Here is a 72,089-nt window from a genome sequence, read left to right as displayed (position 1 = left end):
GTCTCAAAAAATACTTTAAGTAAGAAGGATCAGGGATCCTCAGCCATACCAATATTCTGATTAAGGATCCGGGATCCTCAAAGGATATATGATTCTACATTTGGTAACACATTACTTTCATTTTTATTCATTTTATTCTTATTACTTATCATAAGCTAAAGATGTTAATTAATTAACATCTATTTTCACAAAGTTTAAGCTTTTGCAGAGTTATTATCATTTTACAGAAGATCAAAGTGGTTGGCCAACTCTCCAAAGTTTATTTGGGCTTGCCCCCAGTTATTTGGGCTTGTCCCCAGTTTTGGGCCTGTCCCCAGTTTCGCCAGTAGCGCACGATGATCCTGGTGCAGTTCAAGGCAATGTGACCAGTACCCGCTTTAGGGGCTGACAATTTCATTGTACTGGCTATTTTCAGGATCCTACGTATAATGGTAGACGTACCATACATCCGTTCCTAAGGTTTCTAACGTTTTCACGTTAGCTAAGGTTTCGGCATTTTCATGTCGCTCAAGTTTGGATAGTCGCCAGTGAGGGCCATACTCCAGTTTACACAAGTTTATTTGGGCTTGACCCCAGTTTACATCCGTTTCTTTGGGCTTGTCCCCAGTTTATTTGGGCTTGTCCCCAGTTTGTTGGGCTTGTCCCCAGTTTATTTAGGCTTGTCCCCAGTTTGTTGGGCTTGTCCCCAGTTTATGTGGGCTTGTCCCCAGTTTGTTGGGCTTGTCCCCAGTTTATTTGGGCTTGTCCCCAGTTTGTTGGGCTTATCCCCAGTTTATGTGGGCTTGTCCCCAGTTTGTTGGGCTTGTCCCCAGTTTATTAGGGCTTGTCCCCAGTTATTATGGGTTCATTCCCAATTATTTGGCTTCGTCCCAAGTTTGTTTTTCTTACAGGATCTTAGAGCTCTAAAGTTATACAAGTTCTGATAATAAGGATCCTGGATCCTGGAAACTTTACTTTTCACACATTTTATTCAGTATTAGTTTACAAGGATATAGAATCCTAACTTGGATTCTCTGGTATGTTATATTCTAACTTTTTCTAAGCTGCAAGTTGTCTCTTATCCTTTTTGGTTAAGGATCATTGATCCACATTTGTCCCAACACTTCAAGTTTTTTGTTAAAACTTTAACATTATCATCAGATTTCCAATAACTTTCCAGTTGTTTGGCGATGATATCTTTGAAAATAGAAAGCATACATGAAAAATAAAGAGGAAAGAAACAACAATTGTAGCTAAAAAAGTTTAATGTTATTACCCATTCATTATGTATCAAATCATCTGGCCTGGATTTCACCAGCAAAACCGTACCCAGGCCGGATAAGGCTATCTAACAGTTAAAGTGTCTATGCAGAAATTAAAGTGCAGGAAGGTTAATAGCTGTAACACCCCAACCTGAACAGGCTGACGTGTCACTCATACAGATATCAAAACTAAAACCAATCCATAACGTTGAAAACAAAAGATCCTAATTACATTTTCATTACATTACCGAAATAAAAATAAATCTTTATCTTCAGAACACTCTTCACTTATTCCCCACGTTTCCCAAATTACCTGTCAAACAAATAAGACAAACACAAAAAGAAAACTACGGCTGAGCCAAAAAGTTGCCCAGTAACGGAGAAATCAACAGTACGTGTAAAGACGAACAAATGGGAACGAAACACCACATATCGGAAATTGAACTGAGACTGGCATTGAACCACATTTGAAACTTAAACAATTTTCCTTCTTTCAAATAGTTATACTTATAATATAATATTGTTAAAAAAATCCCAATTCTTTTAAAACAAGAAAAATATCGAAATTACTATATTGTGAATAAACATTTAGGTTTAGATCAAAATCTAATGATAACTCGAATTTATTAGCAAAACATTATCTAACCAAAACAACTATATTTCTAATTTGAAAATATATATATTTAATCAACAAAATAGTTTAGATAACCTGAGTTTGAAAACATGGTAATCTAATACTTGTAGAGATTATGCAACCCGATACTGGTAACAAAACAGTTCTAAAACAAATACTGAGGCGGACACCGGACAAATGTTGAAAACAAAGATTGAAATTCTGGCACTGAAACAGATACTTACATAACTTGAATCCCAAAACTTATACTGAACAGATAACAGATACCGAACATAATCAGATGCATATAAACATATCAACATATCATAATAGAGACAAGACATACGTGACATCATATAACAACACATAACAATAAAGCAAGTCACGTAATATAGAAGCATCCACGAGCCTAAACAGAGGCATGCATGGCTATAATCCATACGCCGAGATGGTGCGTGTAGGCGCACACACAGTATTCCATCTCAACAGGAGTCAGGAGTCAGAGCTAAGATCGATCTATTCGCCTCTAGGGGCCATGTGCTACACAAGCACAAACTAGAAACGCCGTGAACTTTAGTTACGCACCGTCACGATGAGTGCCATGTCGTTGACGCCCCAACGACAAGTAACTTATAATTGCTCGGGTGACAGAGTACAAAGCGTATAAGAAATAAAAGTATCTTGACATAAGTCTAAAGGGAACATGCAATAACGAGCACAAAATCTAAGGTCTATTGCATGCTACAACAAATACCAATCATATAACAATACGAACCGAACCATCTAACGAAAACACCCGTACTACAAAGTAACGGATATGAATAAAATACTATGCTGACAAGGACAGGAATCCGTACCAACGAGTAACGAAAATATAAAAGTATACTACGATGAAAAGAAAACAGAATCCGTACCTTTGTTTGCAAGCGCAGCAAAAACCCACAAATCGAACTGTCCTTAAAAATAATACGCAAACCTAAATTCGTATCTTTAAAATTAGTCTTATTATACTCTATTTATATTAAAAGACTTAGTCAACTTTTCCGGCGATCACAGACATACCCGTACTAATATATAAAATATACTAATACATAGTAGTAAATACATTATTATTGTATTAGTTTTCGTTTTAATAACTAGTCAAAAAAAAAACTATTTAGTCAACATGAATATTAATAACTCAACCTTCCATACCCACTCAAGAACACACAATGGCTAATACATCACTTTTGCTCATGCACAGTAGTCACACTTACACTTCCATGCTCACATTCACATTCCATACTTATACAAACATTATCATGATTCATATCACACAGAACACACACATATATACACACTATACACGCATACAATGATACAGAATGCACACATGCACACACATAAACCTTAAACACACAACACAAGATAACCCACATACATTCATATAAACACACATATCACACACTCACATATCTACATTAACACACACATAATAACCAACCTACGGAACCCTCTCTTAATTCGTAACTCGCCGGTAAACAACCTACACAAACCCCAAACCCTCGATCGCCAGAAATAACCCACCCTTAATCCAAAAAAAAATTCTATAGCCAAAACATGTTAAAACTAGGGTGGTTTGTTTGACTACCTCTTAGATCGAAACAACGAGCGCCACGGTGCCGGAAGGCGTATGTAGTTACAGCGGATCGTACGAAGGTTCAAAGTGGTGGCGTTGGTGTGTGTGGGATGGCTGAAGACGGCGACGCGCGGTCTAGATAGTTTCACGATGGCGAGTAGCTATGGTGGTGGAACTGATTCGCGGCGGCCGATGGTGGTGCTACGGGTTATGCGGCGGTGCAACGGTGGCTGGATCTGAGTCAAAACTATACCGGCGACGCGGAGGTCGCGTGATTGAATGCGGCGAGGGTGGCGTGGTGTGGTTGAATGAATAAAGAAAACGGACGTGTGGTGGCAAGGCCATAAAAAGATCGATGATTTGCGTTACCTGTCGTGATTATCGGGCGGTTTGTTAAATGTTATTTTAATTTGATTAGAATACATAAACGAAAATTTGAATGATATGGAAAAATATGGAAAAGATATCAAAGTCTATTCTATCCTATCATATTCTTTTCTTTTCATTTACGTAAAACCAAAAGAAAAAGAAAAAAAACATGCATATATATTCAACATATTTAATTATCACAAAAGAAAAAGATCTTTATCTAGTTTTTTTTTATTACAACTATTATTAATAGATTTTTATATACTTATTATTATTATTTTTCGTATATTACAATTCTACCCTTCTAAAAAAAATTTTGTCCTCAAAATTGTTAAGCATGAAAGACACACATATATCAATAAAACGGATACATAACAAACATAATAGATTCAGATACCAAATATGGTACTTTATTAATACTGAACTTTTAAGGTGACAAGTAAACGAGGGCTAAATTGGATCGAAATTCATATGAGATTCGACAAAGATATCAAACATATGAAATATAAGAGTACTAAGACTTAAGTAAATTCGGATAGACATCAATCTACATAACAGGAATCTAAAAGCGCACATATGTACCTATAATTCACGATTACGTTCATGACCGTAATTGTCAATTATCTTACAACCGTGCCCTAATTGTCCTCCCGCCATGCATCTCAATGACCTATTCAAATATTAAGGAAAGGAATACTATTGATAAAGGAAGCATCGTCAATTGTTATAATTTTAAGACATAACGAAAAGATAAAAAACGTAGAAGTTTTATCTTGATAAAACATAAAACTAATGTGGAACAGGATACAAAACCAAAACAAAATAAATACTGATACAGACACTTAAAACATGTGTTGACAAATATAAAGCTAAACACACAATCTACATCTAAATCTAAAACAATCCAGGCACTAAGACAGACAACCCAAAACCAATGCGGATACCGTATCAAATAGTTACACCCGATAGGGAAACAAAATCAGATAGTGAACATGATCATAACCAGATCTAGTAGCTATTGACAAAAGAAAACCCTCAATCAGATAGACCCAAAGACGACAAACTAATAAGTAAGAAGATTGATTGAAAGTCGAAAACCTAACCCAACGTCTACCCATTAACTCACAGGTTGTTTTTAAGGTTTAACTTTTCTACAGGAAAGAGCCTTTGCTCTGATACCATAATTGTAACACCCCAACCTGAACAGGCTGACGTGTCACTCATACAGATATCAAAACTAAAACCAATCCATAACATTGAAAACAAAAGATCCTAATTACATTTTCATTACATGACCGAAATAAAAATAAATCTTTATCTTCAGAACACTCTTCACTTATTCCCCACGTTTCCCAAATTACCTGTCAAACAAATAAGACAAACACAAAAAGAAAACTACGGCTGAGCCAAAAAGTTGCCCAGTAACGGAGAAATCAACAGTACGTGTAAAGACGAACAAATGGGAACGAAACACCACATATCGGAAATTGAACTGAGACTGGCATTAAACCACATTTGAAACTTAAACAATTTTCCTTCTTTCAAATAGTTATACTTATAATATAATATTGTTAAAAAAATCCCAATTCTTTTAAAACAAGAAAAATATCGAAATTACTATATTGTGAATAAACATTTAGGTTTAGATCAAAATCTAATGATAACTCGAATTTATTAGCAAAACATTATCTAACCAAAACAACTATATTTCTAATTTGAAAATATATATATTTAATCAACAAAATAGTTTAGATAACCTGAGTTTGAAAACATGGTAATCTAATACTTGTAGAGATTATGCAACCCGATACTGGTAACAAAACAGTTCTAAAACAAATACTGAGGCGGACACCGGACAAATGTTGAAAACAAAGATTGAAATTCTGGCACTGAAACAGATACTTACATAACTTGAATCCCAAAACTTATACTGAACAGATAACAGATACTGAACATAATCAGATGCATATAAACATATCAACATATCATAACAGAGACAAGACATACGTGACATCATATAACAACACATAACAATAAAGCAAGTCACGTAATATAGAAGCACCCACGAGCCTAAACAGAGGCATGCATGGCTATAATCCATGCGCCGAGATGGTGCGTGTAGGCGCACACACAGTATTCCATCTCAACAGGAGTCAGGAGTCAGAGCTAAGATCGATCTATTCGCCTCTAGGGGCCATGTGCTACACAAGCACAAACTAGAAACGCCGTGAACTTTAGTTACGCACCGTCACGATGAGTGCCATGCCGTTGACGCCCCAACGACAAGTAACTTATAATTGCTCGGGTGACAGAGTACAAAGCGTATAAGAAATAAAAGTATCTTGACATAAGTCTAAAGGGAACATGCAATAACGAGCACAAAATCTAAGGTCTATTGCATGCTACAACAAATACCAATCATATAACAATACGAACCGAACCATCTAACGAAAACACCCGTACTACAAAGTAACGGATATGAATAAAATACTATGCTGACAAGGACAGGAATCCGTACCAACGAGTAACGAAAATATAAAAGTATACTACGATGAAAAGAAAACAGAATCCGTACCTTTGTTTGCAAGCGCAGCAAAAACCCACAAATCGAACTGTCCTTAAAAATAATACGCAAACCTAAATTCGTATCTTTAAAATTAGTCTTATTATACTCTATTTATATTAAAAGACTTAGTCAACTTTTCCGGCGATCACAGACATACCCGTACTAATATATAAAATATACTAATACATAGCAGTAAATACATTATTATTGTATTAGTTTTCGTTTTAATAACTAGTAAAAAAAAACTATTTAGTCAACATGAATATTAATAACTCAACCTTCCATACCCACTCAAGAACACATAATGGCTAATACATCACTTTTGCTCATGCACAGTAGTCACACTTACAATTCCATGCTCACATTCACATTCCATACTTATACAAACATTATCATGATTCATATCACACAGAACACACACATATATACACACTATACACGCATACAATGATACAGAATGCACACATGCACACACATAAACCTTAAACACACAACACAAGATAACCCACATACATTCATATAAACACACATATCACACACTCACATATCTACATTAACACACACATAATAACCAACCTACGGAACCCTCTCTTAATTCGTAACTCGCCGGTAAACAACCTACACAAACCCCAAACCCTCGATCGCCAGAAATAACTAATCCAAAAAAAAAGTCTATAGCCAAAACATGTTAAAACTAGGGTGGTTTGTTTGACTACCTCTTAGATCGAAACAACGAGCGCCACGGTGCCGGAAGGCGTATGTAGTTACAGCGGACCGTACGAAGGTTCAAAGTGGTGGCGTTGGTGTGTGTGGGATGGCTGAAGACGGCGACGCGCGGTCTAGATAGTTTCACGATGGCGAGTAGCTATGGTGGTGGAACTGATTCGCGGCGGCCGATGGTGGTGCTACGGGTTGTGCGGCGGTGCAACGGTGGCTGGATCTGAGTCAAAACTATACCGGCGACGCGGAGGTCGCGTGATTGAATGCGGCGAGGGTGGCGTGGTGTGGTTGAATGAATAAAGAAAACGGACGTGTGGTGGCAAGGCCATAAAAAGATCGATGATTTGCGTTACCTGTCGTGATTATCGGGCGGTTTGTTAAATGTTATTTTAATTTGATTAGAATACATAAACGAAAATTTGAATGATATGGAAAAATATGGAAAAGATATCAAAGTCTATTATATCCTATCATATTCTTTTCTTTTCATTTACGTAAAACCAAAAGAAATAGAAAAAAAAAAACTTGCATATATATTCAACATATTTAATTATCACAAAAGAAAAAGATCTTTATCTAGTTTTTTTTATTACAACTATTATTAATAGATTTTTATATACTTATTATTATTATTTTTCGTATATTACAATAGCGAACTGTGTAGAAGGATTCATTCTCCAGAAACAGAAGGATCTTCTTGTCTGTAAAGGCATTTGAGGAGTTATCTCTAACTCTATATTTTGCAAGGATGATTATAGCAGGTCTTATCAGTGACGACAGGTAGTGTAACGACTAGTTACCAGCAGCAACGGCTAGTCCGCTTCTAACGGAAATATGACAGCTGTGAATCCTTATCACAACTGTCATATTGGGGGCAATTGTTAGGGCATGAATTTTATGCTAAGGATCATCTATCCTGAGACTGGGCATGGATCACGGATCCTTAATGGATGATGCAGAGAGTCTGAGGATCCCGAGTCTGAGGATCCAGAGTCCAAGGATCCAGGATCCTTAACAGAACTTATGTTTTCTAACAATTGTCACGTTTTTAATGTTTAAATGCAGGTAATGGACGTAGTGGACTCATTCTTAGCTGGAATTTCGGGGAATATTCGTTCATATGGCACATGCTTGATGAAATATAACCGTTTTTGGAGAACATGGGCCATTTCCACCTTTTTAGGAAAGTTTGTTAATTGATATTTCTTATCTTTTTAAGGGGAAACAAGCTCATTTGAGGCATAAGTCGTACACACCACAGAAAAAACACATAACACTCGAATTCTCTGCAAAACACTTAGCAAAAACACACACTTACACTAGCAATTCAATGTATTGAGCTTGTTTTCTTCCGAAGTTGTACAAGGATCATTATTGTTTTTCCAATATATTTGGTGATCGGTAGTTTCCATCACCCGAGGTTTTTATGTCGGAGATCTTCTAAAGATCAAGGGCTTTTTCCTCGTATAAATCTCGGTGTTCATCGTTAACTTCATATACTTGTCGTTCATACAATTAACCGAGCATCATACCTCACAAAATCAGATTTGGTTGCATTATCCTTGTGTGATTTTTGACCAAAACAGTTATAATCTGTTAAAAAGAGCCAGTTTCCATTTCTGTTTGCTGAAATTGCGAAATCAATAAAGATTGTTGATAGAGGGAGTGTTTTATATTGTTGAAAATTGAATGATCAAGATGTTTGTATTTATAGAGGTTTGAGTGTTGCAGATATGATTCCAAATTACGATCCCGACAGTTGAGTCTAAGGGGGAGTCTAAAGGCGAGCTCAAAGAAAGGGGGAGCTTGTAACTGGAAAACCAAGTGTCGATCTCTAAAAGCACGGAAGCTTGACGAAAGGGGGAGCCTGAAGAAAGTGTTTCAAAAAGCTGTTAATGTAAAATCCAGAGTCAGATTTTGGTATAACATTCAAGATAGAAGTTGATGGAAGAAGATAAAGATTGATAGATTCTTGCAGTGTTAGATAATTCTGATAGAAAATGAAGATTGATCAAGACTGAAGATGTGTCATGATAAAGACTCGACACTGAAGACTTCGTCAGCATCCAAGGGGGAGTCTGTTAGTGCACTATGTCTGTCGACTTTGTCTTGTATCGAGTCGTGTAATAAGATAGGATAAACCAGTGCTCGGTAGGCTAGAAATCAGGATTTTGTGTGTAAAGGTAATTTCGCACGAAATAGCCGAAGGCTATTTCGCACGAAATAGTAACTTCTTATTTCACACGAAATAAGAGTTAATTTCGTACGAAATAGACTGAAGCTATTTCGCACGAAATACCGAGCCTATATATACCCAAGCCTAGGTTGTCATTTGTAACTTTCGGATCTGAGTAGCGAAGCTCTGCCGAATTGTCTCCAGGTGCTGTAAGACTATTATATCAATACAAGAGACATTATAATTAAATCAAGTTGTAAACAAGTCCGTTTCTCTGAATTCCGCCTTTGATTCGGATCCAAACTCTTCTGATCAACTCATTCAGGTCGCACAACGATCCTACACTCGCGACATACCGTGTATTACTCAGTCAACTTGCAAGAACGATGGACAAGAGGGTAAACGTAGTACCTTACCGAATTCAGCATTTGAACGACCATAGTTACCGGCAACGAACAACAGCAATTTGACTCCAATCGAATCCTTAACCCCAGCCAGCGACTCATGGGAGTCGACTCTTACGAACCAATCGGGACAAAAACGATAACGATTGACTGTGGAGCGGACTGTGTAACCGCCCGCACCATGAGTAGTGCCTTAGGACGTGGCACGGAATGTGAAAAGATGGACCTTGTTGGTGAAAGGACGCAGGACACCGTTACAGGCAACAATATTAGAGGCAACAGTCGCGGCAACATCAAGGTACTCGTGATCGTAGCTTACAGTATGGAAACGAATGTGACGACAACCAAGGGAACGACGGCAGTACTGGAAATTCTCGTGACGAAAAAAACACTGGAAATGAAGCTCATGGAAGTACATTTAGCATGGCATAGGCTATACCAGGCATAATAGCAACACGATAGCTTGGATGGGTAGTTATTCGCTTCGTCTCTGTTCTGTTTAACCCTGATGCTTCTTGAAACCGAACCTATTAGTCGGCTGATGCAAGTCAATTGAAGCCTTATATGTTCTCCAGGATGCAAACACGACCTTGGGGGACAGGTGTTCGACATCAACCTTCCTTCTACTACCCCTGATGGTTACAATGCAGTAGTTAGTGTGGATTGGTTATTCAGAAATTGCGCAGACATACCTTGTGAGGAGAAAATTTTGTATGGAGAATCATTATTTGTTCTGAAGCAACATAGTGGTGCCAAGGTTAGCGCCATATCAGCTATGAAGGCACAGAAGTGTCTACGGAGGGATCACCCCGCTACGTTAGCAACTGTTACTGATGTTGAGGCTAAGGAAAATAGGATCGAGGATCCACCAATTGTTCGTGATTCCTCTCAGTGTGCTACCCGAGGAGCTTACAAATTTACTTCCACCACTGTTAGGCAGAATCTCAGCTTGATCTCATGACAGGGGCAACCCTGATTACTCGTGCTACATACCGTCTTGCACCAGGAGGGTTGCAAGGACTATCTACAGGAACTGTTGGACAGGAGTTTTATTGGACATAGTTTTTGTTTGCTTTGGGGAGCCCCAGCTATATTCGGGAAGATAAAGCCTTTTCGTATGTGTACTGATTATCCAGAACTCAGCAAGGTGACAATCAAGAACTGTTTGCCTCGACCATGTATTGACGGAAGACCAAGAGGAGAATGTTCCTGAAACGGCATATCGAATGCAATACGGCCATTGTGACTTTGTACACCATGATCATTGAGTTAATCAACACACCAGCAGCTTTATGGACCACATGAATCGACCGTATTATTGATGACGTTCTTGATCATTTCTAAGAGGAAGGAACATCATGGGCGGCATTTGTATCTTATTTTAGGGCTCTTGAGGGAGGAGCCACTCCGCGCGAAGTCTTGTTAAAGGTAACTTCTGGATTCGAGAGATACCTTTTTGGTCATACGATCAACGAAGTGGGAATACACGTGGATCTCGCTAAAGACCCATTTCATTAGATATTGTTCGGCACCAAAGATCCCTTCGAGGATGCAGCAATTTGTTGGTCACACTAGACTCTATTGCAGATTCACCATGGGATTTTCGAAGATTGCGCAGCTTAAATCTCTTTAGCACAGTAGGGTACTGTGTTCGTGAAGGACAAAATAGGAGGACGTCTTTTCAGCTTTCGAATCCAAAACTCTGCAATGTTTACACGACGACGCAACACGAGAAAGTGATGACTTATGTAATGGACTTGCAGGAAGAACTGCACGAGTCACGACCTGCGGTGGAAGCCCTGGTCTTTGGATTTAAGTTGGAGGCATTACTTGGATGGTACCAAATGCACTACCTAGACCGATCACAAGGGCCTCCCGTGTGAGCTAAACATGTGATGGCACCACTGGATGGAACTTTTGAATGAATAGGACTATGAAACCTGGACGTGCACGAGCTTTGCAGCTTGCTATCGACTCTAACATACCTGATCAGACTCGCCTTGTTCAAGCTGAAGAACTGAAGGAAGAGAGTTCCCCATATTGACCCATGCGGGGCATGGGGAAGCAACCTTTGGCATGTCGGACGATATTTGCTACTTCATGGAACGAATATGGACCTCACTATACAGCAACCTTAGGGAACTGGTGCAGGCGGAGCACACGGGTCTCGATATCATATTCATTTGAGTTTTGATAGGATGTATTAAAACCTGAAAACCATGTACGAGTGACCGGGCCTGAAGGCCCACATAGCGACGCATGAGAACGATGTTTGACTTGTGGGAAAGTCAAGGTGGAATATTAGCAACCAGAAACGCATATATGGAAATGGGAACAGACTACCATGGATTTCATCATTGGTCTACTTACAACTTGAAACGGAAACATTATCACCTGGGTGATCGTTGAGGGACACACGTTACCAGCACACTTTCCTGCAATCAAGAAAACTGACGAGTCTTCACAGTTGTGAATGTTCCTCTAAGAGAGGCGGCTTTTAGGCACGAGGTGCCAACTCCTGTTATCTCTGAATTTGATCTATGTCAGGCAATACACAACACCCTTGGCTCACGTCAGAACCAGAGCATTGCTTATCGCCGTTGGGCAAACTATCAGAGAAAAAGAACTCTCCTGGCCTTGAAGACATGCTGTGAGCATGTGTGTGACTGGCTTTGGTGCCAATTGGAAGGACTCTTACCTATGGTTGAGTACTACTGTGGCAGTCATCATCTCGGTAACTAGACAGCTCTGTTGAGGCATTACTTAGAACAATAATGCCAACCTTCTTGTTAGACTGCGATGGTTGACAACTTAAAACTCTTGGGAAGGTTGTTTGGATCGGGAGTCGATTGGCGGCAACGCGTGACCGTCAGGAAAGCTGATAAACTTGGGAAACGCTGGAAGATTGCTGTAGGCGATCGTATCATGTTGAAAAACTCACCCTGGGAGGGTGTGGAATGCTTGGGAAGCATGGCGAGCTTAACTGAAGTCGCGTTGGACCATTCAACAGTCTGGGAAGAATCGGTAGCATAACCTAAAAACTCGAGTTACCCAACGAATCGGGTAACGTACGCGATGTCAATGATGTTCGGATCTAAGGCAGTGGTTGTCTGATGAAACACGAGTGATACCTTTACTGGAGGAATTTATCAAACACATAGACTAGGAAGTCAAGGTTCGTCAATGTAGATGTATCACAATTGTCAAAGTTCGTTGGAACTCACAGCGTGGACCGGAGTTCACATGGAAACGCAATGATTGGATGAAAATCTAGTATCCTCAATTGTTCAAGCAGTTGAATCAACCTTGATATCATTTGTGAATTTCGGGACGAAATTCTCTTTCAAGTTGGGGATGATGTGGTACCCGCGGAAAATCCACAGTCGTCCTGAGTTAACATCTTGTTACTTTGGGTTACTTGTCAATTTCGGGACGAAATTTCTTTCAAGTTGGGGATGATGTGACAACCCGAAGTTTCAAGGTCCTTCCTATGCATATTATTTGTTTTGCAAATCCTGTTTTACAGTTTGATCTGTGTGGTGTCGTGTGCATTTACCTGAATGACTAATGTTATGTATGATGTTTGATTGATAAGTAAGTATGTGTAATGCATCGTTCTTTCCTGTTTTTTCGTTTTGGTTTTTGGAGTTGTGTTGTTTTTTCCAGCCCCTTGCTGGCCCTTTATATTTATATATAAAGAGTGGTTGCCGTTCAAAAAAAAGTATGTGTAATGCTTGGTGGTTAAAAAGTGTAGTGATAAATAAATAACACAATGTAGGGTTTTTCGTCGCAAGCCATGCTCGACGAAAGACTACTCGCCGAAGGTGCTGCTCGACGAAAGACATCTTTCGTCTAGGGGGGTTTCGCCATAAGGGCCTTCAGCCCATGTAGTTGCGGCCCAGCAAAATTAGAACAATGTAATATTAACTTTTAACAAAGCATATGCAAATACACATGGACTGATGATGTATGCAAACTGAAATGATTATATACAGTCCATCTTTACTCAATATACTAACCACCATTAATTCATAGATATCTAAATTGGACTTAATACAAACATGTTATTGGACCGTAAATTTAAGCTGGTGCAATTTTTGAACCTTAGAATCTAGTTGGACCGAAAATGTTTTTAGTTATTCAAAATGGGCCGCAAATTTACTTGGCACACACACACATTCATCTCGGCCTCTCGGCCCACACTTTAGACCAGGCCAAGGCCCAACAGACATGTTATACGTATAACATGAGGGATGGGGATCTTGTACGCGATTATTGGAAAAGTAACAAACCCTAACACTTCTTTTCTCCTCCCCTTGGATCGACAACAACCCTCTCCCCTCCCTCGAATTCGTTTCCTCCTGATTGCCATGATCTAGCCATCATCTTGCATCTTGGTTAGTATTATTATCAATCACTCTAGATTTGCGAGAAGGTGTTTAATTGTATGTATAGACCTTGTTTATGTTTTGTGACTTGAATGAGATTGTTAAAGTATTATGGTAGGGTCAGAATTGTATGTATGATTATTTGTTGGATCTCTTGTCGAAACAGGTAATTATGTGATGATCTAGCATTGTTTTCTTTTATGTGAATTATTGATAGTTCCATAGTAACAACAAGAAATATTAGGGGCTTCAATAAAGAATACTAGGGTGTCATAATATTGAAACTGTTATGTGCCAACATGAGATCATAGGATACTTGATTTAAATTAACACGTTAACAATTGTGAGTTGATTAAAATTGATGGTTAATAATTAGGGTACATGGGATGTAAGGAATTTGATTGTACACATTAGTGGAAGGACTTTGGGGATGTTCTAGGGTCTAGTGTAATTGATGGGATAGGATGTCAATCTAGAGGTAGAGATCACATGATAATATTTTATGTTTATGTGGATTGAGGAACAGGTGATAGATGACATTTGTGAGTTCCAATGGTAAAGTTATTGTTATGTTCAGGATACGCTGGTGATATGTATTGAAATTGAAGTGTTATACGATAATGGGTAATAACACATCGCACAATAGGCGGCCCAATTACGCAAACATGTGGACTGATAAACAGGATTGGGCCATAAGTGATAACTGGGCTACGGGTGCTTGTGTGGGCCGCTGCACATCTGATGCAGGCTGGACTTATGGGATCGCATAGTTGTTTGAGCCTTCGGGCTATGCTAAAAGTGTCATATTAGATTTCAGTTAGATTAGGATATATGAATTAAATCTTGTGTTTTAATATATTGGTCTATGATTTCGTGCTGGGCTGAACCCAATTAGTAATGGGCTGCACAACTGACCATACACTTAGCCGGGCCCGGGCCGTTGGGCCACATACTTGTAAACAAACTGCATGATTAATTGGACTACATGTTTTGGGGATAGTACATGACTGATGAGTTATTATGCAACATATTTAGAAATGTCAATATTTGTATACGTGTGCACTATCTGAGGAATAAACGTGGAATATTACGTGTTGTGTTTGTATGCGAACTGATTGTCATGTGTAACTATCATAGGGTTTGGTTGATCAAATTTTGTTAAACAAGTAACTAGTCTTACCGAGCAAACCGAGGTGAGTTCATTACTTTTGAGCATGCGTCCCAGTGGTTGGGACAGACAGTGGGTATCCCGAGGAGGGATAAGTCTTTTTGGGTAAAACTGGGATGTTGGATAATATTCTCACCCTATCATTCTTAAGTCCCATCTTTTGTTACCGGGGAGGTAGCGGGGTATTAGTTGGTAGCGCTACTTAGGTTTGGCACCCTCACACCGTACCGGGGAGGACGGTTGTGAACTAATGACCCAGTCATGCCCAGTGTTTTGATAGGAGCACTGGGGAACGGGCAAAACATACATCAGGAGCCGTCTTGTTCAGTATCGAGATATTATCAACATTACTTTCGGAATTAAATTCAATGGATTAACTAAACACTTGGTAACCAACGTTTTCGTAAAACTATGAATTCACCAGCGTTGTCTGATACACTTGTTGCATGCTCGCAGGTCGTTAGATATCTCGGATTTGGGAACTTGCTGTCTGGAGTAACTGGAGTGGTCATGGGTCGACTGGAAGGATTCATGTGTTTGGATTATCGATACTATACATTGGTTTCGAAACGGTTTAACTTCCGTTTATTAATTGCTTCCGCTGAACATGTTGGTTTTCATTTAAATTTATTGATGGCACTTTTTACTAATAATTGAAGATTATATTTAACATCTTGTGATTGGTTCAATATGATTAGTAGCTCGTTATTGGTTTGTCACACGCCTAGTAGGGTTTCCCATAGGTGGTATTTTGGGAGTGTGACAGTTTGTGACATCCCACATCGGTTGTGAAGGGGAACAAAGGCTTCCTTATAAGAGGCTGGATACCTTCACCATCATGACGCGTTTTGAAAACCGTGAGGGGTGGACGCCGGGGGCATGCTGGCCGCCAAAGCGGACAATATCTTGGTGCGGTTACGCTGGGCTGTTACAGATGGTATCAGAGCTAGGGCCGGACCGGTGGTGCCAGGTCCTGCGAGGACGCTGGACCCCTTAAGGGGGGTGGATTGTGACATCCCACATCGGTTGTGAAGGGGAACAAAGGCTTCCTTATAAGGGGGCTGGATACCTTCACCATCATGACGCGTTTTGAAAACCGTGAGGGGTGGACGCCGGGGGCGTGCTGGCCACCAAAGCGGACAATATCATAGTGCGGTTACGCTGGGCTGTTACAATAATGTTTTCTATCGTTAAGCCATTGATGTTTTCGTGTATGCCTAAAGTAATATATGCAGTTGTAACAAAAATTCACGGAAGATAAGATAACCAACACTTCTTGTATTAAAGATGACTGTGTTGGGTGCATTGCCATACATTAAAGGGAAAAAATAAAGATCATTGACCAATTACATATAATATTTCCTTAGTTGTTGGGCGTTCTAGGTTCTGGGCACTTCCTTATTGTCGAGCGTGCGTAGCTTGTACGCTCCTTTCTTGTGACAACTCATGTAAATTCCTGAACGTTCCGCTCTACTGTGTAATTTCATGTACATTAAATGAATTGAATTTAGTGATTTATTTTATTTGAATGATTGTGTGCATGGTAATGTGTAATGTGAATTATGTGAAACCGAAACCCGAAACTGAAATGTTGGAATATGTTATTTTGTGAATCGAAGCATTGTAAAATATTATTCCGCGATACGCAACGTTTTAATTAATTTTTTTCGTGAATCTTGCGAGACCGTCGCTTAGTGCGAAACCGTTACCTATTAAAACCCAACCCAAGCTCACCCATCCCCTTTCTTGCGCCATTTATAGGCCCAACCCCACCCTTGTCCCCTTATTCGAAATATAAAGCCCAAACCCACATATCTTGGTCCTTGTAGCCCATTAGCCCAACTCTCCTTATGATTTAATGATACGTATTTGGCTTTGGGGAGAAGAAATCAAAAACAGAAACCCTAACTCACCCCCCTTGTGATCGTCGACTAGAAGAGACCCCCCCCCCCCCCCCCCGCGAAAATCAAACCCTAGCTCCTGATTCGGCTCTTGATTCGCCTTTCACTTCCTTATAATCCCTTCTCTTGCTCCAAGGTTAGTATTCTTGTTATTGTGATTCTTGGTGAAAATTTGTGTAATCATGGCTGTGTTTTTTAGTTGTCGTGCTAGGGTTCTGATGTCATATGGTTTGTTTCGGTTAAGTATGCGATTTGTTGAAGTAATCGATAGTTTGTATGCATAAATGATCATTGGCTACGTTTTTGTGAAAAATCATGATGTGTTATGGCTAGGGTTTTGTGATTATTGGTATGGTTAAATGGTAAAGGATGATTAACCTGCTGTTAGTTGTTATTAGGAAGAGTCGGGGTCGTTTACACGCGTTTTGGTGTCGTTTGAATGTAAAACTGCATGCTGATTGATGAAAACAGCCATCTTCAATTGGCTCTAAACGGACCGTTATAAATCGAAAAATTGATTTTCTGAAGTCTAAATTATACGTTTTTGAAAAACGATTCAAATAACGCTGGAATCATATTTTTTCGAGGTCGTTTGCTATTTTTAAAAGTCCGTTTTGTACAGCATCAAAAGCTGCGTTTTTTCTGCAGAAAATGTGTGTTATGTTTTTCGTCATAACTTGAAGTCTGGATAGAGTTAGGTCATTAAATTCGTATAGTAGGTGGCCACCGGTGTCGTTGTAATTCCCCAATTGGAATTTCGTTAATCGGACTTACGATGAATTTTTCCGTGGACTGCAGTCAGAAAGTGACGAATCTAATTGCGGCCTGGTAAATGATTTTATAAAATAATTGGTAATGAATTGGATCCTGAGATTTTTACACGATAATATTTGGACCGTTTAGAACATTCTGTAAAATTTTGAGAATTTTTGGAATAAGTAACTATTTTATTAAAATACCCGAAAACAGCCCAGTTTTGGATGTTTAAGCTGAAACGATATAAGTAGTGATTTGCGTGTCTAAATGTCGGTTATGTTATCTGATAATGATCCAACTTGTTATATGTCAATGAAAGTGTTATGTGAAATATCGTATACTTTCTCTTGAGTAGTTATAGGTGGAATGAATATATGGGCGTGAACTGTTAAAGTGAGTGCATGTTATGTGGTAGATGCGTGTAGGAACTTTGTGCTCTGTTTGAAACCACCAATGGACTAAGTGGTAATTATACTAGGACGTGATTGACCAACCCTGACTATTAGCTATTTTAAGAGTCCAACCGAGCAACCAAAGGTGAGTTCACACTTTCGTCAAAGCATGGGATTCCCGGTGGTTTAGGAATGGGTTAAATAACAACTATCCCCCTTAGGTGGGATGCAATCTGCGTATTCCCCTTAGGTAGAATATGTACCTCCATCCTCCTTTGGTAGGATAACCTAAAACTTACTAGACAAAACTCTATCATGAAGTCCCCTATTTTTATATCGACTTAATCGCTGGGCCATTGGCGAACGGGTCATTAGTTAAATAGCGCTATTAGGTCTGACAAGCCTCACACCGTGCCGCAGAGGACGGGAGTGGACTAATGTACTTGGGCACTTGTCAATGATGATAGACATTGACGCAGGGCACATAAACATGACTTAAGTCAGTAGTTGATATGGTAACGGGTCTAGTGGTTTACAACATGGGGTAGCCCCCACGGTATATGGTTATGAGAACATGGAACTGGATAACTTTTGGTTTTCGAAACAACTTAACAACTTATGGTTTTTGGAACAACATTAAAACAAACAACCAACTGTGAGCTCGCCAACCTTTTGTTGACACGTTACCACATGCTTTGCAGTTCGTTAGGTGTTTGCTAGAGCTTGCATGGAGAAGGAGTCGTTGTGGGGCATGAACTGTTGTGTGTTCATGATAAACTTTATGTTTTGAATTATTTATGGGTTTTAGACTTTACGTTTCCGCTAACTTTTAAAATTGGTTTTTGGACTTTGATTTGGTGAACTTTAAACGTTTGTATTGTTATGGTTTTATTTTACTTTACTTTACTTTAATTAAATGTTCAGTATGATTGGTGGTTTGATCCTGGCCAGTCACACGTCTCGCGGTAATGGTGTCTCACCATTACTTGTCTTTGGCATTGTTTTGTGGACCCATAAGATGCTGGGTAATTCATCAACCCATCCTCTTCGCTGCATACCAAGCCTTGCTTTTATGCCATCAACGATGCTCTTGTTCACTGCCTCCACTTGCCCATTTCCTTGCGGGTGTGCCACTAAGGAAATGGTATGTTCGATATTCAGCTCTTTGAACCAATTCTGGAGGTCATCAGCAGCGAAGTTTGTTCCATTCTCGGTTATAATTCGCAGAGGTAGGCCGAAACGATAGATTATTTGCTCCCAAATGAACCTTTGAACCACTGTAGATGTGGTTGATGCTAATGCTTTCGCTTCCACCCATTTGGTAAAGTAGTCTACAACGACTATGATAAACTTTACTGCTCCTGAGCCTTCAGGGAAAGAACCAACCATGTCTATTCCCCACTGCTGGAACGGCCATGCCACTGTGACGGGAACCAGCTCGTTCTTCGGGCGCATTGTTTTTGGAGCATGCCTTTGACAACCGCTACACTTCCTCAAAACTTTGACTGCATCTAAGTGCATTCCCGGCCAGTAATAGCCTGCGTTATCACTTTTGCCACTGCCATTCTTGGTCCTACATGAATGCCACAGATACCTTCGTGTACCTCGCGAATCAAGTAATTGGCATCTTTTGGATCCACACAACGTAGCAATGGTCCAAGGCATGACTTCCTGTATAGGATGCCATCGGACATTTGGTAGTGTTCTGACTTGTACTGTACTTTTCTTGTTTCCGCCTTTTTCTCGGGCAAGATTCCATATTGGAGGCACATGATGATTGGAGTCATCCAGGATGTTGATCTCAGTTGGATGACGTTGACTTGCCTTAATGGGACTGATGAGTTGCTTAGTACCTCGATGCGCACGTCTTTGGCCAGGTTTTGAAAACTGGTCGATGCAAGTTTACTTGGTGCATCTGCGGGTTTGTTCTCACTCCTATTGGTATGATGTACCTTGAAGGAGGTGAAACTTTAAAGCAGGGCTTTTGCTTGCTCTAGGTATACTACCATGACATCTCCCTTTGCGTCATATTGCCCGTTAAACTGGACGGCCACGAGCATTGAATCGACGTGTGCTTCTATGTGTTTGACCCCTATTTTGATTGCCAACTATAATCCGGCCAGGAAAGCTTCATATTCGGCCTCATTGTTTGTACTTTTAAAATCCAGTCGGATGGCGTATGTGAATTCATGCTTTTCTGGGCTTGCCAACCTTAGGCCTGCCCCTGCTCCATCTTCATTGGATGCGCCATCGGTATACAACAGCCATGGCTCTTCGGAATGTTGTTTTTCTGCTTTCTCCATTGCTTAGCATTCTCTATCTTTGTCATAAGGTACTTCTGTGAGGAAGTCAGCTAGCACCTGACCTTTGATTGTTGGCCTTGGTCTAAAAACCACGTTGTGGCCTCCCAATTCGATAGCCCACTTTGCTAATCTTTCGGATATCTCCGGTCTTGCAAGGATGTTGCCGATTTTGTAATTTGTCAGAACGTGAATAACATGGTTGGTAAAATACCTGTGCAACTGTCTTGATGCATGGATCAGTGCTAGGACCAGCTTTTCCATGATGGCATATCTTGTTTCTGGGTCATTCAAGGTTAGACTCACATAATATACTGGTGTCTGTACGCCTTGTCGATCGACCAAAAGAACTGCCCCTACTGCTTTTTTCTGATGCTGACAGGTACATGACCAATGGCTCATCTTTCATTGGGGTTGTTAGCGTTGGCAAGCGGATCAGACAGTCTTTCATTTCTCTAAACGCATGTTCTGCTTCTGGAGTCCATAGAAACTGGTTTTTCTTTACACGGTTGCAGAGGGTTTTGATAAATGGGAACGATTTCGCTGCATGATTGGCAAGGAATCGATTCAACGCTGCTAAACGTCCAGCCAATTTCTGCATTTCTTTTATCGTCGATGGGGAAGGCATCCGCTCTATTGCTTGCACTTTCTCGGGATTGACCTTGAACCCATCTTTGGTGACGTTGAAACCCAGGAATTTCCATTCCTCCATTCCGAAGGAACACTTCGCTGGATTTAACTTAATATTTACTCCTCGCAATGTGTCGAATGTTTTCTGAATGTTTACCAACATCAGATCTTCCTCTTTACTCATGATAACCAAGTCATCCATGTAAACTTCAATGTACTTCCTGATAGCATCACTGAATGTTTCGTTCATTAACCTCTGATATGTTGCTCCCGCATTCTTTAATCCGAAGGGCATTTTTGTGTAACAATACAGCCCTGTTGGCGTGCGGAATGCGGTCTTGTCTTCGTCCTGGATTGCCATCTGCACTTGATGGTATCCTTTGTAGCAGTCGAGAAAGCATTTCCATCGGAAAGATGCCAGTGAATCGATCTTTTCATCGATCTCGGGTAAATCATAACAATCGTGCGGGCAAGCTTTGTTCAAATCTTTTTAATCCACACACATCCTCCAACCACCGTTTCCTTTCGGAACCATTACTGGGCTGGCTACCAAGGTTTGGTATCTTACTTCTCTGATAATGCCAGCATTCAACAGCTCAGTGATTTGTTCTTGCATGGCTTAATGTTTTATGTCTCCTAGGTGGCGTTTTATATGCACCACTGGTTTGGCGTTTTCAGCGACGTTCAACCTGTGTTCTGCTATATGCCGTGGAACGCCAACCATATCGGCCGGTGTCCAGGCGTACACGTCCATATTCTTCAACAATAATTTTTCGAGCGATGCGCGCGTGAGTTCTGACATTGCTGGGCCCAAAGTGATTTTTTGCTCTGGGTATTCTCTGTTTAAGATCAACTTCTCCGGTTCTGCGCGCACAGTGGGCTTACTCGTCTTTGCAGGGCGTACTTCGTCGGTTACAAGGACCTTTTTGCTTGCATAGATTATGGCTACGCCTGTTTCTGTTGGAAACCCAGCTACGGAGTGTGGTCTTGAACAGATCATGCTGAAATCACCTTGGGACTCTCTCCCCAAAAGGATATCGTGTCTTAAATTTGCTGGTAAAACCATGAACATGACTTCTTCCGTCCTTAAATTCTTCCCGTCAGACAATAGCACCGGGAAAGATATCTGGCCAAGAGGGAAAACGGACTCGTTGCAGAAACCAGTGAGTGGGTAATCCACTGGCTCCTATGATGCACTGGGATGGGTACGGGAACGGGGTACGGGGACGGGTACAGGAACGGGAAATGGCAAAACTAAAAAATTCAAGAAGCGGGGACAGGACGAGTACGGGAATAAAAACATATAAATATATATATATATATATATATATATATATATATATATATACATATATATATATATATTAGAGATAATGTAACACAAAACCCCAAAATAGTTATATATTGATGTAAAGTTCAAAAATCCCATAATCCCACAATTGAGGTTCATCTATAGATGATGATAATCCTTGTGTTTCTTCATTAGAAGCCATAATTTTGGAGTTTGAATAGGAAAAGAGAAGAAGAAGAAGTGGATCGGCAATTCGCAGAGGGAGTGTAGGGTTTTAAACGTGATCGTCGCTTGGTATAACTGAATAGGAGGGGGCGCTATTTTAGAATAGGATTAAAAAATCTTTTTTTTTTAAAAACCAAAAAAAATAAACGAAAACTTGACGGAAACGTTTCCTGCACGTCCCCAAACCCCGTCCCCTTCTGCAGCACGTTTCCAGGCCGTACCCAACATGTCGGGGACGTTTCCCGGCCATCCCCGTGCTGTTTCCGTCCCCTAGCAGTCCCCGGGACGAGAGACGGCACCTCAATGGCGTTTCCGTGCTTCCGAGACTGGCTCTAGGTGGGCCTTATCTTCTTGGTCCAGTTGATTGAAACATTGCTCGTAAATGATGTCCGCGGTGCTCCCAGGATCTATAAAAATATAATCAGTCTGGTAATGGCCAAATACAACAGGAATGACTATAGGTCTTCTTTCTCTCGGACCACCTCGTACTACTGGGAAAACAATGCCTCTCGCGCCAAGAGTCATTCTGGGCGCGCTTGTTGTAGTTTTTTCTCGGTCTCCTCTGACCTCCTTGTATCATGTGTGTTTCCAGCTTTCGAAGTTTCTTGTTATCTGTACCTTCTTCCCTTCTCTAGATTTGACGGTTGTCTCTTTTTCCTCCTTTGACCAGATGGGTGAGCTTGCCGCCTTTCAAAGCTCGTTCTATCTCTTGCCTCAGACTAATACAGTCATCTATCCGATGACATGTATCTTTGTGGAACTCACAAAAGAGATTTGGGTCCTGCCCCCTTTTGTTTCGCATCTGCAAAGGAGGTTTAAACTGGTGGTTTTCAGTTGACAGGACTTTGGAAGGGGTTTTTGTCAGTGGTGTCCATTGTTTCTCTCTGTTTTCTTTTTTAACTTCTTTGCGGTGACTGATTTGATTGTTGGTCGCGCGCACGTCTTCAGCTGGTGGACTTCTTTCTCTGTAGCCAGATGCCTTCCAGGGTTGACCCTTGCCCTTTTTTGTTGCGTCTATCGTTGGCATGCTGGCTATAGTTATACTGACGGCTATCGTCGCCGGTCAGCTGCTTGTCAGTTCTTGCAATGGTCTTTGCTGCTTCGATGAAAGTATCCCAATCTTTGGGACCCCCATCCCTTCCTTTAACTCTTTTGATCAAATCGTCCCATTTGACAGCTCTCATGAAGTACGCGCGCATCATTTTTTCTCCCACATCTCCGATTTCTAGGCACTCCTTGTTGTATCTGGTGATAAAATCTTCTATGCTTTCATGATCTTTCCTCCAGATGTTCAAGCAATCTGCAGGATCTTTGGCATGCCTGCGCTGCTGGGAGAAATGTGCTAGGAACTTGTGTTGAAAATCCATCCAGCATTTGATCTTTCCTTCTGGTAAACTGTCAAACCACGCGTGCGCTGCGCCGACGAAGGTTTGCACAAACAGATGGCACCAAGTGGGCAGTTACCTACATTGTGTGGCAGTTTAGTCTTATCAATGTCGGTCGTTGCAATTTCTCTGATAAACTTTGACTTCTCAGCTATGCCTTCTGGACGATAGCTTAATGTGTAATCGTACTCAGTGTTTAGATTGTACCCCGCGCGCGCGGGGCTTATATGCCTCATGATTTGGTGGTAATCTGCTGAAGACCGTGCTTTCTTGCTTATAAGTCGTGTCATCGTCTTCATTGTAACTGTTCCATTCATTGTTTATGTTGCACGGGCCTAAACGACTGTGCACCGGTTTCCTTTGTTGGTACGTATATTGCTCATAGTTGCTTTCAGTTTCACCATAGGTGTCGCGCGTGTCATGTGCGCTTTGTCTCCTGATGGTGGATGTTTTCTCATGTTGCTGGTTCCGCGCGTGCCCGTGCGCATGCGTTTGCTGAGGAATCTGAGTACTTGTTGTGCGCTTAACTGCGCGTAGACCAAGTTCAAAGACGTCGTTTGCTTGGCATACCAGGAGGCCAGAGTTTCTCTTTCAGGTAGCCCTAAGATTGCTGAGAAGTTCAACTGTGCCTGAGCCGATGATGCTGAAGGACCAACACCATGGTTTGGCGTTTGGACTCCTGGAGTTACCTGGTTGACTACTCCAGGAGGTGTTTGGGGATTAGCTCCGTTTGTGGTTTGGTTGATAACTCTGGAAGTGCTTCCAAAGAGATCGAGTATCTCGTTGTTTACTTATCCTTCTCTGATGGTCCCGTTCCTTTGTTGCCTTTGGACGTGAACGGTGTCCGTGTGCAACTCAAAGGAAGAATTTTCTCCGTCTAAGTGAAAAGGAGGGTTTTGTTCAGCCATTCAGAGAGTGCTTTTGAAGAGAAAAGAGATGAAAGTGGTTTGCAAAAAGATGCGGTGGGCGCCAATAATGAAACACTGGTTAACACCTAGGTTAACCAGCTGGGTGGTCTCGTGTGTGGGGTTCAATCTCTTTCTCCACTCGCTGATTACTGGAATCCTGCAAAACAGAACACCGGTGACTCGCCACAAGGAGGAGAATAGGGGGTTCTCCTTGTGACCACCATCCGGCATGAGAATAAGTACTGCTTTGAGGAGAAATAGTGTGTGTTGTAGGTGAAATGTAAAGAGGGCAGAATGTTCTACCTGATTTTAGCTACATCTAAAGTTTTCGGTGATTCAATTGCTGATTGGTTTGTCAAACAAGACATTGTTTTGATAGTGTGCTTAATTACTGTTATGTCTCGTGAAACTTACAGGCTCCACACATGATTAGTTCAACCGGCTTATGACCACAAAGTGAAATGTTGATAAAGGATTCCACATAAGTTGCTTATGTTGGGAACCGATTCGCTAATGAACAGCGGGAGTGAATTTATTCAAGAATAGTGATCACTCAATCTCTCTGCTGAACGGAAGTTCTGACCTGAGCTCTCACAGTTTCGCATTTACCCGTTTACAGATATCACTAGTGTACACTCACCTGTAAGACTGAATATAGAAATCAGGATACGGGAGTATATTCTGAGGTGGGACACGCAAATAAGTCAAGTAATTAAAACATTAATCTCTTATCTTGAAACAGTTGAAATTTGTGTAAAGATTTAACTGATAAATCTACGTGAATCATTTAGAACTTAAAATGTCTAAAGCTTAACGGTGTTGGTGATTTGTCTCATAAATAAACTGATATGATCCTCTTACACAGACTCACAAAAGATTGTCTGTAAATATTTCTTTACTGCATTTAAGCAATAATTAGCAGACCACGATTATTGTAATAATTATACCCCCGTTTATTATATAGGATAGGAGTTGGCCAGAAAGTCCAAATTTCCTAAAAAGTGTAAAAAGTCATAAAACACCATAATGTCAACCATAAAACACACCAAAAACCCACAAATAATATGATGAAGATTACTAAAACATCATGTATGTGGGTTTTGTGTTGTGTTTTAGATGTTAAGGCTCTGATTGTGGAATGCCAAATATTATTGTGTTTTATGTTGTTTAGCATTGTGTGTTTTATATTCATAGTTCTACGATGGTGTGTTTGAAGTTTTTATGGACTATTAGAGTTTGAATATGGGTGAGGTTCGGCTAGAAAGTCCAAGTTTCCTAAAAAGTGTAAAAAGTCATAAAACACAATAATTTCAGGCATAAAACACACCTAAAACTCACAAATAATAGAATGAATATTACTAAAACACCATATTCAAACTCTAATAGTCCATAAAAACTTCAAACGCACCATCGTATAACTATGAATGTAAAACACACAATGCTAAACAACATAAAACACAATAATATTTGTCATTCCATAATCAGAGCCTTAACATCTAAAACACAACACAAAACCCACATACATGATGTTTTAGTAATCTTCATCATATTATTTGTGGGTTTTTGGTGTGTTTTATGGTTAACATTATGGTGTTTTATGACTTTTTACACTTTTTAGGAAATTTGGACTTTCTGGCCAACTCCTAGCCTATTATACATACCCAAAAGTAGAGTAAATAAAAAATTATTCAAGGCGTCAACAAATTGCTAGGACTTGCAAATGTTGGTTGTTTGAATTATTAAAAATCAACCCCTATTAACTCGTTATAGAAACCATGATGTTTCACTGTTGAACCAACATTTATCTTAGTCTTGAGTCATATACTTCACTATTACATTTTCATTTATATGGGTTTATAAACGTTATCCTTGTACATATATCCTATACTCATATAAATGTTATATAATACAGACAACCGTAAGAAGTATTCAATCATAGTTTCATGAATTCCCAAATCGTTCACAAAGACTATGTCCTAAACTTGTATACTAAAAATTAGCATCTAGTACACGGTTGTAGCATAACAGTCTGAAAAAGCAAGACACGTAAAAACTTTTTCTTTCTTTTCTTTTCCTTTTTTTTTTTTTTTTTTTTTGAAAGGAAGACATAAACTTATTAGAATGAAATGTTTCCTGTTCACCGTAAACATGTAAATGTACATAAATCCGAGGAAAATAAAAGCTGGTAAAAAACAGGAATATGAAGTAAAAACAAAAGTAAAGCAAGTATATAGGAAGGGAATGATTATCTCATCAGCTTTTGTTAGGCTTAACTTTGGAGAAATCAACTAAGTCTCCAAAAAGCTTGTCTTCTGCCTTTGTAGGCTTTCCCGACGGCACATGTACATACGATGCATTAGCCATGGAAGGACCAGCGTAAGCTGTTGTAGTATTATTCAAAGACAACCCCGACATTCTTTGATCAATGAACTGCGCATTCTGTTGTTGCGTGTATCCGTATCCGTATCCGTAGCCGTAGCCGTAGCCATAGGGTGGTTGTGGCATTTGGTTAGAGTACATTTGTTGAGCTAGTTGTTGAGGGTACATGTGAAGTTGACCAGGTTGAATTTGGTGCTGTGGGATCATACCCATTATTTGTTGTCCTTGAAATTGTTGTTGAGGAGGAGGATATACAGATGGTGGGAGATGGGCGGTGGTAATTGGTTGCTGAATATACATACTCATCCCCTGATCATTGGTTTGTGGTTGTGGGTATCGACCACTTCCTATCTTGTTATCATCCATTGACTCAGCTTCCCAAGGTGGCGCTGGTAGCCCCTCACTTCCTGCAAATCACTTAAACTAAGAGCTAAATAGCAATTTATGTAAAATTGGTTTAAAAAAAAATAAATAATTAGCTAAAACAGAAATGGGTAATACCTAGACTGAAAAACATTATCAAGTGTTTTACAACCTGTTAAATTCCATTATTCGAGACACTTGCGGAGGCGTTTGGTTCGCAGGAATTCAATGGAATTTAAGGGAATTGGAATTTGAATTCTCTTAGGTAGCGTTCGTTTCATGGAATGGAATGGGATGGAATTGGGAAGCTTTTCTTTGTAAAATTGATCTTGGTTTGGGGAGGGAGGAATTTGAAATCCAATGAATTTCTTTAATCAATGAAATTTGTGACTATTTCAACATTCCATTCCATTCCTTCATTAGAGTGAAAGATTTCTAAGGAATGTTGAAATAGTCACAAATTTCATTAGAGTGAAGGATTTCAAATTCCTCCCTCCCCCAACCAAGATCAATTTTACAAAGAAAAACTTTATAGTTTCATTCCATTCCATTCCATGAAACGAACGCTACCTTAAGATGTTTGGTTCACAGAATTTGATGGAATTGGAATCCCAAACGGAATTGGAATTGGAATTAGGCATGAATTCCTTCAAATTCCTTTAACTAAAGGAATTCAAAATCCTTCCTATATGTGAAGGAATTAAAGTAAATTCATTGGAATCTTCGACCGTTTTGACCCGCACCGTTTCAACCCGTAGCGTTTCGACCCGAACCGCTTCAACCCGAATCGTTTCGACCAGTACCGTTTCGACCCGAACTGTTCCGACCCGAACAGTTTCGACCCGAACCGTTTCAACCCGAACTGGTGGTTGTGGGTACGAGGGTGATGGATTCCAATTCATTTGACAACCAAAGACAACAAAATGGAATTTAGATTCCAATTCCAAGTGGAATGTTTAAATTCCAATTCCAACTCCAAATCATTCCGCGAACCAAAACGCCCCCTTGATTTTTTTTAGTAATATACATTACTTGTTTATTAAAGGAAAGACCAGTTTTGGTAAACAGAATAGGAAAAAGGTATCGTTGTTTTTGTTATTGATAATAATAAGAGATTACAATCAAATATATAAGAAAACTAATTATACTTTGGTACCCTAGACAATATTAAACTTAATTATCTAAACCACATAGTCTAATATTCCCCCGCAAGTTCAGGGCGGTTAGTAATCTGCAACTTGGATCGTAGAAACTCAAGCTTCTAAGAAGACAAGGGCTTTGTAAAGATATCAGAGATGAATTTGACATTTAGTTTTCCCTGAGTAACTTGTTCATGAACAAAGTGACAGTCAACTTCAACGTGCTTGGGGAAGCATGAAAAACTGGATTAGCTGTGAGATATTTGCGCCAAGATTATCACACCAAAGTGTTGGTGCCATGCTATCCAATCCAAGTTCACGAAGAAGAGACTTCAACCAAATTAACTCTGCAACAGTATCTGCAATGGCCTTATACTTAGACTCTGTTGAGGATCAAGAGACACTAATCTGCTTGCGAGTAGACCATGAAATAAGATTCGAGCCTAAGTAGATAGCATATCTCCCCGTGGATTGACGATCGAATGCGCAACCTGCCCAGTCAGAGAAGGCCTGAAGATTAGTGTTCCAATGAGAATTAGAAAAGGCTTGAAGCTGATAACCCGTATTGTAACAAATCCATAAGCCTAAATTGAGCGTGCCCTTGAGATAACGTAGGATACGTTTGACTCCGGCCCAATGGTTTTCAGTGGGAACATGCATGAACTAGCAGACTTTATTAACCGCAGATGCAATGTCAGGACGAGAAAGAGTAGCATACTGAAGAGCCCCGACCGACTGTCTATATCATCCGGTAATAAGACGTGAGAAGTATGCATGGGAGTAGAGATTGGTTTGCAATCCGCAAGACCAACTCGATGTAGGATCTCTCTATATTTCCGTTGTGAAAGAACCAAGTCAGAACCCCGATAGACAACCTCAACCCCCAAAAAATAATGTAATTGCCCCATATCTTTAAGTGCAAAGAGAGAATTGACACGTTCAATGATGGTGGCAACAATGGTGGAGTCGTTTACCAGTGATGATGATGATGTCATCTATTAGATAAATAGACAATTAGTTATTATTAGAGGGTGTGTTATGTAATTATGTTTTCTATTTATACCTCCTGTAATCATCTTTGTTAATCACAATATACACAATACAATTACCAAGTTTAACTTGGTATCAGAGCCTTGTCTCTGTAACCCTAATCTGCCGTCACCCACAACCCTAGCCTGCCACTCTAATCTGTCGTCACCCACAACCCAACCCAACCCAACCCAACCCAGCCGACCACCACCACCTGTCCGCTGATCAACATGGCCCTTTTACAGCCATTCTCTGATGCTGCCAAAACAACCCACAACTCTCACAAATTCTCATTCAAACTCTCTCCCACAAATTATGATATTGGAAGGCTATACTTCAACCCTTTTTGGTTACAAACAATCTCTATGGCTATGTGGATGGCACAATCCCATGTCCACCAGCCACTATTCAACCACCCTCCCCTGCTGCTGATCGACCACCACCCTCCCCTGCTGCTGATCGACCACCTGCTGCTGATCGACCACCACCAGAACCACAGCCAAACCCTAATCACACCACATGGCTATCAAACGATGCTCATATTCGTATGCTCATCCTTTCAACTATCTCCGAATCTGCCTTCAGTCATGTTCAACACACTAGCACATCACGTGAACTCTGGTTGGCTTTTGAACGAGCCTATTCACCCATCACTATCTCCCGAGAATTTACTCTCAAACAACAACTGCTGAAAATCGAGATGAAAAGTGATGAAGCATCATCCGCCTACCTTGAACGAGCACAAGAGTACGCGGACGCTTTAGCCAATATTGGTGAACCGGTAAAAGAAAAGGATCTGGTTATGTTGGTTGTTGCTGGATTACGAGACGAGTACCATGCATTTAAGAGTAACATTCTCACTCGACAATTTCCTACTGTTTTTAACGAATTACATGCCCTGATTTCTGACAATGACTTTATGATCAAAAAATCTTTACCCACTGTCCCTCCTGCCCAGGCATTCACAGCCGCAACCAACAACCCCGTACCCGCTACATCTCCTCTCGGCCCCTCTCACTCTCCCACCATCCAAGCCTTACAACAACTTGTTAACCAACTGAGCATTCAGCCCCAGTCCTTGCAACCAGCTTTAGCTTTACCTCAACCTCAAGCTTATTACACCAACCGTTCTGGAAATACTAGGGGCCGTGGTCAAAACAACAGACGGGGGCGAGGTTCTTACAACAACAATACAAACTACAATAACCGTAATCAGAACAGCAACAACCGCAACCAGTTTTCATGGGCATCTACCCAGAACACAGTTTTTGATACATGTATTCGATGTGGAATTGGCCACATCCCCTCTCAGTGCCCCAACCGAGACCCGTCTACCATGCGTGGTCGTTCACCGTGTGCCAATTATGCTGATGCCCGCTCACAAGCTTCACCTCTTGGCGTCCGGATACCGGTTCTACTCACCATGTGACACCTGATCTTTCAAGCTTTGAGTATTCTGAACCCTATAATGGTGGGGACAATCTTTTTGTTGGTGATGGTAAGGCTCTCCCAATCCTTCATATTGGTTCTTCTCGCTATTATTCTCCAAACCGAACTTTTTCCCTAAACAATATCCTTCATGTTCCAACAATTAAACAAAACCTCCTTTCCGTTCAACAATTTTGTCATGATAATAACGTTTTCTTTGAATTTCACTCTACTTTCTTTTCTGTGAAGGACAAGTTTACACGCACTACCCTCCTCACGGGTCCCAGCAATGATGGTCTTTACTCATTCTGTCTTCCTCGGATTCAGGATGTTCCCAAAGTTGCTTTCTCCACTGCTCGTGCTTCGTACAAGACTTGGCATCAAAGGCTTGGTCATCCACATCATCAAACTTTAAATTCTATGCTTTCTAAGTATTTTTTACCTGTTTCAGACAAAAATTCTGGTTTTGCTTGTGATTCTTGTTTTGTGGGAAAATCTTCCAAACTTTCATTACCTTTATCTATTACCTTTATCTGATTATAAAAGTTCACATGTCTTAGATTTGGTTATTTGTGATGTTTGGGGCCTACACCAGTTTCTTCGTATGATGGTCACCATTATTTTTTATTATGTGTTGATCATTATTCTAAATTCATGTGGTTCTTTCCCTTAAAACTTAAATCTGATGTGTTTATCACTTTCCAACACTTCATAACCATGGCTGAACGACAGTTTAAAACAAAACTTAAATCGGTCCAAACCGACTGGGGAGGTGAGTTTCGAAAATTATCCCCTTTCTTTTTAGAACATGGCATTATCCACAGACTTTTTTGTCCACATACAAGTGAACAGAATGGCGTCGTTGAGCGTCGTCATCACCACGTCGTTGAAACTAGGCTTACTTTACTCGCCCAGTCTCATGTTCCACAAAAACAAAAATTCCGGCACTTTGCTTTTGGCACGGCAGTTTACTTAATTAACCAGATGCCTTCTCGCTACAACTCACATATGTCTCCATTTGAACATCTTTTCCATCGCAAACCCGATTACTCTTTTCTTCGGGCTTTTGGGTGCCAGTGCTACCCACATCTTCGAGCCTACAATTCTCACAAAATGGATTTTCGATCCATTCCGTGTGTTTTTCTTGGATATAGCACCTCAAATTACGGATACCGGTGCTTTGATCTCCACTCTAACCGGCTTTATATTGCTCGTCATGTTCGCTTTAATGAACATGCCTTTCCTTTTCAACCATCCCCATCTTCTGCCCAACCAACACCACAATCTCCTTATTATTCCTCTTATCCCACTCCACCTATATCACCAGACCAAACACCTACCACATCGGCCCACTCACACCCACCAGCCCAAGCCCAAACATCCACCACACCAGCCCACTCCACATCACCAGCCCCTACATCACCAACCCATACATCAGCCCCCATATCCAACTCAACTCCACCACCACCTTCGGCATCCTCACCTACAAACACTACTTCCACTCCTCCATCTGTTTCATCATCCATACCTGTTCCTCCTCCTCCACCGCCACCTCGAACCCGCCCACCTAATTTGCGACCCAATCCGAAACAACCTTCTCGGTACAATCCTTCCTCTTACACTACAACCATATCCCCGGGTACTGAACCCGTGTCCTTTGCTATTGCCAACAAAGATCCTCACTGGCGGAAAGCCATGGCTGAAGAATACTCGACGCTTGTTCGAAACGGCACTTGGTCTTTAGTTCCACGTAGTCAAAATATGAATGTTGTGGATTGCAAATGGGTATACAAATTAAAACAGGATCAAATTGGAGCTGTCACGCGTTACAAAGCGCGTCTTGTAGCTAAAGGTTTTCGCCAACAACCGGGTGTGGATTATCATGATACATTTAGCCCGGTTGTCAAGGCTACTACCATTCGTGTTGTCTTGTCTATTGTTGTCACGAGAGGGTGGTCTCTTCGATAATTGGATATACAAAATGCCTTTTTGCATGGTGATCTCAAAGAAACTGTTTATCTCCAACAGCCACCTGGTTTTATTGATCCTCAAAGACCAGATCTTGTGTGTCTTCTTCATAAGTCTCTTTATGGGCTTAAACAGGCTCCACGGGCGTGGTTTCATCGGTTGTCATCTGCTCTAATTGCCCTTGGATTTAGAGGATCCAAAACAGATCCCTCCTTGTTTATTTATTCAGCAGGTAACACTCTATTATATATGTTGGTTTATGTGGATGATATTATCCTTACTGGCAATAATCCTGCTGCCATTGATAACATTGTTCATCGTCTTAGCACCACTTTTGCAGTTCAAAACTTAGGGAAGTTGTCCTACTTTCTGGGGATTGAGATTGTGCAACATGGCAAAGATATCTTATTGTCTCAAAAGAAATATATTTTGGAATTACTAAGCCGGGCTGGGCTTTCTCAAGCCAAACCGGTTCCTTCACCCATGACCACTTCTGCCAATCTAACACAATCTAACACTTGGTGACAGCGCCCCATATGATAACCCGGTTCAGTATCGACAAATTGTTGGGGCTCTTTAGTATGTTACGTTATCTCGCCCAGATCTGACATTTGCAGTCAACAAAGTCTGCCAGTTTATGCATTCTCCCACGGTTAATCATTGGTCAGCTGTTAAACGGATACTGCGATATCTTCGGGGCACATCTGATTTTGGTCTTTTACTGCATCATAAATCTGCCTCATTACTTCATGCTTATACCGATGCATCTCTTACAGCATATTCTGATTCTGATTGGGCTGGCTGCCCGGATGACCGTCGCTCCACCGGGGGATTTGCCATTTATCTAGGTAACAATCTTGTTTCTTGGGCTGCTCGTAAACAGAAGACTGGCTCTCGGTCATCCACAAAATCTGAATACAAGGCGTTGGCCGACACTGTTGCTGAACTGACTTGGCTAGAGAAATTTCTTCGTGAATTGTGTGTTCCTATCACCACTGCTCCTACATTGTGGTGTGACAACTTGGGAGCTACCTACTTATCTGCTAATCCAGTGTTTCATGCCAGAACAAAGCATGTTGAAATTGACTTTCACTTTGTACGTGAAAAGGTTGCTCAACAACAGCTGGTGGTTCAATTTATATCTACACAGGATCAGATTGCTGATGTCTTTACCAAGGCGTTACCCTCACAACGGTTTCTATTTTTAAGGTCCAAGCTACAGGTCGAACCTCGGCCTTAGCTTGCGGGGGAATATTAGATAAATAGACAATTAGTTATTATTAGAGGGTGTGCTATGTAATTATGTTTTCTATTTATACCTCCTGTAATCATCTTTGTTAATCACAATATACACAATACAATTACCAAGTTTAACTTCATCAACATATACCAGAAAATAGACAAGAGAGCCCGAATGGTTGAGGATGAAAAGTGAAGGGCAGTAGACAACAGATTAAGGGTCTGTCTTAGACCCGAATGGGTATACAATGATTTGTTCAATAAGCAGACATGATTAGGTTTGGTTGGATCAATGAAACGAGGAGGTTGGCGCACGTAGATAGCTTCCTGAAGATTACCATGGAGAAAAGCGTTCTGAATATCCAACTGTCTAAGAGGCCATTTGTTTGTGACAGTCAGAGATAAGACAGTGCGAATAGTGGCAGGCTTGATGACGGCTAATTTTGCCATGTTCATCAGTTTTTAAGTTTTTAACCTGTAAATCCATTTAAATTCAACAATATTAATATTAGGGACAGGGGGCACGAGTGTCCACGTGCCATTCCTATGAAGCGCAGCCAACTCTTCAGCCATAGCTTGGCGCCATTCTATAGGCTTGTTAGCAACGGTAAAGCTGGTAGGTTCAAGAGGAAGATATGGGGAAGCAATGGCAGCATAAGCGGTCGGGTTATATCGATTAGGTTGTTTGGGATTAGGACGAAGGTTAGAGGGTCGAGGCCGAGGGCTGGTGGTGGTGAAGGAATATTCTCGGGTGGAGGGGCAACGGGGTTAGGTGGTGTAGGTGGAACAGGTGGCGATGGTGGTGATTGTGGAGGTGATGATGGTGGTGTTAGTAGAGGCGATTGTGGAGGTTCCGGTGGGAAGCCAGGAAGGAAAGATAGAGATGAAAGGAGGAGTGGATGGTGGTGGGGAAGGAATATTGGGTGAGGGCTAATAAGGAAATACATGTTCGTTGAACCGAACATGTCTAGCAATGTAGATTCGTTCATTGGAGAGATCATAGCATCGATAACCATGGTGGGCGGGGTTGTAACCGAAATACAAGGAGTTGAACCCAACTCCATTTTGTGACGATTGTATGGACGAAGGTATGGAAAGCATTGACAGCCAAAGACTCGTAAAAACGAGTAATCAAGTTTTCGTTTGAAAACATATTCAAAGGGAGATTTGTTTAAGGAGACACAAGAGGGAACCAATTGATTAAGTAAACGGCTGTTTCAAATGCAAAGTGCCAGAAGCGTTGAGGAAGGCTGGATTGAGCCAAGAGAGTTGGTCCAGTTTCCACAACATGACGATGACGACGTTCACAACGAAGCCATTTTGCTCACTGAGAAAGTAGATGACCTATTACACATCTATTACAATGGCCATAAACCGTGTTTTGGGTTGAAGCCCAAGAAAATTGTCGCGTGCCACTGTTATCCCGAGGACGATTGTTGAAACCACCACATGAGTTGCCACGAGATCCTCGACCACCTCGATATTATTGAAGGAGCGAGAACCATAGTATGCTTGAGGCTGTGGGAAAGAAATAGGGTTTAGTTGGTAACCCAATTGAGAGGCCATAAGTTGAATGTTTTGAAGTTGCTGCTGAAGCTGATCAGTCGATTATGGGGTCGAGGATGCAACAGTCGTGAGTGTCTGTGGTGTTGGAGCAGCATTAGCCACGAAAGCTTGTGGAGTGGTGGCCAGGATTTTTGTAATAACATAGTCATGATCACTCAAAAGACCATGTAGTTCATGAAAACTAACAGGAGGTGAACGAGCCAGTAAATTACTAAATCCTTGTCCTTCATTGGTTCTCCAATATTAGCAAGAGCAATGGCATACTCTTGAGCCTTAATAAGGTAATCAACTGGTTTTCCACACCTTTCATGGTGATTCTAAGAAGTTGATTTTTAAGAGCAAACTCATGAGAAGATGTAACAGATGCATAAGCTTGTTCAAGAGACAACCATACCTCACGTGATGTTTTGCCCTGAATTTGTTGATAGGAATCTTCAAACACGGTGGAGATGATAAGCATACGAATATGAGCATCGTTTGAGATCCATGGGGTGTAGCTTGGATTGTTGGTAATTACAGATTCGTTTGTGACTTTCTGTTCAAGGCATGGTATTGTTCCATCAACATAACCAAAGAGATCATGAGAGGTGAGAAAAGATTCAATCATGGAGCGCCAATAGACATAGTTGTTAGGTTTGAGACTGAAGGAAAATTTATGAGAGTTGTGAACACTGGTGTGAAAAAGAGATTATCGCTGCCATGAAATATGTTGGCTGTTGTTGATTAGAAACGCTGGATCAGAAACTGTTGCTGTGATGTTGGAGGATGACTAAAACCGCGTTGTTTTTTATTTTGGCGCCAATTGTTGTGGTAGGCAGAAGGCTGCTGTTGCATATTTCCCCTTAAAAAACTGCTTAATTGCGTATTTACCCAACTTAAAATTAAAATTGCATGTATCCCCTTCCTTAACTATTAAAATTGCATATATCCCCTTCCTTAACTAATATAATTGCAAATTTACCCATTTTGATTTATTTTATCAAAAACAAGTTATATAATGACTTTTTAACCTTATTTTTTACTAAAACTTAAAAAAATACAAATTTATTCATTAACAAAAAGCAAATTTATCAAACACAAAAACAGAACCTAGAAAATATGAACCAAAAGGAGCAAAGAAGAGAGCGATTGACATTATTTTCATTGCTCCCAATACAGATCCTAGAAAATATGACCAAATAATAACATATCATCAGTTACGATTGTTTAAGTTATATTCTAGTATAGATATTCATCTTTTTTTTAATGGCGTCAAAGCAAATGTTGCGTTTATCATACTCCTGTACTCCTGCTGGGGATATATGCAATTTTAATTTTAAGTTGGGTAAATACGCAATTAAGCAGTTTTTAAGGGGAAATATGCAATTGTTTCTAAACTTAATTATCTAAACCACATAGTATATCGGTATGTCCTAAAGGCTAAAACGTACCTAGTTTGACCCCATTACACGATCTGCCCATCTTGCCACAAACAAACACGTTGTACACAACAGCCATGAATATAATCTAAGAACCCTGTACTTGCTTTTACGGGGTGGGGTGTAAACAAGCCGAGCCACTAGTGAGCTACCCAAGATCAGCTCACAAACAATCGAATTGAGCCGCGCTTAAATGAGCCCAAGTTCGAACGTATAGTAGAGGTATTTCAATATTCCATCACGAGCCCGTGCTTCACATATCTAATCTATCATTTGTATAACTTTTAATATGTTTACATATATATGTATATAATAAAAAAAAATTATAGGAAATTATGATAAAATAAATTAAATAATATATTTCATGTTATATATTAAAACAAAATTATTAGTATATATATATAGAGAGAGAGAGACAAAAATAAATAAATAATAAACGAGCCAAGCTCCAGCTTTAAAAAAATTTACTCACAAGCCAAGCTTGACCTTTAGAAATAGAGTTCTAAACGACCAAAGATCAAGCAAAGCCACTCACGAGCCAAGCTTGAGCTTTAAAATTAGGTCTAAATGACCAGTCACCCCTACTCGGTTGAACTAATTGTTACAAAAAAAAAAAACGGGAACTTACCAAAAGCAGCAGGAGGTGAAGGTGGCTGCTGTTGAGACAGATGGCCATTCCATGAAGAAGTAGATCCTAGGTTGAATGGTGTTTGTGGGTCATATGGATTTGTGTAAAGTGAATCAAAACTTTGTGATGGTTGAAACTGATGTGGTGTTTGTCCTGGAGCACTTGGCACATTATTATTATTATTATTATTATTATTATTTTGTGAAAGAATGTCCACAAGGGCTAGGGCATTGTGCTGTTGAGATGTAGTAGTAGACTCGGGTTCACCCATTGGCATTGGTACAATAGCTAGGGAATTTTCAGAGCTAAAGTCATCTCCACTCAAAAGGTCAAACTTGGGATTGACTTCTGCTGTTGCATTGGCATTGGATGTAACAGGAGTAATAGCCAGTAACTCTGCCGCCACACCACCAGAGGCAGACCTATGTACAATGGAAGAAAGTCATATATACTTAATACTTAACCATCAAACCATACCAAAATAATACCCTTATCACGATAACCTAGAAAATGTATGATATTAAAACAAATTATCCGTCCAAATGATGCAAGTATGCAACTACCCCATTTTGTAAGCCCATAAAAAAGAAGATTACCCAGCAGCAGCAGATTGTTTGGTGTCGCCCGTATCAATAAGAGAGGCTTCAACTGGTACCAATGCTTGACTACCTGTTTCAGGCTTTGTTCCGGAAACGAGTGATTCGTGTTTGGCTAGGACCCGCTGCAGGTCATCATTGAGAGCTAAACCTTGACATAAAAGTGATTCATCCCTGTGAAAGAAACAGCTCAGCAGTTGCAAAATCAAACTGCAGGTCAAGTTCTAAAGGCCTTACGAAGTTGAGTTCACAAGGTGCACCACTCTTTGCTTGTAAGTACGACACTGCTCAACCAAGTCTACAATAACCTCTTGCCTAAGCCCCTGGTTGGTTATTAATAGATCGATCATAAGACCAACAAAAAAGAATCATAAAAGAGTAATTTATGTTTACCTCTTTCTTTTCTGGATCTATTGCGGTCAGCATTTCAGCAAGTACATCCATGATACCACGTGCATTCTGGAGTTCTGTCAAGCTGAAAAGAAAAATAGGATAAGAAAATCAATCTACAACAACATCACGCATAATAAGATAGTGCAAACGCCATTTAAACTGATGATACAACACAGAGCGATTCCAGCAAACGTGAGATGCATGGCCTCAGTCCTTAAAACAGCATATTCCCTTATGGCCTTGTAACTTCCTTTAGGCATTTTTTCAATAAACAAAAGTGCATATGTCAACTATGTAAAATAGTATGCACTTGCTCAAACAGACTCTAGTAAAAAGAAATGCCAATGAGCAAAATTTGATACAGAAAACTGAAATGTGATATACCTCAAGGTTGGAAACTCTGATGATTCATTGCCATTTTCTGGATATGATGATGACCTGCTACTACTACTCTGTGCTTGTGGGTTTGTTAAGAGAGGTGCTGCCTTGTGTGGAAATACCGCCCCAAGACGCTGAAAGAATGTAATGGATTGGAGTCTGAGTGTCGATTAGGCCTTTCAATTTCTTAATAAAAAAAGAAAAAGATGTATGAAATGTTAAATATGAAGATGAGTTACCAGTAACTCATGGTAAGCTGCGTAGTACTGTGGATACCTTGCCCTTGCCCCTCCGAAAGCTTCTTGCCAAGTATCTATTAGAATTAAGATCTTCTCTTTTACATGAAAATCAGGCTGCAATTCACCACATGATATATTATTATGTCGTGCTTTACCAAGCAAATAATGTCACCTTGGCTTGGCTTGCATAATCATCTAACCTTTTTTTTAACCATTTTCACCATCTCATGAAGCACATCTCTCTCAGCCACATGCATATGGACAAAATCCCCGCAGTTCTTCATCATTGTCTCCAATAGCTTATTAAATGCAGTAGACAAATTCATGTTAATTTAACATGTCTTATCCCATTCATACACACATGGATGGTAAAAAACCCAATCAAGTAGCCTTCACCCAGCCCAAAAATGACAACACAACTCAGTAAGATATATAATCAATTACCAACTCCGAACTAAACAAAATAACGACCTTCAAGAGAAACTAGATTGGATTTGGAAAATGGTAAAAAAGATCTACAAAGACAAACAAGTAGTTTTTTATTCTTACTGTTAACGCAAGAAGCTGAGCTTTTGGATTCTTGCTTCCCATACGCTTTTTAATGCCTTTAACAACATCCTTAGCTCGCCTGAGTAACATAACATTTACTATCATCTATTAATACCACATGAATAAATTTCAGACAACATACCTATAAAGTATTAACACCAACTGCTATGCAAATAAAAATGAGATATCGCTTTTAGAAACTAGCTGGCCCAACAAAGCAGGAGGAAAGTCCTTTATTGATTACATTCCTCCCTTCATACAACCTATAAAGCACAAGGCAATCTAGCTACAAATGTCAAGAGCATTGTTGGTTATCAACAAACCATCTTCTTGTTGGTCATGGGGGACAAACAAATCAAAATTGAGACAAACCATTTAAGAGACTGAAGGGGTATGGCCCCAAATCCTGCGCAAGGCATTCTAAGACATACGCGCAAGGACCATGCCCAAGCTTATCAAAACATGCTTAGCCACAACAAGAGCACGCGCGCATAACAAGACCGGCGCATGCAGCGCAACAACAGCTAAGACAAGTACAATAGTACAAATGGCAAGGGTTGTAGCCAATCAGCATGCGCCAGACCCTGATCAGACAACTACAACTCCCATGATGGCCAATCGTGCAGAAGACAAGAAATACAAAAGGAGAGTGACATGGAACCAATCAGGTTACGCCGTTCATTGCTCCATGAACTCCACTCACAGCTGGTGACAGATTCGAAAAACAAGAACAACCGTAAGGCCACGTGGCTCCAATCACGGTGCGCCAACGTCTCAATCCTCTGCAAACACTAACTGTCGTGCCAGAGGAGACAAATAGGATTTTCCTTGTTGGCGACGTCTGGCCCAAGGCCTATCAGCCCATCCCCTTCTCCATAATCTTCGGCTATAAATACAGACCTTCGACTGCAGGTTTAAGGATGGGCTCTCTCACTCTCTCACTCATAACACGCACTCGTTTACTCCTCTTAAACGATACTTATTCTCACGTCGGAGGGTAGTTATAAGGAGAACCCCCAACCTCTCCTCCTTGTAACGAGTCTCATGGTGCTTTCTTTTGCAGATTACATTCCGAATATCGTCGAGGAAAGATTAAGGATTAACCATTATTGACGAGACCACTCCCACAAGGATAAACCCGCCGGTTTATACTTGGTGTTTCTTAAGAGACCTAGGAAGACAGAAGAGTTCTTTATACCTGGTGCTACAGGCCACTAAACAACCTGTGTTGTTAGGGTATCACGGTTGTTAACAGATTCAAAAACTTATCTCAAACGCAACAGCTACTGTTGTTTGACCGGTGTTGTCAGGGTATCACGTTGCGCTCCCAGCGCTCTTGCTAGCCTCCACGCTAACTTCTTTCTTTGTTTTCTTTACACATGTGGTGTAAAGCCCAGCAAGCGTATCAGACACGATAACGTAGTCATTGAAAGAGCTTTGTTTGATACAGGACATTCCTTTCTTGGCGTCGGGAGCAGTTACCACTGGCTCAGCCTTTTTCTTCTTCAAAACGCCCACAGTACCCACAGCCTTCTTCTTCCCACCTTTCAACGCCTTGCCGCTATCAGGCCCAATCCCTAAGTTGCGTAGATCATCCGCATATGAAACATGATGGAGAGGAATTGGCTCATGTTTAGAGGAGGCCATTGACTCCTCACTGGAAAGGATCACGAATTTCTCCTCAGCAGGAGTCACGGCCCTGCAAGACCTAGGAATTGGCATGCTCGGGGGGAGGGGGAATAAAAAAAGCCTCCACGCGCGGCAACACAAAGTTACCCTTGATCTGCTCCACCCATGGTAATTCTCCAGGGTTCAACATTTTCGAACTCATCTGCCCTTTCAGATGATCATTGGCAGCTTCATACAATGGTTTCTCTATACAAGAGCAACGAGTAGGTACATTGCATGCAATCAAAAAATCAAACTCAAGTAAAGGGGCACACGTACCAACTTTGTTTTCCTAGATACACCGGTACAAGCTTGCTCTTGGGGTCCCATTGGAGCCTCATTCCCGCCTCGACAAGCATCTTTTCACTCAACAGTCTGGTTGGTATAGCGCGCAGGTCCCTATACCACGCCTCATTTATAGGGACAGATATCTTCTCGAGCTCAATGTCTTCAACTCCCCTGAAGACCATGGCCTGATGTAAAAGAATTTACTCTTCCATTCGTGATAGCTCTTGGGAAGGATCGGCAATAACTTCTCCGTTGCAGACCGTTGGACGAACAAGTAGAAACTAAAATGCAGTGCACCTCATAAAATACTGGAAACCTGTCTATCGCCGGCTCCACTCCTTGAGGATGGCAACAAAACTCAAAATGCTTAATGCGCACCATGCCCATCGGGCTAAGCTACGAGATGTGGAAACGATAATGCGTCAACACGTCAATGAAGAATTGTGTGACCGGAAAACGGAAATTTTTGTCGAAGAAGTCGGCAAAGAGAGTGATGAAGCCGGCAGGAGCATCGGCGGCAGTCTGACCATTAGCCGGGTAGGTCGCACCCCATAAGTCAGAAAATTTGAGCCCATTAACGATGTGATCAAAAGTGGCTTCACTCCACTTCAATGGTGGCAAACCGCCGACTAGTTCCTTAACGTCAAGGGCAATGTCTTCCGGCTGAGACGAAGTAGACATGATAAATGACTACAGAAAATAAACGAGGATGAAGGAAACTGGAAGTTCTATTGATGATCTTCAAGAAAGACGAAGGTGGTGTTTGTTTTTTTTCAAAAAGAGCTTCCTGCCTCTTCTGTCTGCACCGTGCAGACGCGGGAAGATGTTTAGCCTCAAAAGAGTGTTTGTTTTTTTTTTTTTGAGAAGTGCTTCCTGTCTCTCCCCAGCCTCTTCATGAGGAAGTGATAAAACCAAAGCTTCTCCAAGAAGAGCTTTACCTCTTCTTGGCACCACCTCCACCTCCACCCATGCTCCGCCCCTGCTCCGCCACCACCACCACTGCTCCGCCACCATCATCATCATCATCACCACCCCTGCTCCGCCACCACCACCTCCACTCCGCCACCACCTCCGCTGCTCCGCCACCACCACCACTGCTCCGCCATCATCATCATCATCACCACCTCCGCTGCTCCAGCCTCCACTCCGCCATCACCTCTGCTCCACCTCCACTCCGCCACCACCTCCGACATCATCATCAGCATCACAAACAAAACCCCCACATCAAAACCCCCAAAACGAAAACCCTAAAATCGAAAACCCTAAATCGATCGGAAACGAACACCCCAAATCGATCAAAGTTCAGCGAGTCCGGTCGACCTCATGTTCAGCGACTCCGGCCAGGTGTGAAGGCGGAGGTGGTGACGGTCGTTTTGTTCGATTCGTTGCAGGCTCGGTGGTTGTGATGATGGCGGTGGAGGTGGTGACGGTGGTTGTGATGATGGCGGTGGTGAAGTGGTGGCGGTGGTGATGATGGCGGTGGTGCAGATTGTAGAGAGAGAGTAGAGAGAGAGTGGAGGTGCAGATTGTGTTAAAACCTAGAAGAAGAAGAGGTTTGTGTTAAAACCTAGAAGAAGAAGAGGTTTTATATAAAAGAAAAAACAAACCCTCTTCTCCTTACAGACTGAAGACATTTGGTCCACCTCTTCTCCTGCAGATGCCTGCAGATGTGGCCTGCAGCAGAAGAGGTTTTCAAGAAGAAAAAACAAACAGCACCGAAGATGACAAAGATGAAGTTTGAGAGAAAGTGGGAAAGCTTTTCGAAAGAAAGTGAAGAAGTCGACACACCCTAAACGATTATTTATACCAATCACATTTAATGCAATGAGTAACCGTGCGCAATCACAGGGCGACACATCAGGCGGAAAATGTGGAGCGACAATTTTCGCACGCGTGGCCGCCACTAGCCTGACAAAAAGACGAAAGGCGTTGTTGACACTGTGACGACATCTTTGTACATTGTCAGCAGTCACATCAACCGTACTTCTCATCAAACATTATCTTTGAAAGAACCTCTTTTTAAATTTCAAACTTTCGACCAATGCGCGACAAGTTTCTTTCCCTCCAAGGAAGCAACGTCCTGTGCGTCGCACGCTAGCGACCAGAACTTGGGTAGAAGCATAAGCAACATGCGCATCACCACAAAGCGTCAAAGAATAAACTAGGCTTGCGCCAACCTATAAAACCAAAGGCAACAACAATCTAGTCCAGAGCTCCATTCACTTGCAGTCCGCGCATGCGAGTAGCACTAGACTGGGGGGACTTGAAGGGGTACGGGCCCAAATCTTGCGCAAGGCATTCTAAAACATGCGTGCAAAGGACCATGCCCATGCTTAACAAAATCATGCTTAGCCACAACAAGAGCACACACGCAGGCCCAGACCGACGCATGCAGCGCGGCGACAACTAAGACAAGTACGATAATACAGATGGCAGGGGTTGTAGCCAATCAGCATGCGCCAGACCCTGACTAGACAAGAAGTACAAAAGGACAGTGACGCATAGTTATCGATAGCGACAAGGTACCTATATGCTACGTAGCGATAGCGATGTGATAGCGCCCGCTATTTCGTTTATAGCGATAAGATAGTTAAAATTTTGAGAAATAAAAATAGTAATCTATAATTTTATATATATATATATATATATATATATATATATATATAGGTAAAGAGAACTGTACAATATTGCTTATCGTACATTACGTACGCTTCAATCTCAGCCGTCAGATCATCTTCCCGCATTTTAAAATCGCATGTTGTTTTTTATAACAATTTCGCATGTGATAATTTTTGATGAATTCGCATGTTGTTTTTTTGTACCAATTTCGCATGTGATAATTTTGATGAAATAGCATGTTGTTTTTTTATAACAATTTCGCATGTGATAATTTTTGATGAATTCGCATGTTTTTTGTACCATTTTCGCATGTGATAATTTTGATGAAATAGCATGTTGTTTTTTTGTAACAATTTCGCATGTGGTAATTTTGATGAAATCGCATGTTAAAAAACCAACATGCGAAGTTGTTACAAAAAAACAACATGCGAATTCAATTCGGGAAGATGATCGAACGGCTGAGATTGTAGCGTACGTAATGTACGATAAGGGCATTTGTACGTTAACCTAACCCTATATATATATATATATATAATGTTAATTTTATATCTTTTTATGTATAAATTTATAAACTTAAGGACCAATTGTGAAGTAGTGAAAATAAAGGGGGTTAAATGTACAAATATACAAACTAGTTTTACACTTTTTAAGTAATTTTTACAAGTTTTAGGGACTAAATGGAAACTTGTAAAAGATAGAGAGATTAAATGTTAAAATATATATAAAGTTATTTAAAACCCTAAAGCCTAAACACGCTGAAATAACCAGCCGCTATCTTCTTCTTCATCTTCTTCCTGGTTTCCGGCAGAAAGCATCACCAGTATTTTTTGGCCGGAATTCACCGTCGGAGTCGCTATATGCTCGATATGTGGTCTCTATGCACCTCGTAGCGACAATTGGCCGCCACGCCACGCCATTGGCTATAGCGTCAGCTATGGACGCTATCGATAACTATGCAATGGCGTGGAACCAATCAAGGTTACACCATTCATTGCTCCATGAACTCCACTCACAGCTGGGGACAGATTCGAAAAACAAGAACCGTCAGGCCACGTGGCTCCAATAACAGTGCTCCAACGTCTCAATCCTCTGCAAACACTAACGGCCGTACCAGAGGAGACAAATAGGATTTTCCTTGTTGGCGACGTCTGGCCCAAGGCCCATCAACCCATCCCCTTCTCCACAATCTTCGGCTATATATAGTTATATACTATATAGACAAGATAGTTACACATATAACCCTCTATATAAACAAGCAGGGATGAGGGTGTCGGCTGCACAATTAGGGTTAGGAAAAAGATGGCTCTGATACCAAGATAAACTTGGTAATGATTTGTGTGTATATTGTGATTAACAATGATAATTACATCAAGTATATATAGACAAGATAGTTACACATATAACCCTCTAGATAAGCCTATTGTAATATATTGTCTAATATATACAGACCTTCGACTACAGGTTTAAGGATGGGCTCTCTCACTCATAACACACTCGTTTACTACTCTTAAACGATACTTATTCTCACGCCGGAGGCATAGTTGTCGATAGCGAATAGCGACAAGGCATGGCTAGTTGTCGATACTTATTCTCACGCCGGAGGCATAGTTGTCGATACTTATTCTCACGCCGGAGGCATATTACATTCCGAATATCGTCAACCATTATTGACGAGACCACTCCCACAAGGATAAACCCGATGGGTTTATACTTGGTGTTTTTTCAGAGACCTAGGAAGACAGAAGAGTTCATTATACCTGGTGCTACAGGCCACTAAACAACTCGTGTTGTTAGGGTATTACAGCTGTTAACAAACTGATCTCAAACGCAGCAGCTACTGTTGTTTGACCAGTGGTTATTTATGCAAAAGTTGTCGTGATAGGTTGCGTTCTGACTTGTGGTCACAGCAGTTGCTGATGATCAGCAGCAACACAAACATAACACGCAGAAAATAGATGAAAAAAGAACACGAACGTGGTTTGGTCTAAACTGACCTACGACCCGAGGTTATGAAAAACTAGAAGTAGAATGGCCTATATTTATAGAATAGTAGTTAGGGTTGAGTTCTTCCTAACAAGCTAGGCTGGCAATTTGGCAACTTTGCTGGATTCCCCGACCGACGACTAGATCCCCTCACCCTCTTATCTCTACCTATAATAATGGAGATGACTTCCGTGCTCCGACTGTCAGAGATATCTTCTGATCACTGAACTTTTAACTGCAACTCGTTCCTTACCTTTTTGTCCTTTCTAAACTGCTTTTTCTGATGCAGTTTTGCGTGCAATCAAATGGCTCAAGAACAATTAGTTATCAAAGACAATAAAAACGAACCAAAAGGTTCAAGAACAATGTTCTTTAAATATAGGTGAGGAGACTAAATAATTCAAAACCATAATATTAGTTAAGTAAATAAAATTTAAATAACAAAAGATAAGTTTTCATTCTTTCCAAAGAAGTCGCCATTCACGGGTCGCCCACGGGTTCGAGTCCGGGTCAAGATATTGGGCCGGATGCTCCTGCATCATTTTCTTTTTGAACCATTACCAGACCCAACTTTCGCTTGCTTCAGTTCTGACATCTTCATACAAGATGAACTATTACCATGAGCATCAGCCAAGTTTCCTTTGACTACCTTCCATTTACCATAAGCTGATCGGATTCCAACTGCGGGACACATTCTCTTCAGGTCTGGAATAAGTTTAACATCCTTCAACATCCAAGTACATCCCGGAGATGTCTCCTATGTATGGACTTCGTTCACAACATCCTATGCCTGTGATATCTAGAGTCTCATTATCTGCGAGTCCTACCTTCCGAGAGTTTCCACATCTGAGATTCTCCATGTTCCATGAATCTACAACACTTTCCAAGCTACAAATCAGAGCATCATCTGAATTTCTACTGTGGCATTCATCTCCTTCTTAGTTAGCTGATGTGCACTGGCACTGATATCTAAAGTGGCTGATATTCCGACATACCACGTCTTTACTATTCTTTGACTGACCTCTCTTTCTACCCTTCATGTCATCTGCCACCGCATTAGTATTTAATAACGCGTTTGAAAATTCTCTTGAACTTCTCCATCGCAAGTCTTCTCCCAAAATCAGGACATATTCCTCGTTTGAACTTAGAGGTGCCTAGCGAACTGCCGACTGCTGTCACTATTCCTGACCAACTCTCCAGCAAAAAAAAAAAAAAAAAAACAACAAAATGGGTGCTAAAATCTCATCGTCAAATAACAGACGCGATATGATTAAATTGAAATCGTTGATATGAGAATTAACCTTCTTTCATTCTAGTATTTAACAGCTGCAGAATCATATATACCTTTGTTTGAGGCTGACGGCTTCTTGTACATGTTGGTTAGAGCATTCAGCAATACTGCAATGGTTCTTTCGACATGTTGTAAGCCACGTTCTTCGCCAAGGATAATCCGACCACCCCCAACTTCTGTTGGTCGAACAAATCCCAATCTGCATCAAACATCTTTTCTAGTTTCAGTCCCATCAACGGTAAATACAGATTTTTCTGGTACAGGTAATCCTCTATCTGCATTTTCCAAAACCCCGAATTCATGCCCATCAAACTTATCAATCCTGATCATCCCCTGTTCTGCCGTAATAACCAGATCAAAGAACCCCAGAACCAGGAACAAACTGAGCCTAAGCTGTGATACTAATCTCATACGCAACAACTACAGCTGTTTGGCTGTGTTTGACCAGCAGTTGATCGGCATGTTTGACTAGTGGTGATTTGATCAGGTGTTGTTCTGATAAGCTGTGGTTCTGGTCACAGCAGCTGCTGATGATCAGCAACACCACACACACAAACACAGAAATTAGATGATAAAAGAAGAACATGGGGGAATTTATGTGCTTCGGTCTAAACTGACCTACGTCCACGGCTGCAACTAGGGTTTACTTTTATTACTTCGGAGGTGATAAGAAATTACAAGTAGAATTGCCTATTTTTATAGAATAGCGATTAGGCCAGGCTGGCAATATGACAACGTGCCATGAATTGCCTAGAGCCGCAAGCCTCCACATCCTAACAGCCCGCAACCATGAAATGTACTTATAAAGTCTTAATTATGCATCCCTCCATCGACATGTAGTGATCTAAATGGTGCTACATTATACATAAATATCCACGTGTTGAAGCTCCACATGTGACCTTAGTTGGTAAACAATATCTTTTCGCAAAGATGGCAACAACAAACAGTGCTCCACAAACCATAGCATGACACTATTCACAATCGCTGGTCAACATACACACTTAGTAAAAATGTGTGATGGTCAACATATGTGGTTTCATATAGTCATCCTTTAGTGATTGTCAGCGTAAACACCAATTGAAATGCCCGTGTGTTGTCAGCGGTTAGCTTACGCAATTACAGTGATTTGATGTTCAAATTTATACGAAGTCGGTCACATGGTTTGCGGTACGCTCCGGTACGGGATCGCAATTCACCAGGTCTCTGAAATTTGGTGGTGGTGGTGGTGGTGGGGGGGTAGGCGTACCATATAATGTGGTACACTAGTTAAACGTGGGGTCTGCTTATATGCTTTTTAGGTGTTAGCCTATCCTTTGAGTTTTTGTCCGTGGAAGTTTCTTTGTGCAATCCTACTTCTCTATCTTAATTTCCTGAGGTGAAGCCAAAGTTTATGAAAAAAAAACAATAATTCTACAAATTGAAATCTTACAAGGTTGAAGAAGAAGCTACAAAAGAACACAACACATGAAATTCTACAAATCAACTTGGCGTAGTTGAATAGCAGGACTGCTACAACTTAGCCAGGTTACTGTTAAAACATAATGCCATTTGCAAGGACTCTATATATATACTCATAAAAAAGTTGAAATCTTCAAGGGCTAAATATGACAAATTCAAGCTTGTTGTCGGCTAGCCCTAATTTGAACCCAAGAAAGGTTTGACAGAGATGTAAAGCAAAACAAGGTTAAAAGCAACTGAAATGTATATATGGGAATTGGATAGTAGATGTAAAGTGAAAGCAGCATGTATGTATGTGTGGATAGGAAAAAGGAATAGAAGAACATACGCAGGATCATGATTGCAGATATCGCAGATCTCAGTATTCATGGCCCAGTCAGGTCCAATAAGCATGCTGCTTGTTGCTCTTTCCACCATTGAATTCACCATTTCCAACCAACAAAACCTAATGACGACAAACCCTCTTCTTCCCTCCCTCCCTCCCTGATCGCTCTTTCTTTCTTTCTTTATTATTCCTTCCTTCTCCCCTCCCCACCGGAACCAAAACCACCCAATCAAACGTGCCACGTTGGATATTCTCATCCAACGGCTACCATTTTTTCGATTAACTTTGGGATTTTTCATAAACTCCAAATAAAACCAACCCAATGTTTTATGTTTTAATGAAAACCGCGATTTCCCCACCACTACAACGAAATAAAATCTATATTCATGGGAGGCTTTGATGGTATGTGGGGAGGACTTCCGTACAAGGCTCGCGATTTCGATCGGCATACGATTTAAAAAAAATCGGATACGTATATGTTATTTTTTTAAATAGTGAGCCCTTTACAAATTATTTTTTTGTGGTTTAGAATTTAGCCCATTTGGAATTAGGTTTATTGAACCCAATACTAATTTAATTTTTTTTAAATAATAACTAAACATAACGGAAGGCCACATTTTTCAAGCTTGAACGGGGTATGTGAATTCTCAGAGACGTCTCTGTCTATATCTATATCTATATTAAATAAACAAATAAGGTTTGGGACACATGTCATATTGTGGTGCAACCAATTGTGGTTTTTGGCAGGAAAATGTGGGAAATCCCTTATATTTCATTCGGATCCCGCATGGGTATCCATACCCGGATTTTTTACCCGTGGTACATAATCATCTAAACAAACCCTAAATGTTCTAATCACTAATATTTTTACACCGTCATCGCAAAAACCAAAGAAATCCTCTCTAGATGATCCTTATTATCTTCAGTCAATTGATTAATGAATGTGTAAATCGATTAAAGGTTGGTATTTTAATCTTCGGTTATGTATCTGATATGTTAATTTAAACTGAAGTTGTTTTTATTAAATTTCAGAAATCATTCATCCATCGTCCATGGTACTCTTCAAGATAGTTAGGGTTCGATTCAGTAATTTATTCGCATGTTTATCCATTATTCATGGTTCCCTTCAAGATAGATAGCTTCGAATCAGTAATTTATTCGGATTTTTTTTTTGTGTATTTTCGTTAATTTGTGTTAATATTTTCAATTTAATTCATTTATTTTGTTTATCTGCCAAGATCTGTAAGGTAATCTCTGTTATATTCTTAAGATTAACGTTTTTCGTTCATCAACCATCAAGTTAGGTTTATACATTGATATTATTCAGTAGGCTTAACGTGTGTCTTTATTTTTGAAATTTGAAATATGAGTCATGTTTTCATTGACTCATCCTGACGACATAAATATCATTGTTCCTCTGTTTGGTTTAATCTGTTACATAGGCATGTTTGTAGTGTTATGTAGACATGTTGGTGTGGTATGTGTTCATATTAGTACTATGGTGTCGTATGTGTTCATTCATTAGGACTATGGTAATACGAATGGTTTTAAATTTTCTGATATTATTCTTGGAAATCTGTTGTATAGCAGATTTTTGAATGAACGCTACTAGATGAATATTGTTAGGACCGGTTTTCAACTCCAAAACGATTGCGTGTGACACGTTCGACGTGCGGAATCCGTGAACGTGCGTGACCGAACACACGAGAACGTACTAAATCTTTGATTCCATTGATAATATGAAACGTACAAATGAACCGTAAATCACCTCTTGCACTTTCTCTCTCTAGTTTCTCTCTCTAGCTCCAAAGCTTTCCAAAGTAGCAACTGTGCAAAAGTCTCCAAAAGGGTTCTATTTATAGGCCAAGGTGATAAGGAAAGTTTCCTTATTTACAGAAATGTCACCTTGCCTTTTCTATTAAAATATTACAATATAAGCCTAGATTTCTTCAGTTTCAGCTACGGTTTTAGATTGACGGAGGCGATAGACATAAATTCACCAACAGATATCAATGATGCATTCCCCTGTTTCGTCGAATATGTTACATATACATGTCTGTGTGTTTTGTCTATATAGATCCAATCCTAGGTATTATGATAAACTGGATCTTTTATTTATTTGATGATACATTTCAGAAATATCATGATGTTTTAGGTTTCATCGACATGTTCGCGTGGTATGTGTTCATATTAATGCATATTTTTTATACATATATTGGAAATATGCTCTAAAGTAGATTTCTAATCAATAGTATGAGATGGATATCCTTGATGCATTCACCTGTTTTGTATAATATGTTACATATACATGTTTGTGAGTTTTGTTCATATAGATTCAATCCTAGGGATTATGAAAAACTGGATGCTTATATTTATTTGATGATACATTTTGGAAGTATTGTCATGATGTTTTGTGTTTCATGTGGTTGTAAGTAATAATATGTCTATGGTTTTGTTTATTGAATACGTGTCATTTCATTAAAATATATTAATCATTTTGATTAAATTACATATGATGTTTGGCCTAATTCAAACTATTTCAAAGTTTCAATTAAAACAGATTTACTAAAAAGGTAATATTGTAACCGACAATACATTATCTAAATAAAAATGATTGATTCAATTTTACAACTTCCAAAAATAATTTCCAATCATTCCAAAACTTCATCGTATCTATATATATATAAATGAGATGGATTTGGGCCATGTGGCATGTGATGGTGGAGCTTTTTGATGATGTGACATCTTATGGTGGAGGTGTATTATGAGTTTGGGGAGGAATCCATTATACAAAATTCTAAATTCACAAAGAATGCCTCATTGAATGCGGGATCCGTTTGTTATTCGGGTCGAAATTCTGAATTCGGGTCAAGCATGACGGATAGTTTATATGTCTTTTTTTCTCATTCTTTTTTGCACACACGTTACAAACCCTAGAAAAACAAAGTTGCAGCCTCTACCTATCGCTATCGCCACCACCAAGATCCTCAGTTCTACAAGATCACGATGTCGTTGATGCTCCTCGTAAAATTCTCAACAATCAAAAATCCCTCTTAATTTTGCACAATCTTCTCCCGATTTCATCTATCCAGCATATGTTTTGGCTTGGCCGTCCTTCAGATCTAAGGTAAGATTACTAAAATTAAGGTTAAATTGTAGTAAGATTTCCCTATCCTTTTAAAGCATTTGATTTTATCAAGTTGGTATTGATGATTTTTTTATGATTGGTGTTGATGTTTATCATGGAGAATAATTTAAAATATTTTATTATTAATATATTTTGCAGAAAGGTAGGAGGGATCTGCTAAAGCTGAATCTGAAGCTGATAAATGATGTGTGTCGGTGTGTATATATTTTAAATATACATATCTATCATCGCTTTTCAAATGATTTATAAAACAAAACATTTTACAAGGATCATGACTGACTTTTGTTAAACAACTTTTTCTAAACTTATAAGTCATGAATCCTAATTACAATAAAACCTATGTACTCGCCGGCATTTTTATGCTGACGTACCTATTTTCACATGTGTTTCAGGAGATGATGCATAGGATTGATCAAGATACACATAGGCGGACTTAGGCCTTAGTGACAATAAAAGATGCAAGACTAGTTAATTATGTTATACTTCTTTGTTTGTTTAGACATTGTAACTCAGTTAATCAATAAAACAAAATTTCAAATTTCCATGTGTTATGAAACAATGATTCTATTACAACACTCCCTGACGTTTCCGCCATGATTTGTTGTTTTACGTGGTCGGGGTGTGACAGAAAAGTTGGTATCAGAGCTCATGGTTATAGGGAATTAGGTTATTAGTAATGCTTTGACCTAGTCTATAACCTTCCTAGGACCCTAACGTGAGTTTACTTGCGTTTAGTCATAAAACAATACCGTCACCTATCCTTAGGCGACAACCACAACAAAAACATAAATTTCAAAACCGCCTTTGAAGACCAATCATCTGTTGTAGGATGATTAATTACTAGGTTTTGAACCCTCTAAGTTTTCAAAATCTCATCAAAGTTTGGGTCTTGTAATGTGAACATGTGCAAACTGGAAGGGTGAATGCCTATACTCTGAGTTTTCTGTCTAAGGCTAGAGTGTTCGTACAAATCCGCAGTATCGGACCAGTCACTCTTACCTGGGAACTCTTGGGGTGAGTGTTCACTTATAGGCAAGCATGTCTTCAGCGATACATTATTATGACCCGCTTGCTTTGATTTGTCACCCTCTCATTTGTTTGCCTTAGGTAACAAACAAATGATCGCAAATTCTATGCGTTGCCATCCTGTTTTGTTTATCCGATAACATTTCACTTGTTTCTTCCTATGTCTTTCATTTCCTTCTAGAATGTCTCTTCCTCTCAGCAATGGTCAAATGTCCGAGCAAACAGCCAAATTTGCCCAGCAAATAGGCGAAGTGATTCTGAAGTCTGTGGATTTAGGCATTGCCATGTCTCGTCTCAACAATGGAGTCACTCAAGAGTCACCGAAGGAAGCAGAAGTCAAGCCTGCACCAAAATCAAGGAAGCGTAAGGCTTCAAGGAAACCCACAGCAGTTACACCTAATCAAGCGGGACCTAGCCAAGTGGCAGCGCCACCAGCTAGGAAGCCGTACTTAGGAACTGCCCCATGGTGCAAACGATGTAACCGTCATCATTTAAACCTCATACCCTGTTTCAAATGTACCTACCGTGGACGGTGGGGACATTTGGTTAACATATGCCGCTTTGCTATCTAAAACAAAGCTGTTATAAACCTTGCTGCTACCCAACTCCAAGTCAACCCTACTCAAGGTCGTTTTCCGTCTGATACTTGCTACAACTGTGGCGAGACGAGCCATTTCAGGAACAAATGCCCAAAGATTATCAATGCAAATCCAACCCTTGGATGAGCATTTGGCTGGTTAGAAGAAGCCGCTGCTTTAAATAATTTGTATCTGTTGCTTTTGTTTCTTTTGTTGAACTCAGAAACAATGTGTTCAGTTTATGAATAAATTGTTGTTCAAAATTCTGATATACAAGTGTAGTTACATGTGTGTATGGCATTTCCCTATGATACCTACATCAAGGAACTATGTTCTTTACAAGCTACTCTTGTGATCCTCCCTTTCAAGTGATCGCTCATGATTTCCTCGAAAAATTTTAAGTACTTGTTTCATTCTAGGAGGCGAAGTACAAGAAATAAAGCGAAATTATGAGTAATCGTGCTTTTGCACATCTGTGCCTTTGAATCCTTGGTTAGATGACTGAGGGTACATTCAATCTCATACCCATATCATTTCATTTTGATTTCATAACAATATACATAGTATAAGTATTTCAAAAACAACCTCCATGATTTCAAAAACATTGTCTATGTTTTCGAAAACAACCTTCATGATTTCAAAATATTTCATATGGGTTGAAAACAATTTTTCTAATGCATTGTCTATGTTTTCAAAAACAACCTCCATGATTTCAAAAACATTGTCTATGTTTTCAAAAACAACCTTCATGATTTCTAAATATTTCATATAGTTTGAAAACAATTTTTCGAATGCATTGTCTATGTTTTCAAAAACAACCTCCATGATTTCAAAAACATTGTCTATGTTTTCAAAAACAACCTTCATGATTTCAAAATGTTTCATATAATCTGAAAACAATATTAACACGGTATATTTTTATCAAGTGCATGATTTCAAAGAGCATTATTCATATTTTCAAAAACCTTATACATACTTTCAAAGATTTCACCTAGCATGATTTAAAAACATTTTTATCCAATACACCTACGTATGATTTCAAAAGTATTATGTAAGATTTCAAAAACATTAAACACGTTTTTTTAAAGAAACCCCATGCATAGTTTTCAAAAACATTCTCTCATACATTAACTTAACCTTCAAATTCTGCTTCATATGTCGCCTTTGCATATCTAGCATCTCAACTACATGAGCATTTTTTTTACCTCAAGTTTTGATTTAAGCACGTCTAGTGCAAGGTTTCAAAACATCTTCAAGTTCTAAAATCCATATGGGATCTTTTTATCCTCAGAGTTAGATCCTCGTGGATGATCATCATTCAAATCTGAACCCTTATTTGGATTCCTTGTGTACCTTAATTCGAACATTTCGATTCGTTGTAATCGAAATCGAATTTTTCTTTTTAAGATCTTTCTATCTTTATAGTTAGACTCTTGAAATATTTAAAGCACCAAGTGAAATCCAATGATTGGATACGTGGTGTACTTTAAATGCACATGCTCAATTAACAAAAACAAATTGACAAAATGATAACAAATCAAGTTAAGCAATTATGTGATTATGTGTCTATGCATTTTGTGTTTTCTTTTATGCATTTTTGTGTTTTTGTATACTCTGGATATTCGTTATCCAAATCCTCGTAGAACCTTTCATATCTTCATATGAGGGATTCGTAGTAGGATATTCAAAAAGGTACTACCTTAAATCCTTATTGGGCTTCTACGTGATAGTTAAGACCCTTGGATTATATAGTACCATTCCATGATTAAAAGAGACCCTTTGAGTGGTCTAGTCAAAATATTGATTCAAAATCTGGTTAAGAACGGTATGTGATGCTATAGCTGAAAAGACTCCATGGTGGTCTATTTAAAGAGATCATTTATTGGTTTCAAATATCCTATGGTGGTCTAGGCACAGTCATCACAGGTTTATTCATTTGGTTTTTCCCCTACACATTATAAAATACACTGTGTGAACTATGCAAGGAATTACGTAATTATGGACGCGTACGTAATTATTAAATTCAGTGCACAAGAACCCGGTAAGATTTATCATGTGTAAGAACTGATAGTGACAACAATAACGAAACGCAAACAATGTAATGAAGGTACGGTGGACGCACCAATAAAACTTTATATACTTGTATAAAAGTGTCCCTCTTACATTGCAAGCATGATGTTATTTAAAGTTACTAGAAGTTCAAGACTCTAACCAGTGTTGTTTGATCTTTTCAACTTCATGTTTCAAACTCTCACAAGTTTCCTCTAAATAAATTTCGGGACGAAATTTCCTAAAGTAGGGGAGACTGTGACACCTGAGTTACTTCAACCATCAAACAAATACCAAACCAATGAAATACTGTATTTCATACTTGGGATTTGTATAAATATGTGTATCATTTGCACATATCAATTCTTGTTCGATTTCGGGCTCTAAATCGCTTTCTGGAAGGTTATACGCGCATTGATGCGTAAATATAACTAGTTTAATGCAACAAACACTCCGGAACAGTGACATAGGCTTAACATACCTTAAATAACCTTTACATAACTTAGAAATAAGTTTTGGAGGGTTCGGTATACCGAAATCAAGTTTATTCGCTTACAGGGACTAAATTCGACAAACTGCGAAAGTATGCCGATTCGTACTGTAACGAACATTCCGGAACTTGATCATAAGTTAAACACACCCTAAATATCCTTTACATATCTTAGAAATAGGCTTTGAGGGGTTGGGTGTGCTAAAATAAACTTTTGGGTCATTCAGGGACTCAAAGCGTCAAAAAGTGCATAAGTTTGCATTTTCGCGCATAACTTATGTTCTGAATACATCCGGACATCCAAAAATTTATGTAATCATTAAAATATTATGTTTTAGTGATTGGCTTGATAAAATTCCATTCGTCGCTTAATTTGGATCGTTTTTGCGTCCGTTACGACTTCCGTCGTAATTAACCGAATAACGCAACCGTACGACCAAACGAACCGAAATCTGAGATATTTTTGAGCATAATTTAAGTTCCCTATACTTTAACTTCATTTTAGAGATTTGAAATGGGGTTAACGGGGCTTAAACGCATCAAAAATGCATCAAATATCAAGTTTGGAGTCACAGGGGCCTGTTTTGCCAATCTGTGAAAGTTGCTGGTCTGCAAGGTCCATGCGGACCGTATCCACTTATGAATGCAGTCCGTATCCATGTCCCAGTTCAGCAGAATTCATTTCCAGCTTGATCCAGCTATTCCACACTCTTGCAAATGGTTTCTTTGATTCTAGGGGCTGGTTTTGGGGTTCCCATGGTTTCTTAAATCAATGGGTGCAAGTGTAGGGCCATGATTGAAGCTCGGGAATCGAGAAACGATCTTAACGGTTCTAGGAAAACTATAAATACCCCCACCCTTTTCACCTCATTCCACACCTTGATCTGATTTTGTCCTCTAGGTTGGGGTTATTATACTCCATACCTGAGGATAATCGGATCAAGCTTCCATTCTTGGACCTTTTGTAAGTATTCTTTCGTTCTTTTCTTTCGTTTCAGCGTTAAAGTCAAACTGCATTTGACTTTCTGCATTGACCAGTTTATGGTCAACGTTAAGTTCGTTTGAACGTCATAACGTGAGCGTAATCACGATGGTTATAGTCCCTAGTGACTATACCTACTGATTACCATGTTATCTAGGCTCAGTGACGAGTCGTAGTTTCGGCCAAAATGCGTTTTCTCACGTATTTTGTAACCAAACTACTCTAGGGTATCAAAACCGTTTGTTTTGATACCAAATCTGTTTTCTAACTTAACTAAACATGTTCTAGCATGTTTAGCTCGTCACTTTTAGAATTGTGCGTGTTTAGGGTCGTAAGGTAAGCGATCAAAACAATCGCTTATACTTTCGAACCCGACCCATTTGGTCGATCATTAGGATCCGACCAAACACATTAGGTGACCATAGTTGTATAGGGAATAACCTTCCGAGGTTATACCTTATGGTCACGTCGTTTAAGTAGTTGTATGATAGGTAGTTTATATGCCTTAGGAAAATTACCAAAATACCCTTTTTACGCATAAATTCATTTTAAGCACATGTAACCTAAATTTTGACATCTAAACTGATTAGGTAACTAATTATACATATTAAGGCATACTTTACTTGTCATAGGACTAGTTAAGCGGTCCGAACGCGTTTTACGCGAACGACGCGTTAAAGTAGCATAAGCTACCTTAACAGGTCATAATGGGTCGTAAGCACTTAGGTTAGGTTTCATTTTAGTATATGGGCTTTGTTAAACTCTATCATTTGAGTTCCAATACTCATTTGGTTTACGAAACTTCATACTATCCAATCCCCCGATTTAGGTCCGGTTATTTATGTAGTTATCTATATAGGGTGCCGTTTGATTCCGTGATCCCTCTAGCTTTGCTTGGTTGTTGTTCAAGACTTCTAAGGACCCTCAGGTGAGTACATAGACCCCTCTTTTACTGTTTTTCAAACGTTTTGGGGTGGAACACATGTGCCTACTTGTTACTTTCATGTTTTTCATGTTTTCATATCATATACTTGCTATGTTCATTAGTACACTATTAGTACATGATTTCATTATGTTTTTGCTATGTATGTCCATTGTGTGCATACTTAGTACATCGTTTTACATTTCATTTTATGCTATGTATGTCCATTGTGTGCATACTTAGTACATTGTTTTACATTCATTTCATTTGCTATGTATGTTTACTTGGCATGCTAGCACATTGTTTTACATTGCATCTCTGTTGCATATGTTCTAGTAACATATGGACACATTGTTTACATCTCTACCTTGTATGTTCACTTACGCATACTAGGTATATTATTTTCATAAAACATGTTTACATTTGGTATGACATTTGGTTTCTACAAACGAGACTTATATACATTCATTAACATTAGCTACGCCGTTCGGTAGTAAGTAATGGTACCATAGGACTTGACAAATCCCGTTCCTGACATCCTAGGTTTGTTTGGGTGAAAGGAATGACTAAATCCGAAAAAATTTCTTTTGATAACCTTGACTTAAGGTTATCCGTCTGTCTCAAGGCTTGAATGTATGCGTTTAACTTACCGCATAAATGTTTGTATTAGTAAAACATGCATTTACTTTGCAAAACACAAGTTTTTGATATATTCAAAATACTTTGTTTTGTACATCTTTACTTTTGGTCTAGGTAATCATATATTACTTACCATACATAACATTTGTCACATACTACTTGATTACATTTGACTTTTAACATATGACATTGGTTTATACAAGAACATTTGACATTTGGTTTAAATATGAACATTATACATTGGTGGTTTGTTTAAATGACTTAAGTAACGAGACGTGTGTAGTATGATACAAGCATGGTGGATACGCCGCTGGTACTTCCTATATATAAGTGCTTGTATTATATTACATGTCGTAGCGTTACTTAAATCATTCAATTTGGACTTATACATTTTACCCAAATAACATATTTTTCACAAGACATTGTTTTACAAAACAGTTTATTTTTTACAAACTCATTTTACTTGGTTATTCATTTAACCTTACATTATCCTTTTAAATATACATATCTATCATCGCTTTTCAAATGATTTATAAAACAAAACATTTTACAAGGATCATGACTGACTTTTGTTAAACAACTTTTTCTAAACTTATAAGTCATGAATCCTAATTACAATAAAACCTATGTACTCGCCGGCATTTTTATTCTGACGTACCTATTTTCACATGTGTTTCAGGAGATGATGCATAGGATTGATCAAGATATACATAGGCGGACTTGGGCCTTAGTGACAATAAAAGATGCAAGACTAGTTTTTTTGGGTAAAGGGTTACCCCGGTAAATTTTATAAATAATCAAAGAACAGGGTGTGACAAAAGTTGCCACACACTACTAGACTTGACAACCCAAGCCTAGGCAAAACAAACCAACACAACCCAAACTAAATACAGCCATGCCAAAAGACAAAAACAATAACCGACCCAACAAAACTACTAACGAACTACACTAGACAACTATCACTAGCCATTAACCCGGGTCATCCTCCTTTATCTTCCATCTTTCCAGTAGCTTCCGATGGTTAACATCACCGCTCACCTTGAACCCCATAATCCGAAGCCGCACTATATCAAGAATCAGCTGTGCTACCGTATTTTCACTCCGTTGCAAGACTAGTTAATTATGTGTTATGAAACAATGATTCTGTTACAACACTCCCTGACGTTTCCGCCACGATTTGTTGTTTTACGTGGTTGGGGTGTGACAACGATGCTGGGCACGGCCCGTGTCCGACCAGGCACGGCCCCGTGCTGCAGTCTGCAGAAGCTGGAAATTTAGAAAAATCCTAAAAAAAGAAAAGAAAAATAAGAAAAACGATTAGGCCGTTGATTCCTAACTTTCTTAAAATCCTTGTGTCCCCGACAACGGTGCCAAAAACTTGATGTGTGTCGGTGTGTATACATTTTTATGTATATTTGTAGCCCTTTTTAACACTTTAGTTAAGTTTTAAATTTATAAAACACGATATTCTACTAACAATAAACACACATATGGGCAAGTGCACTATCGTGAGCGTAGTATAGCGTTGGTAAGATACCGAGGTCGTCCATGGACACAAGAGCTTTTAGTACCGGTTTATCCTCAACGTCTAATCAAATCAAAATTTTAGAAAAAGGTTTTAACATGAAAATAAAAACTAAAAATGTTGAAAATAAAAATAAAAAAGAATCAAAACAGATAGACAAGATGAATCACTTGGATCCGACTTGCTTTTAGTGTAACCTTTGATGTTTTCTGCACTTTTGCACTTTTTAAAAGATTATCTTAGTTATAGTAGTAGGCCCTCTTTTGAAAGTGGCGTTACCCTCAACCCAGTAGTTTGAGTCAGCAAAGATACAATCCTAAAGGGTTGGATTATTGAAAGATAATTAATTAAGTTATTAATGCATAATGTGGTAGACCCCTCTTTTGAAGGTGACGTTACCCTCGGCTAAATGGTTTGAGTCAGCAAGGATACAATCCCAAGTAGTCGGGTTAATGTATTAATAGTAGTTTACATATGAGGGGATCAAGCCATTCGCACCCCCGTTGTGACAACTCGAGTTTCCAAGATTCCATCTTCGCATTTATTGCATGTTAATTGTTTACGCTATTTGTTTCACAACTATGTTTGCACAAATTGTTGCTTTGTAATCGTTATTGTTGGATATATGATTGACATATGGTTGATTGGGTTATATGATAAAATGCGAACTGTTTGACGTATGATGATTATGATTATTATTATTTTATAAATAGGACGAAACATGAGTGTTTAGCCAAAACCTCCACCCGACGAAACTGAGAGTTTCGCCATAAACCGCTTCGAAGAAATAGAGGGGAGTTTCGTCATCTTCATCTCGATGAAACGGGGTGTTTCATAGGCACAGTCTTTCGCTGAAGCCCATTAAGGGCCCAATATGCTGTTATGCGTACATATTACGCGGAACTGTTACATTCTTCTCATTATCAACCGATTAAAAACCCTAACACCCTTTTCCTCTCCTGTGCACCCGACGGCAGCCATCAACCCACTTGAAGTCCTTTTGGTTTCATCTCGATCCTTACGGTTAGTACACAAATATAGATTGATTGATCGTATTATTGCCTACGGTGTGATAGATAGGTATGTATGTTAGCAATGATGTATATGTTAGGATTGTTATGATGATTAACTGACTCGTTGATGGTGAAGCTTTCCTGAGATAACGAATGATTAGGGTTTCATGTTGATGATTGAAATTACTGTGTTATTGTTTTGAATAAGAGGTTGTAGACTGTGAATTGATGATTTAGGTTGTTAATATTGATGAATCTGATAGTTTTGATTCTATGTAATGACTACCATATGTGTTGGATTGCTTTGATGGATGATTTGATTTCGTTTGTGAACGGATTGTTTTGACGACAGTTAGGGTTTCTGGGTAATCATCAGTTACGCGACGTAACTGATCTAATGGACGAAACGCTGATCACGACGAAACAGGGGGTGATTCGCCGAGAGCAATCACGACGAAACAGGGGGTGTTTCACCGATGGGATGTACGACGAAACAGGGAGCTTCGTCGAAGGGGTTCACGATGAAACAAATGTGTTTCGTCAAGTTATTAATCATGCACAGTAACTTGGTTAGGTCTGCTAAGAGTTAACAGGGTTAGTTAGCTGTTGTTGATGATGACTTGCATGAACTTGTTTAACTGATAAATGCTATGTGTCAGTTGTTACTCGCATGTATGTGATGATTTTGACTGTTTGTCGAAACTTGTGAATGTCAACTGATTGTGGTACATGCAAACCATAGGCTTTGACTGATTAATCGGAATCAAGTAATTAGTCTTACCGAGCAAACCGAGGTGAGTTCACACTTTCTACAAGGCATGGGATTCCCAAGGGTTGGGAATGGGTTAAAGAACTAAAACGGAAAACTACATATTCTCCTCGGGTAGAATATGTACGGCCATCCTCCTTGGGTAGGATGCCACTATATATCCTGCGTATTCTCCTTGGGTAGAACTACGTACGTTCGTCCTCCTTGGGTAGGACAACAACTTTAACTTACTAGACAAAACTCTATCATGAAGTCCCTCCTCTTTATATCGACTTAATCGCCGAGGCCGATGGCGAGCGGGTCATTAGTTAATAACGCTATTAGGTTTAACAAACCTCACACCGTGTCGTTCAAACGGGCGTGTACTAATGGACTATGGCAAACTGTTAGTGATGATAGACACTGATTTAGGGCAAAACTTATATTTCATTAGTAGTCGATATGGTATGGTCTAGTGGTTCACAGGGGAAGCCCCCCACTGATTATGATTATGGTTTGGGAGACAAAAGGACTGGTTAACTCGTGGTTTACGAAACGACTTACGATTTCAAAACGAACTGGTAAAACTAAACAACCAACTGTGAACTCGCTCAACTTTGTTGTTGACTCGTTGTTACATGCCTTGCAGGTCGTTAGATGTTTAGCTGGAGCTTGTAGGGGAGCAGGAGTCGTTGTGGGACATGGACTGTTGTGTTCCATGTTGAACTTATGAACTTTTATACTTTATTTTGGTTTTGAACATAATGCTTCCGCTGATGACTTAAGTTTGGTTGAATTGTTTTGACACCAATTATATTGTTTGGTTTGGACTTTTATTTACTTTATAATATCGTTCAATATGATTGGTGGCTTGATCCTGGTCAGTCACGCCTCCAAGCGGTGATACCCCGCGAGTGGATTTTGGGGGTGTGACAGATTGGTATCAGAGCCATTGGTTATAGTGAACTTGGTTTTAAAAAGGGGGAAAAGCTTTTTGGTAAAACCAGACTATAACCTGTACAGTGCTCAACGATCCACAACGACGCCTCACTCCACGTGCAAGACTCAACATTCTAGGTGGTATGGTTTATGTTTGTATCGCCTACTTGCTAGTTACGTAGAACTTTGCTCATGGTATGCTTAGATGAACGTAATAACTGTGGTTTGAAAACACATGTGTGCTTACTCTCTTCTGTCATCGCACTTTCGCGAACATCTCTCACTCATGTTTCCTTTGGTATGAAGATCATGAGTGGACGCGTTAACCTAACTCAAGCCCAGTTAACGGCTCTAATCAATGAACAAGTTACTGCAGCACTCGCAACCGCTCAGGCAGGAGGTATAACCTGCCATTGCAACTTACTCTAGGATCTTTAGATCCTACTCACGTAAACCAACACTTGTGCTTAACATTGTTCCTTCTTACACACATGACAGGTCAACATGCTCAGCCTCCTGCATGTACCTTCAAAACTTTCATGGACTGTCGACCTACTACATTCAGTGGCACTGAAGGAGCGGTAGGCCTCCTCCACTGGTTTGAGAAGCTCGAATCAGTTTTCGAGATGTGTGAATGCCCTGAGGCTCGTAGGGTAAAGTATGCCACTAGAACACTCGAGGGCATTGCGTTAACTTGGTGGAAGGCGCAAGTCCAAATGCCAGGGTTGGCAGCTGCTAACGCCACCCCATGGAACGATTTCAAGGAACTAATCAATGAAGAGTACTGCAACCGTGATGACATCCACAAGTTGGAAGTCGAGTTCTTCAACCTAAAGATGACGGGGTCAGACATCGAAGCATATACGAAAAGGTCTAATGAGCTGTCAATCTTGTGTCCTACTATGGTGGATCCTCCTATCAAGCGCATCGAGCTATACCTTAAAGGTCTAGTGCCAGAAATTCAGAGTCACGTGACCTCAACAAATCTTGGAACCATCCAGCAGATTGTCCGTTTGGCTCATCGCCTCACTGATCAGGCAGTCGAGCAGAACAGGCTGCCCAAACGTATTGGTACTACTACTACTACTACTTCTGATGCCCCCAACAACAACAAGCGTAAATGGGATGGGATCTCAAGCAAGGGTTCGACATTGGCTCAGTCTTAGTCTCAACAGCGAAAGACTGACGACTACCAGAGTCCTGGTCAGCAATCGTCTGGTAGTCAAGGGCAGGGTGGATACAGGGGAAACCACCCCAAGTGCAACCGATGCAACAGGCATCACAATGGGCAGTGCAACAAGGTTCATTGTCTGAGGTGTAATAAGTTTGGTCATGAAGCAAAGGATTGCAGGGGCGCACGACCTGCGAATCAGAATCGTCAACAGCAACAGCAGGCTCCACAGAATCAGCAGCAGCAGCAGGGTAATAGGGGATGCTTTCAGTGTGGTGCTGAAGGTCACTTCAAGAGAAATTGTCCTCAGTTGAACCAGAACCAGATAACAACAATAATCAGGGAAACGAAAACAATAATGGGGATAACAACGGGGGAAACAATGGAAACAATGGCGCCCGGGGCCGTGTGTTCGTGCTGGGTCAGGGAGAAGCAAGGAATGATCCTAACGTGGTGATGGGTAAGTTCCTTCTCGATGACTTTTATGTTACTGTATTATTTGATTCGGGTGCCGATACCAGTTATGTGTCTCTAAAAGTCAGTCAAATGTTAAAGCGCACACCAACACCTTTGAACACCAAGCATGTCGTAGAGTTTGCAAACGGTAAAAGTTTAGAAGCCACACACGTAGTTAAGGGTTGTAATCTCGTCTTAGCTGGTCAGACCTTCTCTATCGACCTCATTCCTATTGTTCTGGGTAGTTTCGACATTGTTATTGGTATGGATTGGTTATCGCAACATTGAGCCGAGATCCTGTGCAAGGAGAAGATAGTCCGCATTTCTCGTTCTGGTGAAGAACCTTTAGTGGTTCATGGCGACAAGAGTGGTGCTGTGGTGGGCATCATCTCTTTTCTTAAAGCCCAGAAGTGTTTACGAAAGGGCCACACTGCTATTTTAGCTCTAGTTACTGACACCTCGAAGAAAGAGAAGAAGATAGAAGATATCCCGATTGTACGTGATTTTCTTGAGGTATTTCCTGAGGAATTACCTGGTTTACCGCCTCATCGGCAAGTTGAGTTTCAAATCGAGCTAGCTCCTGGAGCAACGCCCATAGCTTGAGCACTTTATCGTTTAGCTCCATCAGAACTTGAAGAACTGTCCACGCAATTACAAGAGCTCTTGGATAAGGGTTTTATTCGTCCTAGTTCTTCGCCTTGGGGAGTTCCGGTGTTATTTGTTAAGAAGAAAGACGTTACCTTCAGAATGTGCATTGACTACCGTGAACTCAATAAGGTGACCGTGAAGAAACGTTATCCACTTCCACGCATTGACGACTTGTTCGATCAGCTGCAAGGGTCGAGCTACTACTCAAAGATTGACCTAAGGTCAGGCTACCATCAACTGAGGGTTCGAGACGAGGATGTCTCTAAGACAGCGTTCAGAACTCGTTATGGGCATTACGAGTTCCTGGTGATGCCTTTTGGATTGACAAACGCGCCTGCAGTCTTCATGGATCTTATGAACAAAGTGTGCAAGCCCTACCTGGATAAGTTCGTTATTGTTTTTTATCGACGACATTCTAATATATTCTAAGAGTCAGGAGGAACACGAGCACCATCTACGGCTTATTTTAGAACTCCTTCGAACGGAATAGTTGTACGCCAAGTTTTCGAAATGCGACTTTTGGCTTCGTGAAGTCCATTTCCTAGGCCACGTGGTCAACAAGGATGGGATTCATGCTGATCCATCCAAGGTAGACTCAATTAAGAACTGGCCTGCACCTCGCACACCAACGGAAATACGCCAATTCTTGGGTTTGGCAGGCTATTACAGAAGGTTCATCAAGGATTTCTCCAAGATTTCGCAACCTCTCACCTCACTAACGCAGAATGGCGTCACCTATCGTTGGGGTAATGCATAGGAATCGGCATTTCAGCACTCAAAGGATAGACTTTGTAGCGCACCTATCCTCTCATTGCCAGAGGGCACAGACGATTTCGTGGTTTATTATGACGCGTCAATCCAGGGTCTTGGCTGTGTGTTGATGCAACGGGATAAAGTTATTGCGTACGCCTCACGCCAACTTAAAGTTCATGAAAGGAATTACACTACACACGATCTGGAGCTGGGAGCTGTTGTTTTCGCACTCAAGATACGGAGACATTACCTGTACGGTACCAAGTGCACCATTTACACCGATCACAGGAGTCTCGAGCATATCTTCAAACAGAAGGAATTAAACATGCGACAACGTCGATGGGTCGAGCTCCTGAATGACTACGAATGCTCGATCAAGTACCATCCGGGCAAAGCTAATGTTGTGGCCGACGCCCTCAGTTGAAAGGATACTATACCTAGGCGTGTGCGAGCGTTAAAAACTCACCATTCAGTCTAGTCTTCCTTCCCAGATACGAGGTGCTCAGGTAGAAGCATTGAAACCAGAAAACGTCAGGGCTGAAGCCCTACGCGGATCAAGGAAATAGTTAGAACAGAAGGAAGACGGCGCCTACTATGTAACAGGACGCATCTGGGTCCCACTCTATGGCAACCTGCGAGAGCTTGTGATGGATGAAGCACATAAGTCCCGCTACTCAGTACATCCTGGTTCGGATAAGATGTACCACGATCTCAGAACTACGTATTGGTGGCTTAGCATGAAAGCCCACATAGCAACTTACGTCAGCAAATGTTTGACTTGTGCGAGAGTCAAGACTGAATATTAGAAACCATTGGGCCTACTCCAACAACCAGAGATACCACAATGGAAATGGGAACAAATTTCCATGGATTTTGTTATTGGCTTGCCTAGATCTCAACGTGGGAATGCTACTATTTGGGTGATCGTGGATCGACTCACAAAGTCTGCACACTTCTTGGCTATCAAGGAAACGGATAAGTTCTCCACTTTAGCAGACGTGTACTTAAAGGAAGTGGTTTCGAGGCACGGGGTGCCAACCTTTATTATATTAGATCGTGATGCACGTTTTACTTCTAAACTGTGGCAAGCAATGCACAAGTCCTTTGGCTCACGCCTAGACATGAGCACCGCCTATCATCCCCAGACGGATGGGTAGTCTGAACGCACCATTCAAACCCTTGAAGACATGCTTAGGGCATGTGTGATTGATTTTGGCAACGGCTGGGAAACGCATCTCCCGTTGGTGGAGTTTTCGTATAATAACAGCTATCACACCAGTATTCAGGCCGCTCCGTTTGAGGCATTGTACGGGCGTAAATGCCGATCACCTCTTTGTTGGGCAGAGGTGGGTGATAGTCAGATCACGGGTCCAGAACTGGTAGTAGACACAATAGAAAGGATTGCTCAGATATGACAACGCATAGCGGCAGCCCGTGACCGTCAGAAAAGCTACGCTGATAAGCGTAGGAAACCTCTAGAATTTCAGGTCGGGGACCGGGTTCTACTTAAAGTCTCACCCTGGAAGGGTGTGGTTCGTTTTGGTAAACGAGGCAAGCTCAATCCGTGATATGTCGGACCGTTTGAAATCATTGAGAAAATAGGCAAGGTGGCCTACAAACTAAACCTACCAGCAGAACTCAGTGGAGTTCACAACGTTTTTCACGTGTCAAATCTGAAGAAGTGTCTGTCAGATGGGACCCTCATAGTTCCTTTGAAGGAGCTCACCATCGACGACCAGTTACGATTCGTTGAGGAACCAGTTGAAATCACAGACCGGGGTGTTAAGGTTCTCAAGCACACCAGAATACCTCTTGTTCGAGTTCGTTGGAACTCCCGTCGTGGCCCAGAGTTCACCTGGGAACGAGAAGACCAAATGAAACTCAAGTATCCCCAGTTGTTCGGGAACAATGCAACTACTACTAAGGCTGAAGCTACTACGGAATTTCGGGACGAAATTCCAAATCAACGGGGGGGATGATCACCCTAGGAAAACCAGTAAACCACGCAACTTAACTAGCTTCCTCAGTAACCGCATGCTAAATTTCGGGACGAAATTTCTTTCAAGTTGGGGATAATGTGACACTCGAGTTTCCAAGATTCCATCTTCGCATTTATTGCACGTTAATTATTTACGCTATTTGTTTCACAACTATGTTTGCACAAATTGTTGCTTTGTAATTGTTATTGTTGGATATATGATTGACATATGGTTGATTGGGTTATATGATAAAATGTGAACTGTTTGACGTATGACGATTATGATTATTATTATTTTATAAATAGGACGAAACATGAGTGTTTAGCCAAAACCTCCACCCGACGAAACTGAGAGTTTCGCCATAAACCGCTTCGACGAAACAGAGGGGAGTTTCGTCATCTTCATCTCGACGAAACGGGGTGTTTCGTCGGCCCAGTATTTCGCAGAAGCCCATTAAGGGCCCAGTACGCTGTTATGCGTACATATTACGTGGAACTGTTACATTCTTCTCATTATCAACCGATTGAAAACCCTAACACCGTTTTCCTCTCTTGTGCACCCGATGGCAGCCAACAACCCACTTGAAGTCCTTTTGGTTTCATCTCGATCCTTACGGTCAGTACACAAATATAGATTGATTGATCGTATTATTGCCTACGGTGTGATAGATATGTATGTATGTTAGCAATGATGTATTTGTTAGGATTATTATGATGATTAACTGACTCGTTGATGGTGAAGCTTTCCTGAGATAACGAATGATTAGGGTTTCATGTTGATGATTGAAATTACTGTGTTATTGTTTTGAGTAGGAGGTTGTAGACTGTGAATTGATGATTTAGGTTGTTAATATTGATGAGTCTGATAGTTTTGATTCTATGTAATGACTACCATATGTGTTGGATTGCTTTGATGGATGATTTGATTTCATTTGTGAACGGATTGTTTTGACGGCAGTTAGGGTTTCTGGGTAATCATCAGTTACGCGACGTAACTAATCTTATGGACAAAACGCCGATCACGACGAAACAGGGGGTGATTCGCCGAGAGCAATCACGACGAAACAGGGGGTGATTCACCGAGAGCAATCACGACGAAACAGGGGGGTTTCGCCGATGGGATGTACGACGAAACAGGGAGTTTCGTCGAAAGGGAATTATGACGAAACAGGGGAGTTTCGTCGAAGGGGTTCACGACGAAACAAATGTGTTTCGTCAAGTTATTAATCATGCACAGTAACTTGGTTAGGTCTGTTAAGAGTTAACAGGGTTAGTTAGCTGTTGTTGATGATGACTTGCATGAACTTGTTTAACTGATAAATGCTATGTGTCAGTTGTTACTCGCATGTATGTGATGATTTTGACTGTTATTCGAAACTTGTGAATGTCAACTGATTGTGGGTACGTGCAAACCATAGGCTTTGACTGATTAATTGGAATCAAGTAATTAGTCTTACCGAGCAAACCGAGGTGAGTTCACACTTTCTACAAGGCATGGGATTCCCAAGGGTTGGGAATGTGTTAAAGAACTAAAACGGAAAACTACATATTCTCCTCGGGTAGAATATGTATGGCCATCATCCTTGGGTAGGATGCCACTATATATCCCGTGTATTCTCCTTGGGTAGAACTACGTACGTTCGTCCTCCTTGGGTAGGACAACAACTTTAACTTACTAGACAAAACTCTATCATGAAGTCCCTCCTCTTTATATCGACTTAATCGTCGAGGCCGATGGCGAGCGGGTCATTAGTTAATAGCGCTATTAGGTTTAACAAACCTCACACCGTGTCGTTCAAACGGGCGTGTACTAATGGACTATGGCAAACTGTCAGTGATGATAGACACTGATGTAGGGCACAACTTATATTTCGTTAGTAGTCGATATGGTATGGTCTAGTGGTTCACAGGGGAAGCCCCCCCCCACTGATTATGATTATGGTTTGGGAAACAAAAGGACTGGTTAACTCGTGGTTTACGAAACGACTTACGATTTCAAAACGAACTGGTAAAACTAAACAACCAACTGTGAACTCGCTCAACTTTGTTGTTGACTCGTTGTTACATGCCTTGCAGTTCGTTAGATGTTTAGCTGGAGCTTGTAGGGGAGCAGGAGTCGTTGTGGGACATGGACTGTTGAGTTCCATGTTGAACTTATGAACTTTTATTCTTTATTTTGGTTTTGAACATAATGCTTCCGCTGATGACTTAATTTTGGTTGAATTGTTATGACACCAATTATATTGTTTGGTTTGGACTTTTATTTACTTTATAATATCGTTCAATATGATTGGTGGCTTGATCCTGGTCAGTCACGCCTCCAAGCGGTGATACCCCACGAGTGGATTTTGGGGGTGTGACACCCGCCATCCAATACCAGTGGGTATTGAAGGAGGTCCTAGTAAGCTTGATCCAGGTCCTTGCAGGATCTATACACTGAACAAGGCAAGAACCTTACCAAACCATTCCTTTAACCCTCGACCAGGTAGCCAACATATCTCTATATAGACCGTAGAGATATGAATTGTGTAAATCTTTTATTTTATGTAGACAGTAAAATAGTGCCAAGACACCACGGACAAAATGATAAGGAAGTTTCACCTTCAACATAAGAAACTAGTTATTAAAGTCATTAATACAAAACCAAATAAAAAGTGCGAAAAGATTAAAAAACAAAAGTATTACACTAAATGCTTGTCTTCACCAAGTGATGTAAGAGACTTAGGCAAACATGGCCTTTGATTGTCAAGAACTCTTACTATCAATCTTGGATCTCGAGACTACTACACACACTCTATGATGGATGATGGATGATGGTGGTGGATGTGGGTGTTGTGATGGTGGTGGAGTGTGGGTGAAGTGGGAGAGATGTGGTTTGTCAAGGGATGCCTTTGAAGTGAACCAAGCACCTCTATTTATAACCTGCACAGAAGCCCGGACACAGCCCCGTGTCCATTGGGCACGGCCCCGTGTCTATCCACTTTCTCTTTCTTCATTAATTGCAGTTTGTCTGCATTAGTTGACCACAC

General features: G+C 40.3%; 1 protein-coding gene across 1 annotated transcript; it reads right to left on the bottom strand.

Annotated features, from left to right (window-relative positions):
* Positions 1 to 27,164: 27,164 nt before the first annotated feature.
* On the bottom strand, positions 27,165 to 50,158 carry LOC110936336 (TOM1-like protein 9). Its single transcript, XM_022178704.2, has 10 exons — positions 49,999 to 50,158; positions 40,364 to 40,442; positions 40,015 to 40,113; positions 39,815 to 39,928; positions 39,582 to 39,709; positions 39,198 to 39,279; positions 39,042 to 39,127; positions 38,805 to 38,978; positions 38,209 to 38,630; positions 27,165 to 27,837 (listed from the first exon to the last, which is right to left on the bottom strand). Exons 1-10 carry the CDS (start codon positions 50,097 to 50,099, stop codon positions 27,305 to 27,307), a joined length of 1,818 nt encoding a protein of 605 aa, XP_022034396.1. The 5' UTR covers positions 50,100 to 50,158; the 3' UTR covers positions 27,165 to 27,304.
* Positions 50,159 to 72,089: the final 21,931 nt, after the last annotated feature.

This window comes from Helianthus annuus, chromosome 7 (genome assembly GCF_002127325.2).
Source record: "Helianthus annuus cultivar XRQ/B chromosome 7, HanXRQr2.0-SUNRISE, whole genome shotgun sequence".
NCBI lineage: Eukaryota > Viridiplantae > Streptophyta > Magnoliopsida > Asterales > Asteraceae > Helianthus > Helianthus annuus.
The sequence above is the reverse complement of the archived record's forward strand: the minus strand, read 5'-3'. Positions and strand labels throughout refer to the sequence as shown.

Coding starts and splice junctions, on each gene's coding strand:
- LOC110936336 (XM_022178704.2), bottom strand. CDS start 50,099: ATGGTGAATTCAATGGTGGAAAGAGCAACAAGCAGCATGCTTATTGGA. Junction 39,929..40,014: donor TGAAAATGGTTAAAAAAAAG/GTTAGATGATTA, acceptor GGTGAATTGCAG/CCTGATTTTCATGTAAAAGA. Junction 39,710..39,814: donor CAGCTTACCATGAGTTACTG/GTAACTCATCTT, acceptor ACATTCTTTCAG/CGTCTTGGGGCGGTATTTCC.